This window comes from Salmo trutta, chromosome 13 (assembly GCF_901001165.1).
Source record: "Salmo trutta chromosome 13, fSalTru1.1, whole genome shotgun sequence".
Classification (NCBI taxonomy): Eukaryota; Metazoa; Chordata; class Actinopteri; order Salmoniformes; family Salmonidae; genus Salmo; species Salmo trutta.
Genome location: NC_042969.1, coordinates 11,474,097 through 11,544,471, shown reverse-complemented (window position 1 = coordinate 11,544,471; position 70,375 = coordinate 11,474,097). Strand labels below are relative to the sequence as shown.

The window sequence follows — 70,375 nt, the reverse complement described above, 5'->3', positions numbered from 1 at the left end:
GTGTGTGTGTGTGTGTGTGTGTGTGTGTGTGTGTGTGTGTGTGTGTGTGTGTGTGTGTGTGTGTTTGTGTGTGAGTGTGTGTGTGTGTGTGACTCACGCAATGCTGATGAATGCTGCATGGCCTCCGTAGAGGAAGGATCGGTTGAGGACCTGCAGGATGAAGGTGAGGTACTGGAGGGGGAGGAAGGGGGTGGAGGCACAGATGGAGAACAGGACACACTGCAGCGCCGTCAGGGTCAGGGAGAGCACCGACGCACGCAGGTCTGCCTCCTTCTCACTCACTCCTACACACACACACACACACACACACACACACCAAATACACATACACCAGACATATACAGTATGTACACACACAAGAAACACATGTACACACACAAGAAACACATGTACACACACCAAACATACGTACCCACACACACAATGACGCAAATCTCTATTCAATTCCGTCTTCTCCAGGACATTTCTACGCCACCTCCGACACTACCACTTCCCTTACCCCCCTCCGAGCAGTAACGTAAAGTCAGAGGCTCTTCAAGCCAAATGTTCCTACAGTAAAATGTAATAAAAACATACAAAATCTGGAGAAATACAAATCTGACGCTGGTACGAGTCTAAAAACGGTCTTAGTGTGTTTGGTTTGGAGTGTGAGTGTGAGTGTGTGAGGTTTCACGTGTGTTGTAGTAGTGAGTATAGGTGAGGTTGGTACCGGGGGTCCTGGGCTTGCCCTTGTGTCGGTCCATGATGAGGCCGTTCCAGGGGGCACACAGCACCCCACACAGCTGGGTCACAGCAAACGCATTGGTGTACGTGCTCACTGCAGGGACAAACAGAGCGGAATAAGGACATGCTTAAAAAGAGAGAAGGGTAGCACTTTAAAGTAAATGTCTGTGAACATCTACCTTTTAAAAGTCAATATTATGTTAACTCATTCCAAAATAATGTTGTTGACTCATCCTATACTTGTATTTGTGGCCAAAACATCAATTGGAGAAAAAAAAACACTTTAAAAAAACCCACCTCAAACTATTTTCTCAAACAGACCGTTTCAAAAATGCTTGCTATTTCCTAATAGAGGATGATGTCATCCACCTGAGAAGGATGAGCTGGCCATTCAGCGGTCTACTCACATGAATATTTTTAATGACCTCTATACGCCCACACCATTCCAACACAGAAAAGCTGCTTTTTAACATACTTAATAAATTAAAAAAATTGGAAGGAAAACGATTAAAGTTATTGTAATTAATTATACGTCATATTTCATAGAAATCTGGAAACAATGGACAGTAATTTTAAAATAAAGGGTAACACTTTAAGTCAACTTTATTAAACACCAATAAGATATTTATAAAACGTTTAAGACTGAACTATAATGCCTGTCAATAGACAATTGTGTGCGTACCCAGAGAGGTTTCTCCCTGGGTCAGTCTCTGCAGCATGGGGTTGAGTGTGCCGATGAACAGGTAGTGCCTCAGCTGCATGACAGAAAGCCACACCAGGTGCCAGATGAAGAACTTGGAAAGGAAACACTCCCAGAAAGTAGCCACTGAGAAGAGGAGGGGTTAGAGAGGTCAAATCAGTTTTAAATTCACATAAGATTATGCAATTGTAGTGAACAAGGTCTGTACGGACAACTGATCCTGAATATTTGGGACCAGGGAACGAGCAGAGCTGATATCAAGGTAACCTAAATCTACACACCTTTCTCTGCGGTCTCCTTGTTAAAAGGCATTTCCTCCGTGACGATATCCCTCTGCATGTTGCCATTGGCTGCTGCCTGCTCTGGGCTGAAGGTCTTGGCCTGGCCACAGCTCTTCATCCTGTCACAGGAAGTAATGGCAACACTGGTTAGAGTCACACAGGGAGGCCAGACAGACCAGACCTACAGGGGGTGTTGCTGGGGGTCTCTAGTATTTGTTGGACCTTCTTCTAAGAGCAACAAACATTCAGCAGACATTTATTCCCTTCTGTCCCTGGGTCTATTTTCTGTCCAGCCGCTGTGCTGTGGAGGGGGGAGGGATGTGTTCTTACCCGTAGGTGTAGCCCTCAGGGAGGGGGTAGGGGATGTGTTCTTAACCGTAGGTGTAGCCCTCAGGGAGGGGTTAGGGGATGTGTTCTTACCCGTAGGTGTAGCCCTCAGGGGGGGTAGAGGATGTGTTCTTACCCGTAGGTGTAGCCCTCAGGGGGGGTAGAGGATGTGTTCTTACCCGTAGGTGTAGCCCTCAGGGGGGGTAGAGGATGTGTTCTTACCCGTAGGTGTAGCCCTCAGGGAGGGGGTAGGGGATGTGTTCTTACCCGTAGGTGTAGCCCTCAGGGAGGGGGTAGGGGATGTGTTCTTACCCGTTGGTGTAGCCCTCAGGGGGGGTAGAGGATGTGGTCTTACCCGTAGGTGTAGCCCTCAGGGGGGGTAGAGGATGTGGTCTTACCCGTAGGTGTAGCCCTCAGGGGGGGTAGAGGATGTGGTCTTACCCGTAGGTGTAGCCCTCAGGGGGGGTAGAGGATGTGTTCTTACCCGTAGGTGTAGCCCTCAGGGGGGGTAGAGGATGTGGTCTTACCCGTAGGTGTAGCCCTCAGGGGGGGTAGAGGATGTGGTCTTACCCGTAGGTGTAGCCCTCAGGGAGGGGGTAGGGGATGTGTTCTTACCTGTAGGTGTAGCCCTCAGGGGGGGTAGAGGATGTGTTCTTACCCGTAGGTGTAGCCCTCAGGGAGGGGGTAGGGGATGTGTTCTTACCCGTAGGTGTAGCCCTCAGGGAGGGGGTAGGGGGGGGTAGGGGATGTGTTCTTACCCGTAGGTGTAGCCCTCAGGGGGGGTAGAGGATGTGTTCTTACCCGTAGGTGTAGCCCTCAGGGGGGGTAGAGGATGTGTTCTTACCCGTAGGTGTAGCCCTCAGGGGGGGGTTAGGGGATGTGTTCTTACCCGTAGGTGTAGCCCTCAGGGGGGGTAGAGGATGTGTTCTTACCCGTAGGTGTAGCCCTCAGGGGGGGTAGAGGATGTGGTCTTACCCGTAGGTGTAGCCCTCAGGGGGGGTAGAGGATGTGTTCTTACCCGTAGGTGTAGCCCTCAGGGGGGGTAGAGGATGTGTTCTTACCCGTAGGTGTAGCCCTCAGGGAGGGGGTAGAGGATGTGTTCTTACCCGTAGGTGTAGCCCTCAGGGGGGGTAGAGGATGTGTTCTTACCCGTAGGTGTAGCCCTCAGGGGGGGTAGAGGATGTGTTCTTACCCGTAGGTGTAGCCCTCAGGGAGGGGGTAGGGGATGTGTTCTTACCCGTAGGTGTAGCCCTCAGGGAGGGGGTAGGGGGGGGGTAGGGGATGTGTTCTTACCCGTAGGTGTAGCCCTCAGGGGGGGTAGAGGATGTGTTCTTACCCGTAGGTGTAGCCCTCAGGGGGGGTAGAGGATGTGTTCTTACCCGTAGGTGTAGCCCTCAGGGGGGGGTTAGGGGATGTGTTCTTACCCGTTGGTGTAGCCCTCAGGGGGGGTAGAGGATGTGTTCTTACCCGTAGGTGTAGCCCTCAGGGGGGGTAGAGGATGTGTTCTTACCCGTAGGTGTAGCCCTCAGGGGGGGTAGAGGATGTGTTCTTACCCGTAGGTGTAGCCCTCAGGGGGGGTAGAGGATGTGGTCTTACCCGTAGGTGTAGCCCTCAGGGGGGGTAGAGGATGTGTTCTTACCCGTAGGTGTAGCCCTCAGGGGGGGTAGAGGATGTGTTCTTACCCGTAGGTGTAGCCCTCAGGGAGGGGGTAGAGGATGTGTTCTTACCCGTAGGTGTAGCCCTCAGGGGGGGTAGAGGATGTGTTCTTACCCGTAGGTGTAGCCCTCAGGGGGGGTAGAGGATGTGTTCTTACCCGTAGGTGTAGCCCTCAGGGGGGGTAGAGGATGTGGTCTTACCCGTAGGTGTAGCCCTCAGGGGGGGTAGAGGATGTGGTCTTACCCGTAGGTGTAGCCCTCAGGGAGGGGGTAGGGGATGTGTGTTCTAGGTAGCAGGAGGAAGGTCCTGACCAGGTGGATGACGCCACACGCAGCCAGGAAGAGGAAAGAGGCACGTAGAGAGATCCCAACCTCAAATAGCAGCTAGAGAGAGACACGAGGGATGGAATCACCATCATCATCATCATCATCTTAATTAACTCATGGACAGCTACCAACTGATAGTCTGTGGACGGGTGTGTTTAACAATGTTACCTTGATGATGAGGAAGAGGGCGGAGGAGGAGTCGAAGGCACCATTGTAAAGGGTGATGACGGTGGAGCGAGTGGAACCAAACAGGTTGCCTATCTACAGGGGGTCACAGAGAGGGGAAACATAACTCGCTGGGCCTGAGTGTCTGATGTTTCTCATCAGTACACACCACAGACTGACAAAACCCCCAGGTCAAACGGAAGCAAATGTATGGCCCAAGGCAAGGTTGTCCATGGTTACATCAAGGGTATGTTCTCAGTCCCGGTCCTCTTTGTTTACTGAGAGAACCCTAAGGACTGCTGTGTACATGACTGATGTTTATTCAGGAGGTCATAAATATGAGAGGACGGACCTGCGTGTTGGTGACCAGAAACAAGATGCCTCCCACAGCGATGAAGGAAAGCGCCGGGAAGAGGAGAGAGGACAGAGCTGAGAGAAGAAAAAAACAACAGACTTATCCCTCTTGAGACCTTGCGAATTGCTGATGAAAGTGTAACGATCTTTTCAACTGTTGATAAAAAATATATCAAACTCCATGTTGTTCGAGTAAGCTGTGCCATCAAACCTGTTTTTCTCAAATAGTATTACACTATAGAAAAGTCAAGGATTTTACCTGAACTTGAAAAGGCCACAAACAAGGCACCAGTGGTGTACAGTGATCTGTAGAATAAGAATAAGTGACCACAACCATCATGTGAATTCAACCAGGCGTGCGTGCGCACCCACCCACCCACCCACCCACCCACACACACACACACACACACACACACACACACACACACACACACACACACACACACACACACAGAGGCAGGGGTTAATGATGAAACAGACTCAGGTTTAACTCTAATTCTTTCCCCTGGTTCTCTCTCCTACTGTCCTAGTCCTGTTCTGAGAGCATTTAGCCTATTCTACTGTGTTTCCTGGCCCTCGCTAGGAGGTGCAGTTCCCATCTCTACCTCTCTCTCTAGTCTCCACTCTATTTGCATTGCTTCTCTTTTCATTTCCCCTCTACCCATAGCAAAAACATCTGGAATGGCTTCTGATTGGCTCAGCCAATGTTGTTGCGGCTTTGTAATCTGTGGCTATGAAATGTTGTTCAGTAACTGGGTCTGTGCCACATTAACCCTGGTTGGCCCATTCCAACCCCATCAGCCCCGAGCTCAACCACACTCTGAACAATCACAGTCACCATAACTCCCAGCCCTCGCTCCTTTCAACTATAGCTCTAAATCTCTCCCACCCTATAACTCTTCCACCTTGTCCAACTTCATTCATCTTTCTTAGTTACTACACAACTTCTCCATTTATTTCACATTCCCTCTTTCTGTCTCTGTATGGCACCTCCACTCTCCGTCCATTCCTAACCTCTGGCACTCGTTCTCTGGCTGTCACATAGACACCACCCCCTGGCTCTGCCTTGCACCGTCTCTTGGCACTAAGCGCTGAGTCCGATCTACTCAAACAAGAAACTAGAAGCTGGAAGCCCAGACAACTCACCCCCGTCCCACCACTTTCCCTTGGGCTCGCTTTTCAGTCACTATATCTCTCATGTCCTTCTGCCTACTCTCTCTCTCTCTTTCACTAACACACACACACACACACACACTTTGCCTTTCCCTTGCTCTTCCCAGAGCTCACTCCACATAATGTGAACAGACATCCAAGTGAAATAACAGGATGTGACAGCCAGAGAACGAGTGACTTAGCACTGGAGAGTACACACACATGCTTTATACAGTCACTTAGATACCAAAACTAGGGAGAACGATAGACAGGGACAGAGAGAGAAACTGTTGGAGAGAGTGGTAAACAGAGAGACAGACAGAGGGTTCTCTGTCATGGCTAAGGCAATAACAGCAGATGGGATGCTTCATAGATCTGTCTTTCTTTGACGGTCTCTGTCTAACAGCCATGAAATCAGCCACATTAGGTAGCACAGACGAGACACAAAGAAGTCTCAACTTCCATGAGATTAGGCACTTATTAAAGCCTCATTAACTTTGAACAGATTCCTTAACATTTAACAAGACTTCATTGTATACCGTCTTCACGTAAGGCCAAATCCTTGAGGGCAACGCAAGGCTGAGCGCAAATTAGTGGCTGAGATCAACGGAAGACTTGCGTGTTAAGATAAGACAAGAGTTAAGTTAAGATAAGACAAGAGTTAAGTTAAGATAAGACAAGAGTCATGTAGCTGGATTCAGTACCGTGTTTTAGTGACAACACTGCATTTGACTGTTTTACATTCTCTCTGCCAATTGTCTCCTGCCAGATTGTTATCGTTACTACAATTGACATCTAACCATCAATCATGGTTGAATATAGGTTATGAACCCTCTGCGGCTTAGTGATGCTTTATAATATGTTTATTTAAAAAAATACTTACATTCCCAGCAGCCTGGCTACCATGGTGCCGAAACGGTCGAACAGGAAACCATTGGGCAGCAGTAGAAAGTTGGTCATGAAGGAAGAGATGGTGAAGATGAGGGAGAACTGTTCATCCTGACCACTGCAGTCTGAAACACATGCGCGCGCACACACAGGCAGTCAGAGAGCTGTCAGTATGGACAGGTGTGTGTGTGTGTGTGCATGAGATATGTATTTGTATTGTAAGCTCTACTGTGAATTCCCCCCCAAAAAATGCTACATTTGAGAATGTGCTCCAAACCGAACGTTGAGGCATCTCAGACACTGACCTAGGGATTGCATTCCATTGACCCCGGGGATGTTGACACACAGGTAGCTGAAGTAGCCTTCTGTCTTCAGGACGAACACCAGGGAGGCCCAGCCGAACACGACCCCCGCAAAACAAAGGCACTCCAGCAGCCCTGTGACCAGGGTCAGCCACCTCCGCAGCCCTGCCCCTCCCTCACACCCGAGCATGGTCTCGTAACGCGCACACACACACACACACACACACACACACAGCGCCCGCAATTTCACCCTCTCTCTTTTTAAGCTTCCCTGGTGGTCACTTCACTGAAGAGAGAAAACAAGAAAAAGAGAAAATCAGGACTGAGAAGAAAAAATAAAAATAAAGATCCTCTCTCTCCTCTGAAAGTGCTTTCAAATGTCAATGACTCTCTTGAATGCCCTTTTTGAATAGAATATAGCCTAAATAATGCTTTCCTGTGTCGTTGTGACGCCTGGCCATTGCATTTTGCTGCAGTCGTATTGAATGCAAACATAGTAATACTCCAACACCGCCAAAGAAACAAGACACATAAAAAAAAGAGACAACTGACCCACTGCAGCATTCATTATTTCATTTATGTGGAAAAATGAACCCTCACTACATTACTCACGGTTCAGAACAATTCCCCCAGCCACTCATATGAACTCCTTCTCTCTCTCTTCTCTTAACTCTCTTTTTCATACTTTATTATAAGCCTTCCTTCCACCCAGTCTCCCCTCCCTTCAGTTCAACCCCTCCTCTCCCATAAATCCCTCGCGCTCTCTTCACAGGAAGTGATATTGTCGGGGTCGTGTCTGAATGCGTACACATTAAATGTGAACCCTGGTGTACCGGACAGCCCCGCGGATGCCGTGGTCAAGGCTAGGATGGCTCCGGTGTAATGAGTGGCGCTTACTCAGGTGTTCAGAAGTGCGTATCAGAGCGAGAGCCTAATGCTTCTCAGGTACTTCTTTCGGAGTTTTAGTTTAACCTCTCCGCAGAAGCGAGTTACAGGGATGGTAAAAACAGCTTGGTTGCCATAGCAACGTCAGGGAAACTTGGTAGAAGGGAGATGTATAGCAGTTCTGCAACATCTTTAATTGAGCCTCTCATTCTCCTGAATTGCCAGGTTAACTGTACAGGAAGCTCTGGGGACAGGTCGTCTGGATACCGGAAAGCCAATCATTTAGCAGACAACAGTTCTTGAGGGCTTGAACAAAAAAAAGCGGTTTGCGATTTCATTCATATTGTGAACCGCCGTTTGAGTTGTGTGGTTGCAATATCAACAGTCCCTTATCTCTGGTATATTTAAGCAATAAGGCACCTCGGGGTTTGTGGTATATGGCCAATACACCACGACTAAGGGTTGTTCTTATGCACGATGCATCGCGGAGTGCCTGGATACAGTCATTAGCCGTGGTATATTGGCCATATACCACAAACCTCCGAGGTGCCTTATTGCTATTATAAACTGGTTAAGAAAGTAATTAGAGAAGTAAAAATAGATGTTTTGTTATAGCCGTGGCATAGTCTCATAATCCACGGCTGTCAGCCAATCAGCATTCAGGGCTGGAACCACCCAGTTTATATTTAAGCTATAAGGCCGGGGGGGGTGTGGTATATGGCCAATACACCACGACTAAGGGCTGTTCTTATGCACAACGCATCACAAGAGTGCCTGGATACAGCCCTTAGTCGTGGTATATTGGCCATATACCACAAACCCCCGAGGTGCCTAATTACTATTATAAACTGGTTACCAATGTAATTAGAATAGTAAAGAAATATTTTCTGGGGTCATACCCGTGGTATACGGTCTGATATACCACAGCTTTCAGCCGAACAGCATTCAGGGCTCAAACCACCGGTTATATAATTTGGCATGCATCATTCAAGACTACGTTTAAATTGTGTGTAGCACAATGGACATATAATGCACAATGTCTCAGGAAAGACTGTCTGGGTTGGTAATACTCACTATAGAAAACAGTCAGGCTCCCAACCTGGACCTACAGGCCATGGTGAAAACATTTGCACACAAAAAAGGAGGACTTCAGGACACCAGGGGAGTCTCTTAAGTTGGATTCCATTTAATTTACCTTGAATATTGCAGCCCATTTGTATAGGCTACTAGCCAGACAAAATCTGCTGAGTTCAACAAAAAAATTGTGGCTGAATTTATCCTCAAGCCCACTATTTTTTCCTCATTGTTAGGCTATTTGATGTGTAATTTGTATTTTTAAAACATTTATAAAAAGTTACTAAATAGCAGGTATATACATTAGCTATAGATCGTACACTGCATATAACAGTCCCTAGTAAGCTCGTGTTTTGAGTGTGGACTGACTGTATTATTTGGCATTAATAGACAGGTTTTACGCACAACAACTTTAGACCTTGCGGGGGGCGAACTCCAACCTTGCGGGGTGTCCAGAGAAACTACGTTACACCAGTGAATGTGAAGGAAACAACAACAGAAAGATAATATGTGCCATATAAGCAATTAAGTGTCATATGGGAGAGATACTTCCAATATTGCCAATCTGTAATAAAAACTGTTATTTTGGCTGTACTGTTTTAGCTGTCTCAGCTGTATACGAAACGCTTCAGTCTGGTTTTAGACCCCATCATAGCACTGAGACTGCACTTGTGAAGGTGGTAAATGACCTTTTAATGACGTCAGACCGAGGCTCTGCATCTGTCCTCGTGCTCCTAGATCTTAGTGCCGCTTTTGATACCATCGATCACCACATTCTTTTGGAGAGATTGGAAACCCAAATTGGTCTACATGGACAAGTTCTGGCCTGGTTTAGATCTTATCTGTCGGAAAGATATCAGTTTGTCTCTGTGAATGGTTCGTCCTCTGACAAATCAATTGTAAATTTCGGTGTTCCTCAAGGTTCCGTTCTAGGACCACTATTGTTTTCACTATATATTTTACCTCTTGGGGATGTCATTCGAAAACATAATGTTAAATTTCACTGCTATGCGGACGACACACAGCTGTACATTTCAATGAAACATGGTGAAGCCCCAAAATTGCCCTCGCTAGAAGCCTGTGTTTCAGACATAAGGAAGTGGATGGCTGCAAATTTTCTACTTTTAAACTCGGACAAAACAGAGATGCTTGTCCTAGGTCCCAAGAAACAAAGAGATCTTCTGTTGAATCTGACAATTAATCTGGATGGTTGTACAGTCGTCTCAAATAAAACTGTGAAGGACCTCGGCGTTACTCTGGACCCTGATCTCTCTTTTGAAGAACATATCAAGACTGCTTCAAGGACAGCTTTTTTCCATCTACGTAACATTGCAAAAATCAGAAACTTTCTGTCCAAAAATGACGCAGAAAAATTAATCCATGCTTTTGTTACTTCTAGGCTCGACTACTGCAATGCTCTACTTTCCGGCTACCCGGATAAAGCACTAAACAAACTTCAGTTAGTGCTAAATACGGCTGCTAGAATCCTGACTAGAACCAAAAAATTTGATCATATTACTCCAGTGCTAGCTTCCCTACACTGGCTTCCTGTTAAGGCAAGGGCTGATTTCAAGGTTTTACTGCTAACCTACAAAGCATTACATGGGCTTGCTCCTACCTATCTTTCCGATTTGGTCCTGCCGTACATACCTACACGTACGCTACGGTCACAAGACGCAGGCCTCCTAATTGTCCCTAGAATTTCTAAGCAAACGGCTGGAGGTAGGGCTTTCTCCTATAGAGCTCCATTTTTATGGAATGGTCTGCCTACCCATGTGAGAGACGCAGACTCAGTCTCAACCTTTAAGTCTTTACTGAAGACTTATCTCTTCAGTAGGTCCTATGATTAAGTATAGTCTGGCCCAGGAGTGTGAAGGTGAACGGAAAGGCTGGAGTAACGAACCGCCCTTGCTGTCTCTGCCTTGTCGGTTCCCCTCTTCCCACTGGGATTCTCTGCCTCTAACCCTTTTACAGGGGCTGAGTCACTGACTTACTGGTGTTCTTCCGTGCCGTCCATGGGAGGGGTGCGTCACTTGAGTAGGTTGAGCCACTGACGTGGTCTTCCGGTCTGGGTTGGCGCCCCCCCCTTGGGTTGTGCCGTGGCGGACATCTTTGTGGGCTATACTCGGCCTTGTCTTCGGACGGTAAGTTGGTGGTTGTAGATATCCCTCTAGTGGTGTGGGGGCTGTGCTTTGGCAAAGTGGGTGGGGTTATATCCTGCCTGTTTGGCCCTGTCCGGGGGTATCATCGGATGGGGCCACAGTGTCTTCTGATCCCTCCTGTCTCAGCCTCCAGTATTTATGCTGCAGTAGTTTATGTGTCGGGGGGCTAGGGTCAGTCTGTTACATCTGGAGTATTCTCTTGTCTTATCCAGTGTCCTGTGTGAATGTAAATATGCTCTCTCTAATTCTCTCTTTCTTTCTTTCTTTCTTTCTTTCTTTCTTTCTCTCGGAGGACCTGAGCCCTAGGACTACCTGGCATGATGACTCCTTGCTGTCCCCAGTCCACCTGGCCATGCTGCTGCTCCAGTTTCAACTGTTCTGCCTGCGGCTACGGAACCCAGACCTGTTCACCGGACGTGCTTGTTGCACCCTCGACAATTACTATGATTATTATTATTTGACCATGCTGGTCATTTACGAACATTTTAACATCTTGACCATGTTCTGTTATAATATCCACCCGGCACAGCCAGAAGAGGACTGGCCACCCCTCATAGCCTGGTTCCTCTCTAGGTTTCTTCCTAGGTTTTTGGCCTTTCTCAGGAGTTTTTCCTAGGGAGTTTTTCCCAGCCACCGTGCTTCTTTCACATGCATTGCTTGCTGTTTGGGGTTTTAGGCTGGGTTTCTGTACAGCACTTTGAGATTTCAGCTGATGTACGAAGGGCTATATAAATAAATTTGATTTGATTTGATTTGCTATTTACATTGCTAGTTAATTACTGTAACAGTGTCGTTCAATCTGTATCAAGGGCACTAGTCTTTGACATCCATATGCGCCGTCTCTCACTCATTCTACCCCTACCAGGAAAGTCAAAGGAGGAAGGGCTGGACAACTACAAATAGGCAAGTAAACAATGAACAGCAAGCACAAGATCTCATAAAATCATAATCAAGTTTTTACACCTCGGATCACAAGATCTCGTTGCCAGAACTCAGCGCAACTTCCTCAAATCCGTGACCGCACACGTCAAAGGCTGGCATCAGACGCACACCCAGAGAGAGTTAGAGAGACAGAGAGAATGTATGATACTTTTTTTTTTACGTCACATTAGCACTCGCATAAAGAAACAGTTTTGAAACATATATTACTGTCAGGTGCGTCGTAAAAAGTGGACCAAGGCGCAGCGGGTCTCGTGCTCATCTTCCTTTTTTATTTGGATAAACGTGAACACTTAACAAAAATAACAAACAACGACAAAAAACAGTCCTGTAAGGCTACACAGCTATACATGGAACAACCACCCACAAAACACAAGACAAAAACCCCTACTTAAATATGGCCTCTAATCAATGAGATACAGCAATTAGAGCCCAATCCCAAACAATACCACATGAAATAGAAATACTAGAAAATCAAACAGAAATACATAACATAGAACTAACCCAAAAAACCCAACAACACAAAACAAACACACCCCTGCCACGTCCTGACCAACTACAATAACAAAATGACCCCTTTACTGGTCAGGACGTGACAATTACCGAGTCAGAGAAATCATACAAAATAATCCGATCCATGACTTCTCATATGTGATCGGATATGTCTTATGCATAAATGCCAGATATGTATTGGGACTTGAAAAATATATACAGTACCAGTCAAAAGTTTGGAAAATGCCAAGAGTGCGCAAAGCTGTCATCAAGGCAAAGGCTGGCTATTTTGAAGAATCTCAAATATAAAATATATTGTGATTTGTTTAATACTTTTTTGGTTGCTACATGATTCCATGTGTTATTTCATAGTTTTGATGTCTTCACTATTATTCTACAATGCATAGAAAATAGTAAAAATAAAGAAAAACACTTGAATGAGTAGGTGTGTCCAAACTTTTGACTTCTACTGTATAAATATATATACAGTCGAAGTCGGAAGTTTACATACACCTTAGCCAAATACATTTAAACTCAGTTTTTCACGATTCCTGACATTTAATCCTAGTAAAAATTCCCTGTCTTAGGTCAGTTAGGATCACCACTTTATTTTAAGAATGTGAAATGTCAGAATAACAGTTGAGAGAACGATTTATTTAAGCTTTTATTTATTTCGTCACATTCCCAATGAGTCAGAAGTTTACATTCACTCAATTAGTATTTGGTAGCATTGCCTTTAAATTGTTTAATTTGGGTCAAACGTTTCGAGTAGCCTTCGACAAGCTTCCCACAATAAATTGGGTGAATTTTGGCCCATTCCTCCTGACTGAGCTGGTGTAACTGAGTCAGGTTTGTAGGTCTCCTTGCTCGCACACACTTTTTCAGTTCTGCCCACAAATGTTCTATAGAATTGAGGTCAGGGCTTTGTGAAGGCCACTCCAATACCTTGACTTTGTTGTCCTTAAGCCATTTTGCCATAACTTTGGAAATATGCTTGGGGTCATTGTTCATTTGGAAGACCCATTTGCGACCAAAGCTTTAACTTCCTGACTGATGTCTTGAGATGTTGCTTCAATATATTCACATAATTTTCCTTCTTCATGATACCATACATTTTGTGAAGTGCACCAGTGTTATGAGAATTATGTTCTCAATGTTACTTCAATTAAAATACTCAGTCTACCACCCAGAATGTGTAAGATTCTGGTTGAATTAAACAGGCGGGGTCCCAGTTTACAAGAATCAGAAGTGTTTATTCACGAGAACGTTCTGAAGTCCATTGTAGAGACATCGATTATATACCACTCCTTATTTACGCACACACATACACACAAACAAACATTAAGGCCCCAGATCTCTTAACACTGTAGATCATTACCCAGCCGACAATTTCATTCCTCTGAGATTAGGGAAACCTTGAGGGGGACTCCCTCTTATATCTTAAACCCTCAGAGTTCAAGCTAGGGCAGGTCAACCAGTTTAACAGTTCTTGGTGTTTACACACAGACACTCATTCCTCTCTTATCCTAGTCCAACCTCGTTAGACTTAGGCTTAACCCTTTAGTTACTCATTCTACATGCTATATAGACCATATCCTTAATAGTTAAGTCTCAGGGTAGAATTATTTAATCATTACATTCTAACATATAAATCCCTTTACAACCAGTCCCTCCTGCAGCAAAGCACCCCGACAACATGATGCTGCCCCCCCATGCTTCATGGTTGGGATGGTGTTCTTCGGCTTGCAAGTCTCCCCCTTTTTCCTCCAAACATAACAATGGTCATTATGGCCAAACAGTTCTATTTTTGTTTCATCAGACCAGAGGACATTTCTCCAAAAAGTACGATCTTTGTCCCTGTGTGCAGTTGCAAACCATAGTCTGGCTTTTTTATGGAGGTTTTGGAGCAGTGTCTTCTTTCTTGCTGAGCGGCCTTTCAGGTTAGGTTGATATAGAACTCGTTTTACTGTGGATATAGATACTTTTGTACCTGTTTCCTCCAGCATCTCCACAAAGTCCTTTGCTGTTGTTCTGGGATTGATTTGCACTTTTCGCACCAAAGTACATTCTTCTCTAGGAGACAGAACGCGTATCCTTCCTGAGCGGTATGACGGCTGCGTGGTCCCATGGTGTTTATACATGCGCACTATTATTTGTACAGATGAACGTGGTACATTCAGGAATTTGGAAATTGCTCCCAAGGATGAACCAGACTTGTGGAGGTCTACAATTCTTTTTCTGAGGTCTTGGCTGATTTCTTTTGATTTTCCCATGATGTCAAGCAACGAGGCACTGAGTTTGACGGTAGGCCTTGAAATACATCCAGTTACACCTCCAATTGACTCAAATGATGTCAATTAGCCTATCAGAAGCTTCTAAAGCCATGACATAATTTTCTGGAATTTACCAAGCTGTTTAAAGGCATAGTCAACTTAGTGTATGTAAACTTCTGACCCACTGGAATTGTGATACAGTGAATTTTAAATGAAATAATCTGTCTGTAAACAATTGTTGGAAAAATTACTTGTGTCATGCACAAAGTAGATGTCCTAACCGACTTGCCAAAACTATAGTTTGTTAACAAGAAATGTGTGGAATGGTTGAAAAACAAGTTTTAATGACTCCAACCTAAGTGTATGTAAACTTCCGACTTCAACTGTGTATACATGTATGTACATGTCTAGCGCTGTTAGTGTAGCTCCCTGTGCATACAGTAGCCTATATAGCCTATGCCACATCACGGTTGAAGATATGGCTTGCGCCAGCCCAGGCCCTAGCAGCAATGAAAGCACGGAACAACGATTAACAGGACCGTTGTGCAAGCCTTTGCTTTTGTATCTTTTCATCTGTTAAACTTGAGCCAAATCAGTCTGGGTAATGCGGTTGTTTAGCAACTGTGTGAAACATGGTACTAACCTTGCGCTCAACTAAAGCACTACCTTTATATTGTCACTTGGGAGACTTGTTACAACAGCGCATTTGGAAAGTATTCAGACCCCTTGACCTTTTCCCACATTTTGTTACGTTACAGCCTTATCCTAAAATTGATGAGGATTTTTTTTTATCCATCTACACACAATACCCCATAATAACAAAGCGAAAACAGGTTTTTAGAAATAACATACTTACATAAGTATTCAGACCCTCTACTCAGTACTTTGTTGAAGCACCTTTGGCAGTGATTAAAGCCCCGAGTCTTCTTGGGTATGACGCTACAAGCCTGGCACACCTGTATTTGGGGAGCTTTTCCCATTCTTCTCTGCAGATCCTGTTCTGAGAGTCCTTTAGGTGCCTTTTGGCAAACTCCAAGCGGACTGTCATGTGCCTTTTACTGAGTGGCTTCCGTCTGGCCACTCTTCCATAAAGGCCTGATTGTTGGAGTGCTGCAGAGATGGTTGTCCTTCTGGAAGGTTCTCCCATCTCCACAGAGGAACTCTGGAGCTCTGTCAGAGTGACCATCGGGTTCCCTGACCAAGGCCCCCTGGAGCTCTGTCAGAGTGACCATCAGGTTCCCTGACCAAGGCACTTCTCCCCCGATTGCTCAGTTTGGCCAGGCAGCCAGTTTTAGGAAGAGTCTTGGTGGTTCCAAACTTCTTCCATTTAATAATGATGGAGGCCACTGTGTTCTTGGGGACCTTCAATGCTGCAGACATTCTTTGGTACCCTTCACCAGATCTGTGTCTCGACACAATCCTGTCTCGGAGCTCTACGGACAATTCCTTCGACCTCATGGCTTGGTTAAGACAAAAATGTCTAAAAACCTGTTTTCGCTTTGTCATTATGTGGTATTGTGTGTAGATTGATGAGGAAAATTAAATTCAAATATAAAACATTTTAGAATAAGGCTGTAATGTAACAAAATGTGGAAAAGGGGAAGGGGTCTGAATACTCTCCCGAATGCACTGTAGCTAGCCCCCCCAAACATATACCAACCAATTGCGACATTATCCGTATTGTTGCCTATTCGCAGTAGTGTTCTTTTAAACCAGCTAACGTTACAAAAGTGTTGCCTGCTCGGGTACCAGTCTGTTTGTGCCATCATGCCACTCCTTGTAATGCCAAACACTTATTGTGCAAGGAGAGGAGTTGGAATGATAGCGCAAACAGATATGGGGCCAGGCTAACAGAAGTAATCCTTCCTACCATGTTCATTGTAAATGTTTCACCATGCGTTTTTACTAGCAAAAACTAGGTTGTCTGTTGATATTATCAGCATTGGTCTGTTATTGTTAAAGGGGAGAAAAATAGGCCTCACCCAATCCGAGGGGTACATTACAAACTTCTGTGGCTTGCACAATTAAATATGCAACTGGAGTGGCTTGACAGATAAGATCATAAAGGACGAAGACTAACAAACGTTAATGAGGCTGGAAACATATTTCAATAAACACAAAAAATATTGATAACGTTAATTATTACTAGCTATCCAGCTAGCCAACGTTAGTTCATACTAACATTTGCGTGTTGCATGCTGGTTAGACACCAGTCAGACGCTATACATCTTTCTTGCCGCTTGGCAAGCTTTTTCACTCATCATGTAATGGACTTTTAGCTAAAGTTGACTCGCTGCAAATAACGACAATTATGAGTGATATCTACATTTTTTCATAAAGGTTCACAATTGGTTCTATTCCTAAACATGTCAAACATAATTTGTGGAAATAGACCTGTGTTGCTTGCTACTGGGCTAATTTACCTAGCTACCACAACTCACCTGATTTTATTTTTAAATTAACGTCTCAGATTTTAGCTAGCTAGTGGAACATTATAGCTCAGGCATTCCATTGGTTTTGCGGGATTTTTTACATGTGAGGAGATAGATGTTCAAAATGTGTTTGGCCAGAGATATTTTAGAAATACCGCCTTTGGTTTTAACTTTGATGTTGGATATCCAGTTTAAACTTTTTGAGGTGAAACGTTTAGGCAGGGAAAGACCAAAGACGTTCCTCCATAACCTATGGCATGACATTTGGTTGTGAGAGAAACAGTCAACGGCAGTCTCCAAATCTGACAGCGCCCTCCAGTGGTCTTTCACTCCTGGTTTTATGGAGAGGTGAGATTATTATCTGATTATGATTGATTATTCCTGGATGTAAACTGGCTATATAATGTGGTGGTCAACAAGGATACTATATTCACTTATGTTACTTAGGAGGCAATATGGCAATGTGCATTGAGATAAACAAAGGGCAACTACTGAATATGTGGACAATGACCAGTGGTCTAAAGTACTCAAGTAAAAATACTTTAAAGTACTACTTAAGTTGTTTTTTGGGGTATCTGTACTTTACTTTACTATTTATATTTTTGACAACTTTTACTTTTACTTCACTACATTAATAAAGAAAATATTGTACTTTTTACTCCATACATTTTCCCTGACAACCCAAACTACGTGTTACATTTTGAATGCTTAGCAGGACAGGAACATTGTGAAATGCACGCACTTATCAAGAGAACACGTGGTCATCCCTACTGCCTATGGTCTGGTGGACTCACTAAACACAATTGCATATTTTGTAAATAATTGGAGTGTTGGAGTTTGCCCCTGGCTATACATACATTTTAAAAACAAGAAAATGGTGCCGTCTGCTTTGCTTAATATGAGGAATTTGAAATGATCTATACTTTTACTTTTAATACTTAAGTATATTTTAAACCAAATACTTTTAGGCTTTTACTCAAGTAGTATTTTACTGGGTGACTTTCACTTTTACTTGAGTCATTTTCTATTAAAGTATCTATACTTTTACTCAAGTATGACGATTGGGTACTTTTTCCACCACTGACAAATGACCACCTTCACTGAAGACAAACCTCTCAATCCTGTTCAGATGAGGAGGTGATGAAAACATGACACTCAAAATCAGGTGCAGAGTGTGTGTAATAATCCCACAACAGTGACAGAGATAACACTGGAGCTCACTAATTTCTCTGTCTCTCTCATGCACATTCACACTGACACACACAGACACACACACAAACAAACCCTTAGTTGCTAACACACTCAACATACTTTTTGAATCAGCTCTGTCAACTGTAAAAAGAAAAATCGAAACAATCATTTCCCTCTTAAGTAAGGTCATTACAGTTTTACTACCACATTCACATTGTACATTTTTCCATGCGGTAATACAGTCTTTACTTTCAGTGACGGCGGGCTGAACACACTGATAGATGTCCACCAGAGAATGAATCGGAGAGAGGGAGATACTCCAGAAGGTGTTGACTTATTTTTAGCCACTGAAATGTGGAGAAGAGAAGAGAGGGATGGGGAGGCATCAGGGGAAGATAATGACAGGGAGAGAAAGAGAAGAAAGAAAGATAGAGGTTTATTTTTAAAAGCCAACTGTTTTGCGTTGAATGAAAAGATACACTGTTAATTGGGCAGGGAGTTGGAGAGTGGAGAAAGGCACAGGGGACGTACATTTGATGGGACATCAGGGGTATATATATATATAGAGTCGCTTAGATTGGCATCAGATGATGTCATAAAACTGAAGAACAGAGTTATGAACATTATGTTTGGTCTTTGGGATTCTGTGTTATTCCATATATTGATGACTGTTTTCCATATTACTGTCAGGTGCACAAAGTTTGAGAGAAATACGCTTTTTGTGCGTGTGGAACATTTCTGGGATCTTTTATTTCAGTTCACAAATCATGGGACCAACACTTTACATGTTGCGTTTATATTTTTGTTCAGTATATACAGTTGAAGTAGGAAGTTTACATACACCTTAGTCAAATACATTTAAACTCAGTTTTTCACAATTCCTGACATTTAATCCTAGTAAAAATTCCCTGTCTTAGGTCAGTTAGGATCACCACTTTATATTAAGAATGTGAAATATCAGAATAATAGTAGAGAGAATGATTTATTTGAGCTTTTATTTCTTTCATCACATACCCAGTGGGTCAGAAGTTTACATACACTCAATTAGTATTTGGTAGCATTGCCTTTAAATTGTTTAACTTGAGTCAAACGTTTCGGGTAGCCTTCCACAAGCTTCCCACAATAAGTTGGGTGAATTTGGGCCCATTCCTTCTGACAGAGCTGGTGTAACTGAGTCAGGTTTGTATGCCTCCTTGCTCGCACACACTTTTTCAGTTCTGCCCACAAATTTTTGATGGGATTGAGGTCAGGGCTTTGTGATGACCACTCCAATACCTTGACTTTGTTGTCCTTATGCCATTTTGCCTCAACTTTGGAAGTATGTTTGGTCATTGTCCATTTGGAAGACCCATTTGCGACCAAGCTTTAACTTCATGACTGATGTCTTAAGATGTTGCTTCAATATATCCACATAACTTCCTCATGGTGCCATCTATTTTGTGAAGTGCACCAGTCCCTCCTGCATCAAGCACCCCCACAACATGATGCTGCCACCCCCGTGCTTCACGGTTGGGATGGTGTTCTTCGACTTGCAAATCTCCCCCTTTTTCTCCAAACATAATGATGGTCATTATGGCCAAACAGTTCTATTTTTGTTTCATCAGACCAGAGGACATTTCTCCAAAAAATATGATCTTTGTCCCCATGTGCAGTTGCAAATCGTAGTCTGGCTTTTTTATGGTGGTTTTGGAGCAGTGGCTTCTTTCTTGCTGAGTGGCCTTTCAGGTTATGTCAATATAGGACTCATTTTACTGTGGATATAGATACTTTTGTACCTGTTTCCTCCAGCATCTCCACAAGGTCCTTTGCTGTTGTTCTGGGATTGATTTGCACTTTTTGCACCAAAGTATGTTCATCTCTAGGAGACAGAACGCGTCTTCTTCGTAAGCGGTATGACGGCTGCGTGGTCCCGTGGTGTTTATACTTGCGTACCATTATTTGTACAGATGAACGTGGTTCCTTCAGGAATTTGGAAATTGCTCCCAAGGATGAACCAGACTTGTGGAGGTCTACAATTATTTTTCTGAGTCCTTGGCTGATTTCTTTTGATTTTCCCATGATGTCAAGCAAAGAGGCACTGAGTTTGGGTGCTGATGAGTATTTATGTATGTAATAAAGCCCTTTTGTTGGGAAAAACTCATTCTGATTGGCTGGGGACCGTTGAGTGGGCCTGGCTCCCAAGTGGGTGGGCCTATGCCCTTCCAGGCCGACCCATGGCTGCACACCTGCCCAGTCATTTAGAATCCATAGATTAGGGCTTAATGAATTTATTTTAATTGACTGATTTCCTTATATGAACTGTAACTCAGCAAAATCTTTGAAATTGTTGCATGTTGCGTTTATATTGTTGTTCAGTATATATATTTTGCAGGACTTAACGGAAAGGGAAAGGGGGATACCTAGTCAGTTGTACAACTGAATGCATTCAACTGAAATGTGTCTTCTGCATTTAACCCAACCCCTCTGAACACTGCTATGATAAAAAAGAAACCCTTCTCTCGCTTTCTAAAACTTTTTGAGTGCATTGGTTACTGTTAAATTCAAAAAAAAAATTGTTGATGTTGTTTTGTGTCTTCTCATTTTTGTTTACTGTGTATTTCACTTGCTTTGGAAATGTTAACACGCTTCCCATGCCAATAAAGCCCCTTTGAATGGAATTGAGAGAGAGAGAAAGAGAGACTAACGGAGGAAAGACAGACAGATTCACACCAACTGACTCACTGGTCACTTCAGTTTCGAAAGAGAAAGAGACCGAGAGAGAGAGAGAGAAAGAGAGAGAGAGACCGAGAGAGAGAGAGAGAGAAAGAGAGAGAGAGAGAGAGAGAGACAGAGAGAGAGAGAGAAAGCAGGACACGGTGACCACAGTGAACCCAGAGGGCTACATGTACCACACAAGGTAAGGGCTGCACCTCTCCTACCACACAACTCACACTCTTTTGGCAGCATCAAAGAGTATCCGCATGAGTACATGGAAGTGTTGTCTCTGTATGTCTTGGACTCCATGTATTTGCTTGTTGAAAGAGTGTCGGTTGGTGTGTGTGAAGTGCATTGATTGTTACTATGTCTGTTAAAGATGGAATCCGCAGCAAGGGAAACAGCACCACTCTCCACTTCGCGGCTGTTGTTATTGTTTTTTTGTTTTGTTGACGAAGCAGAGCATGGTGGTGATTTAAAAAAAAAATGACATATGCTCTTTTTCTATCATGCGTGTATTGATGTCAGAGGGGGTAAAACAGTGTTTGTTGTTTGCAGTAACTTCGTTGCAGTTGTAATATCGAAAACAGACATGGCAGTTCCCCCATTAAGGATTCCAGCTTTAACTCTTATGTCTGAATGAGTGTATTTACTTAGAGATTGAGTATGTCACTGGGGTCATCGGGGTCAGGGTAAGAATTCAATTGAATTTGAGTACTGAGTCTTGACTATGCAAATCTGTTTGCTAGGGCTTGACTTGAGAGTGTGTGTGTGTGTGCCTGTCTGTCTATCTATCTGTCTGTCTATGTAGGTGTGTATTCATGTGTGTATGAATGCAAATGTGTGTTTATGTGTGTGTGTGTATATGTCTGTGTACCCATGGTTTCCAGAGCAGATGCAGCTGTCCTGGCTGTTGGACTGTGCCGATGTCACTAGCTCTATTTCTGGAACCTGTGTTGTTCTGAAGGTCAGATAAAGTGGCTCGGAATCCTCACAAGGCAGGACGGTGGCAGGGGGCACTTACTAAACAACACACACCAGACAGCACTTTCAGAGAGAGAGGTAGAAAGAGAGAGAGAGAGAGAGCAAAAGAGAAATCTGCTTACATTTTACATTTACATTTTAGTCATTTAGCAGACGCTCTTATCCAGAGCGACTTACAGTAGTGAATGCATACATTTCATACATTTAATTTAATTTAATGCATTTTTATTTTTATTTTGTAATTTGGGATTTTTTTGTTGTTGCCTAGAACAGAACGTTGAGTCTAAACTGATTGTATGAAAGTTGGACATTTAATGAACATAGATATTGAGTGATCAGAGGCAATCCAATAACCTTGGAGAGGAAGAGTCTGATTTTACTTTATGTTTCAGAGGAAGTTGGACTAACAAACACAGAAGGTCCACGGAACCATGGACGATGTATCACTCCACCAGGAGGATTCTGGGAACGACGCAACAGCCAACCAGACGGAGGACAACAAAAACAATCAGGTATGTGTGTGTTGATGATGAAAGAAATACAGCCATAAACAGATACAGACAACCCCAAGACGAAATGCATACAGAGACAAACCTCAACCACCTACAGACAAACCAATACACACTTTTTTTGTATTGAGACAAAGTCATGTAGCCTTACAATGAGGTGGCAGGCTTGTTAGATGTATTTGCGCTGTAGTCAGATGTAGTATATGGAGTGAAGATAGTGGGAGGGCTTACTGGGGGTTGTGGCTGCCTGGGTATAACCTAAGTGCTGGGCTACACCTGTTTCTGTGGCAAACTCTGGCAAAGGAATGTTTCTCTCTTTCTCTCTCTCAACACACAGACACACACGGACACACAAACACATGTGCGTCTATCTTATTTCCACTGATGAGTCACCACTCTGAGTCACGGCCTGGTGTGATACCTGGGACAGTTTACTTACCTAACATCATTCCAACATACTGTACTATGTGCAACTTTATACATCTTAATGCATAACATAAAAACAACATAAACATGTAATATGTTTGAATCGTAATTAAAGCCATAAAACATTCTAAAAATGTGTGTGTAATATTACAGCCATAAACAACTCTACAGCCGGAGGTGTGTTTTGAGTACCAACGTAACTATGGGGATTCCCTGGAGTGAAGCAGAGACATTTTCTAATTTAGTTTTGAACTAGTTATAATGTCACTTTACATCGTCTCTCCCCTAAACAACTGATATAGAATCAGGTCTATGACAACAGTTCTGTCCTTTACCATTTTGGTTTGTCCCTAACCCTAACCAAAACTACCTCAACTGCTCAGAATAACCGATTGTAATCTTATCTGGTTTGTCTCTCAGACAGAGAGAGAGGCTTCAGTGCAGGAGTGTGTCCCCCCTAAGAGAGACCACCTGGCGGAGGACACAGTGGAAGGTCATGTGGTTAAGTCTGGGGCTAATACGGAGAAAGCTCCGGAACAGACACCAGGGGCTAGCATTGGAAATGTAGAGGAGTCTCAGCCAGTAACCGACGCCATTGAGGTTAATAGTGAAGAGGCTTGTAAGGGTGAGGGAACATCTCAAGGTGCAGACACCGGAGAAACAGAAGACTCCAAAGTGGTGAACGGAGAGAAGAAGGGGGAGGGAGAGAAGGAGGAGGAGGAGGACAAGAATAGAAAGGGTCAAGAGGTGGTCAAGAATGGAGAGATTGAGAAAGAGGATATGAAAGAGGACAAAGAGAAGGGGGGAGAAAATATTGCCAGGAAAAAGGGGAAGGGGGAAAAGATAGGAGAGGGAAAAACAGAAGAGAAGATAAAAGGAGATAAAGAGAATGGGAAAGACAGAAAAGTGAAGGCAGGGAAGGGAGAGGGAGAGAAGGGAGAGGCACGGAAGGGAGAGGGAGAGAAGGGAGAGGCAGGGAAGGGAGAGGGAGAGAAGGGAGAGGCAGGGAAGGGAGAGGGAGAGAAGGGAGAGGCAGGGAAGGGAGAGGGAGAGAAGGGAGAGGCAGGGAAGGGAGAGGGAGAGAAGGGAGAGACAGGGAAGGTAGAGGGAGAGAAGGGAGAGGAAGAGAAGGGAGAGGCAGGGAAGAGAGAGGGAGAGAAGGGAGAGGCAGGGAACGGAGAGGGGGGGAAGGGAGAGGGAGGGAAGGGAGAGGGAGAGGGAGGGGGAGGGAAGGAGAGGGAGGGAATGGAAAGGGAGAGGGAGGGGGAGGGAAGGGAGAGGGAGGGAATGGAAAGGGAGAGGGAGGGGGAGGGAAGGGAGAGGGAGGGAATGGAAAGGGAGAGGGAGGGGGAGGGAAGGGAGAGGGAGAGGGAGGGAATGGAAAGGGAGAGGGAGGGGGAGGGAAGGGAGAGGGAGGGAAGGGAGAGGGAGGGAAGGCACCGGAGAACCAGAGCAAACCAGTAAAAGAAAAGGAAGGGGCAGGAGGAGGAAAGGTTAAAGAGAAAAGCAAGGAGGTGGAGAAGCAAGGAAAGACCAAAAGAAAGAGTGGCGTGAATCACACCGCCTCTACCCCATCCTCTGTGGCCCGACCCCGGAGCTCTGCCCGCTCTGCCCGGCCGTCCACTAAAAAGGACATCATAGCAAAGTTCCAGAAAAATGACTCTGAGTAAGTTCTGATATGTCCAATATGACAAACTGCAACATGCTCATGTTTATTATGGCAATAATTGTATTGTCTTTTCACTTATTTCCAGGACACCGGTTGTCCGCAACTTCAAACTTCAGAGATCATCTATGGCTGTGGCAAACGGGGCGTCAATCAAACAGAAAGTGCTTTCATGGTGTCAAAACAAAACACGCAAATACGAGGTGAGGGGATGTTGATGATCATGTACACCAGAGGTACTGACATTGGAGCACCATAACCCTACCTGACACCATGCCCTCTCTTTCACAGGGTGTTTCCATAGAGAACTTCTCATCATCATGGTGTGATGGGCTGGCGTTCTGTGCACTCATCCATCGCTTCTTCCCGGATGCTTTCGACTTCTCAGCCCTGAGCTCATCTGAGAGAGAGAAGAATTTCACCCTGGCCTTCAACACAGCAGAGTACAAAGCTGTGTGTGTGTGTGTGTGTATGTGTTTGTGTCTGAGTGTGTGTGTTGTAAATTATTCATCATCCTTTCTCTCTCTCCATATCTCTTTTTCTCTCTTCTCTCTCTCTCTCTCCCTCTCTCTCTCTCTCTCTCTCTCTTTCTCTCTCTCTCTCTCTCTCTCTCTCTCTCTCTCTCTCACTCTCTCTCAAAGGACCATGGCTGACTGCTGCCCCCTGTTGGAGGTTGGTGATATGATCCTGATGGGGAACAGCCCGGACCCTATGTGTGTGTTCACCTATGTCCAGGCACTCTGTCATCACCTCTCCAAAATAGAGAAGGAGAGGAAGGACAAGGAAGAAGAGGAGAAGAAGATTGAAAAGATGAAAGACGAAGAGGTAGAAACCACTACAGAGAAGAAAGAGGAGGAGAGTGAGGAAACTGGGACGATAGATGGTCAACAAGAGGAGGGGGATGAGGGAAGAGAGAACAAAGTAAAAGATGAGAAAGAGAGTGAGGAGAGCTCAGCGGTAGAGAAAGAGCAAGAGGAAAGAGAAGTTAGAGGGTTAATTGAAGCACAGGCTTAAGCTAATGCTAAAAAAAGACATGGAAAAGAGATTCATATAAGTCACATGATGAAGTATAGTTTTACAGTTTGGAACACGACAAGTGTTTAGAGTGTATGAGCATAATTTCTTAAAGAGTGACACATTACTACTGTATATTCAAAAGCTGGCTTCGTGAAGGTTTGGAACTATACTCAGATTCCAACAATGTGTGTAAATTGTAACCTGTTGTGACTTTTTAAACAATATTTAACACATGTTGTGTTCTTTCCAATTTCATTATCATGTCTGTTGTGGAAGTTTGTGCACAGAAAAATAAAATGTCAATGTATGTTATAATGAGTTATTTCGATTTATTTTTCAGAAAGACAAGCTATGTATGTTTTTATTATGGGTAGTTATTATTATTATGGGTAGTTATTAAGTACGTCTGCACTGCAGCCCTATTAAGGATTCAAAAGGCCCTTGGGTTCATGATGATCTATGTTGAATAAAAAATATTTTTAAAAACGATTTATGACAATTGTGATGATATTCATTAACAGATAGTCTTGGAATATAACAATTACACTCTTATTCCATTCACTGAGCTTTATTGTGAGTTATGAGACTTGCCATCAAGGCATGACATTCCAACATCACATAAATCAGATATTCCCTTTGCTTGTCAGAGGAGGGCTATATTAACTTTCCATGACAGAATGCTTGCAACAACAAAAAGCAAGAGCTTGAAGAGGGGCCTGTCCATACAAATTCCACTAGTTGACTGATTACATTTTGCTGTTATAATTAGTTAATGATCATGAATTCCAATTTCCAGTCATAAGCAAAGATGAGTCTGAAGACACAGTGCCTTCAGAAAGTATTCACACCCCTTCACTTTTTCCACATTTTGTAGTTTTACAAAGTGGGATAAAAAAAATATTTAATTGTCATTTTTGATTCAATAATTTTCACAAAATACTCTGTAACGTCAAAGTGGAAGAAAAATTTTAACATTTGTCAAAAATGTATTAGAAAATAAAAGACTAATATACACTTTACATACAAAAGTATGTGGACACCCCATAAAATGTGTGGATTCGGTTATTTCAGCCACACCGGTTGCTGACAGGTGTATAAAATCGAGCACACAGCCATGCAATCTCCTAGACAAACATTGGCAGTAGAATGGCCTTACTGCAGAGCTCAATGACATTCAACGTGGCACCATCATAGAATGCCACCTTTCCAACAAGTCAGTTCATCAAATTTCTGCCCTGCTAGAGCTGCCCTGGTCAACTGTAAGTGTTGTTATTGTGAAATGGAAACGCCTAGGAGCAACAACGGTTCAGCCGCGAAGTGGTAGGCCCCACAAACTCAAAGAATGGGACTGCCAAGTGCTGAAGCACATCTGTCTTCGGTTGCAACACTCACGACTGAGTTCCAAACTGCTTCCGGAAGCAACGTCAGCACAAGAACTGTTCGTCGGGAGCTTCATGAAATGGGTTTCCATGACCGAGCAGCTGCACACAAGCCTAAGATCAACCATGCGCCAGCTGGAGTGGTGTAAAGCTCGCCGCCAATGGACTCTGGAGCAGTGGAAACACGTTCTCTGGAGTGATGAATCACGCTTCACCATCTGGCTGTCCGAATCTGGGTTTGACGGATGCCAGGAGACGCTACCTGTCCGAATGCATAGTGCCAACTGTATAGTTTAGTGGAGGAGAAATAATGGTCTGGGGCTGTTTTTCATGGTTCGGGCTAGGCCCCTTAGTTCCAGTGAAGGGAAATCTTAACGCTACAGCATACAATGACATTCTAGACGATTCTGTGCTTTCAACTTTGTGGCATCCACCACCATGGAGAGTATATGAAGAGTTATACTTAGTGATGTGGTGGGTTGTTTGGATTTCCTCAAACATAACACTTTGTAGTTACAACAGTTAATTTTTTTCCCACATTGTTTGCAATTTTACTTTAGTACCTCATTTCAAACAGGATTCTTTTTTTTTGAATATTTTTATTCTGCACAGGCTTCCTTTTCACTCTGTAATTTCTGTTAGTATTGTGGAGTAACTACATTGTTGTTGATCTATTCTCAGTTTTCTCCTATCACAGCCATTAAACTGTTTTAAAGTCACCATTGGCCAGATGGTGAAATCCCTGAGCGGTTTCCTTCCTCTCCAGCAAATGAGTTAGGAACGACGCCTGTATGTTTGTAGTGACTGATGCACCATCCAAAGTGTAATTAATAACTTCACCACGCTCAAATGGATATTCAATGTCTGCTTTTTTTTATTTGTTATTTACCCATCTACCATTAGGTGCCCTTTGTGAGTCGCCTTCATCCGAAAACCTCCCTGGTCTTTGTGGTTGAATCTGTTGTTGAAATGTACAGCTCACTTTGACATTATGAGGTATTGTGTGTAGGCCAGTGGGAAAAAAAATCTAAATTTAATCAATGTTAAATTCAGGCTGTAACAGAAAAAAAATGTGGAAAAAGTAAAGGGGTGTGAATTCTTTCTGAAAGCACTGTACGCATTCATCTGTGGCGCTAGTCCTCCCCCCAAAAAGTTGCGTAGGTCTTCTTAGAATTACGGTCAGCACTGCTTTTATTCACCGGAAGTAGTTTTGTGTACACTGACAAAAGCGTCACAGCTTGTCTGATCAATGATCTGATTTTTTTCCCAATTTCTCCCTCTGTCTTTTATCTCGCCACTGGAATCGATGTCAACAAAAATGCAGGCTCATTTGTCTTTACAGACCCAACTCGCTTCCATAATGGACGTGCTTGCGAGAGCGGCCGTTGTCGAGATCAGTCAACTCTTTTCCGAGAGCTCGGCTGATTTACACTTGGAGATTTCTCGCAGCTACAAAGACAACGAAGCGCTGAAGATGAAGATGAAAGGGATGAAGAGCGAGCTTTTCTCCCTGCGGCTACAACGGGCGAGTACACCGCGAGGCAGTCGTTTTTCTTTCGGCAGAACTTTGTGCAAGCCTCGGGCAAAACTCACAGGTTGGTTCAGGTTCTCGAAATGCTGCTAGCTGGGCGACCAGTCAATTGATCATAGTATGTTGGAAGTGGAACGGTTTTTGACCTATGCTCTTACTCATAGATAAGACACCTGAGCGCCACGCGGCTGTTAACAACAAGGATGACGCTTCTATTACAATAGAGAAAGAGGACAGTCCATCCACAGTCAAAAAAGAGGTGTGGCAATAATAGCTCATCACACATTCCTGACATAGGCTACTACTACTCTAGAAATATGTACATATCTGACTGAATGTGTGTGTGTTTTATGGTTCAGTGTGCAGTTGTGGAGAGTCCAGATGTCATCTTGATAAAGGAGGAGGAGGGAGCTGAGGATGACTTTGGAGGATGTTGGCAGGATGCAGGTGTGTGCGGAAGAGGAGGAAGAGGAAGAAGAAGATGATGGGATGGTATATAGACAATTGAGAGCCAGATAACTAACAGATGATTTTATCATTATGTTTCCTGTAGGTCATGACGATATTGATGGTGAGACTATTGCTATGGCGACTCCACAGCTGGAACACGCCACCCAGAGACTAGGTCACGATGAAGGACCTTACAGCATGAGCGCTCATAGTCGAGGTGAAGGAGCTCTGTGCAGCGTGAGCAGTACTGAGAACTACCCTTTCTTCAGAACCCCAGAACAGCCCCAGAGATTGCCCTCACACTCTGGTCTGCTGCCGGACCACACAGTCAATCACCAGATACAGCTGAACGCTCATTCTATTGGGGAACCACTGCCAGGCAACCCTCCAATGAGGGGGGTGCAAAGTGATAGAGGGGGTCAGCCGACAGGGGATACAGGGGGACGGGGTCTGAAAATCGTCCAGGTGGCTTCCCTAGAAAACACCCCAAAGACCCCAACAACAACCTTGGCAACAGGGGGTGCGACTGTGAGGCGCCCTGGTCTTGTAAACCAGTTCCAGCGCCACCACGTACCCCACGGTACCAAGCCGTTGCTCTGTAGCGACTGTGGGAAGCGCTTCTCTCGCCGGCTTGACTTGATCCGCCACCGGGCGGTCCACACAGGAGAGACGCCTGTCATATGCAACCTGTGCGGGAACTCGTTTGTCAACAAGACAACTCTGAGGGTCCATATGCGCATCCACACAGGGGAGAAACCGTACATGTGTTCCCTGTGTGGGAAGGGCTTCACCCAGAAAGGCAGTCTGACCATCCACCTGAGGACCCACTCTGGGGAGAAACCCTACAGCTGCTCCCACTGTGGCGCCTCGTTCAACAACCACAGCAACCTGCGCAGACACATGGTCACACACCTAGAGCAGGCAGGGACGCTGACACTCTGACACACTACCTCCCCGGTGGAGCTTTAGGTTCTTTCTTCAGCTCTGTCATTCTCTCGCTGACTGTCTTCCTCTTGATGTCTCACTTAGCCCCAGACTCTTCTCTCCCTGTCTCCCATCTTCTTCTTTCTTTCTCTGGTCCACTGTTGCCCCCCTCTCTGTTGTTTATGTCTCTGATCTAGATGCACATACTACTTAAAAGGGCAATCAGCTGTTGAAACAATAACAAAGCGTACTCCCCACTCTTGTTTCATGAAAAAGCTGAGGGATGGGGCTGGAGAAATGGAACCACTCTAAAATTCATAGACCGAGCTATGGATGCAAGGACTGACCATGCATCAAATCAACATTTTACCATGTATTGAGGATGTATAGTGTTAGTTTACATTAACTTTGTTTACAAACATTGGAGTAAAACAAGCTTGTATTTTGTGTTCTTGTGGGGTGAACAGTTGAACTAAGCTCATGGGGCATTTGTAAGTTATACTCTTCAAGAATCAATGGGTACATATCATTCATTTATAAGTCAAAAAATGTATGTAGCAACTGCAGATTTCCCCTTGAAAGTTAATGTCTGAATAGTTTCAGTAAGTAGCCTACTCCGGCCCAAACAAATAAAGTGTTTTAATATGAAGGAATGAACGAACAAATGTTTTTTTCTAACTCACTGGCTGCACCATAGTTGTTTATCATTTTTTTCCTCGAGTGCGGCATTACCTTCTCTTTGTAATCTTGTACAGTGTGGGTTTTTAACCTAGAGATTCTTCACCATCGCAGTGGTCTCTTCAAGAAATTGGCCATTTGACTTAAAGTTTCCACAGTCCTTTTAAGGCAAATAGCAGAGCATGAGGCAGACTTTGCCAGCTGTTTGATCTAAACGCTTGTCTAAAGCATCAGAAGGATATAAAGTATAATTTGGACCACATAATTGCGGCTGATTATCCAACTAGGAGGCAGACAGTGCCAGCACCAGACAGCCTACTGATGCAGTCATCCAGTTAGACAAATACTGTATTGGCAGCATATGATTAAACTCCAGGTTTATGGTTTTCTGTTTGCATGTGTCAGAGCTTGCTATGCTAAGGCATTCTTGTGGGTTACTGTTCAACGTCTATTTATTTTTCTTAGACAATCAATGGGATGACATCAGAGGTTTGGGTGGGTGGGGGACTGGGGGGAGAAGCCAGGGACATAACCTTCAACATTTATTTTATTTTGTTTAACCTTTATTTGACTAGACAAATCAGTTAAGAACAAATTATTATTTACAATGACGGCCAAACTCGGAAGAAGCTGGGTCAATTGTACGCTTCCCTATGGGACTCCGAATCACGGCCGGATGTGATACCCCTTGAACCAACCCAATTGAATATATGTATATATATAAATTATAATTGTTTATGTTCATTCAGTTGGATATTTGTGGAGAAGTTCATTTCTATTGTGCTGTGTGATGCTGAATGTTCATTCTGAAACTGAAGACACACCATTACGGGAATTTTGTTCGGCTAACTCTTATCCGTAATTACGGTAAAATCCATCCGTTATGCCCGCCCTCTCCTCCCGCATATCTATTCATCTTTGCTCCCACCGAGCTTGACCGAGAAACCAGAAAGAAGAAGAAGGAGGAGAAAAGGTGGATAAAGTGAAGAAAATAAATACGTTGGGAAGGGACAGGGAATACGAGACATATAGGTAAGTAAAAAAAAAGATACAAGCGCATTGATGGGATCATTTGACTTTATTTCGCAAACCGCAGCGTCGGCAAGGAGTGGTCAACTGGGGCACAGATCACGACTTTTCCACTGCCCGTGAGTGAGTGGGGTTAAAACGCCCAAATTTCGCTCAGCACGGATAGCCAGCTTTTAGCCTGTCCAGTAGGCCAGTGTCTCCACCACAAGTGGAGGTGGACGGCCTGTTATCTAGCTACCAAATGTTTTAACCAGCGCAGAAGGTTTGTTTAAATTGAAACAAGACTCGTCGCTGTGTTAGCAACTAACATTAGCTAGTTTGTGCTAATCTAGCCACGTCAAGCTAACTGTTAGCGCGGCTACGCGCAAAGAAATGGTTAGCCAAACAAGCTAGCTAACTGGTCAAGCAACCAAAACTATCTCGAGAGTTTTAGAAACATGCTGCACCCTTGCAATTCATAACTGGCTAACTATCTAGCTAACGTTTCCATTGTTTTGTTAGCTAGCTGAACATTTCAGCTAAATTAGCTAGCTAGCCATTGTTTGCTGAATATGCCATGCACCGATTGATCTGTTGTTCGAATTTTTCATTATTCTGGTCTCAATCGACCTCAGTCCACTTACAATTTTAGCAAAATAACATGTTTAGCTAGTATTTTAGCATGATTCGTAAGAATGTGCTTTCTGGTTAATGTTAGGGAGGGTAAAATAAACATTACTTTTAGAACTACCCAATAATACAACATGCTCCCAGAAGCACTTTGTTTAATATCTGTAGTAGGCCTTACCATTGCTGACATTACAAGTTGTGTGTCTGAATTCTGGGTCAGAAGGTCGCGGGACCTTTTCCCAAAAATGTCACCAAAATGACAGGTGGACTCATGAATAAACAGATACTCAAATATCTCAAGATAGCAAAGTCCTATAAACATGACATTTTCCAGGGGTTATACAATAATGGGGATGTTAAAATGAAATATAATTCTGTGTGTGTATGTATGTAATATGCATATTTCATGTGGTACGCAAGAAATCATTGGAAAATTAATATTTGACGTACTAATGCAATTATCTGTGGTCATGTCGGAAAATCGGACCTTTCCCGACTTGCTAACCTATGCGGAAGAGTCGGATCCCGAGTTTACCACTTGCATTCATTTTAACTCTGAGGTCCCGAGTTTCTGACATGGTGGTAATACGTTTAGGGTTTTAGTGTGCGTGTAACATCAACACTTATGTATTTCGACTTGAGATACTCATTATTATTTTTCTTCTGCCCACTTCTAAAACCTATGAGCTAAAGACACCAAACGAACATTAGACAGCTTCAGACTAGATTACCTGAGAATCCTTTTGACACTTTCTACACCATAGCAATACAATGCATTCCAATGGCCAAAGACTTTTAATGGGGACATTTCTATTTGCAACTTCTCCCACACCTTATAGGGCTCCCGAGTGGCACAGCGGTCTTAAGGCGCTGCATCTCAGTGCGTCACTACAGACACCCTGGTTCGAATCCAGGCCGTGATTGTCCGGGTTAGTAAAAAATAATATGTTCTTAACTGACTTGCCTAGTTAAATAAAGGTTAAATGTTAAAAAAAAATGCTAGACTCACCAAACTTTTACCCCCCTTAGACTACAGTGTGTTTGGTGGCACCTAACCATTCTGATAGCTCCTCTGGTAAAGGTGAGATTACGAGTTCATAAATGTGTGCACAACAAACCGCTTTCCATTCAGATTCTCGGTGGGTCTTTTGCCATTTATTAGCAGCAACGGCAGATGTCATTACAGTAGGTGCATATCTTAAGTTCCATAGTGAACATGCACATAATACAGGCCTATTAATGTCAACCAAAAACAGAATGAGCATCTGTACTTTTCACACCACCAATAAAGTGTGTGTGACATTATATCTAGACTAATTGGTCAGAAGAGGTAGACGAGGCCATCCAGACAAGCTTGGTACGTGTTAAAGGGATATAAAATTAAACGTTTTCAACTTCATATTCAACATCTCCAGCAGAACATCAACATGTGAAAATGGCAAGTTGGACTACTGCGCGTGTGTACTTACAGTATAACAGATGAATTGGTCAAAAGAGGGGGTAGAAGAGGCCACCCATACGAACAAGATATCTGTAAACATGGGGAGGATAAAGGCCTATTAATATCGAACAACCAGAAACAGAATGAGCGTCTGTAATTTCGTTTGTGTCCACTGCAGGCTGGCAGTGCTTGCTGAGGCCATTTATCAGCCAGTGATCCTCTCATTTCTCCCATTTCTCCCTATCTCCTCATCCTTCCCTGCCTACTACTTTCCCTCTCTCCCCCTACTCTCCCTCTTTACTTTCTCTCTCGCGCATGTGTTTGAGAGAGACATACACATGAGGGACAGGTGCCAAGCAACATTCCCCTCTTCCTCCTCATCGCTACCTAGAATACTTGCTAAAAGCAGTTAAATCCGCTTTGTGTTTTAATTTTTTACTTGCCACGATAATAATGAGTATTGCGATTCTGGTATCATCCCGGTCCTAGTGCTTGCTCCACAAAACTCTTTCCAGACGTCAAAGCTTGTATACCCCTCGAGTTGATAGTCGACTCGTTTATGATTGAAGACAACATCCCAAAATGGAAGAATGTGAAGGCAGTATTTTCAGGAGAGCACTGAAAGTGGTTGTCGTCTTCAGCTGTGCCCCAACCGAGGCCCCACTGATACGTTATTGAGAACATTTTTAAGGAAGATATTCATTTTATTTTATTTTTCTGGATCAAAAAGGGGCTTAGGTGGTGGGCGTGGCAGGGGGTGTGCCAATGAACGCGGTCGGACGTTGGCGCAGACTTCAAATTTGTATTTTTTTCCACTGTTTGGACTTAGACTCCCTGAAAAAATAAGAAAAAAAACGTGTAGGCGGTTTGGACTTAGGCGACCCCAAAAAGCACTTGGGCGTGCCGCCTAAGGATTACAATGTCAGAAAAATCCCTGATATTTATACAAACATTTCAATTTAGTTCACGTCATCAAAATATCATGATTTATAAAGAAAGCACCATTGTCAAACAGTAGAATTCTCACTCAGTGTCCAGATTTTGTCAAGTGACCAAACACCTGATTTTTAATAGCTAGCTAAGTGTATTTATTTATTTTATATATATATATATTTTTTTAGTACAGGTTTTTTTGGCTTGTGCTTCCAGGGCAACTCATTCGTTTGACTAGCCACTCTGCAAGACTGAAATGTTTCACTTAGCCAGCTAATTACATGCTTCATTGACACTTTTGCTCATTAACTGGTAGCTTCTGTGTTCATGTCTTTAGTACCTGAAGGGTGTTGACAACGGGCCTGTTTCAAACGAGGGGACCAACAAGCATACAGAGCTGACCACACCTGACACAGGTAAGGGTATTGCTGCTTGAGTTGTCCCAAGTTTTCTCCCCGTGTGAAAGATTAGAAGATGAGTAAGAACAAGTTCTCCCTCTACCATTTTTAGTTAGAGGTGTTGGCTATGGCCTTTTTGTTGTTGCAATAACCAATTAGACAGAGTGCATATATATATGGGGGATTGGAATTGATGCAGAGAATTAGATAGTGACTTCCATCAATGTATCTGCATTGTTAAAGCTTTTTCCCTGTCAGCTAACCTGTTGGGTGGGTCCTGAGTGAACTTGTTTTGGTAGGGAAAAGGTTGGGCGGGGTTAAATGTCCACATGTGGCTTGAATAAGAAGGATTCAATCTGCTACTGGACTGTAAATATTGACATTTGTATTTAATATCTAGCCGAGGAAGCCAGTTAAGTCACTGTTTGTTGATTGTTCACGTGATGGGAGGTTGGATGTAATTTGGGTATCTGTCGCCTGTGTGTGGGGTGCAGGTGTTCCTCGGGCTGTACAGTCAGTTCCTCGGGCTGTACAGTCAGTCAACAAGGGATCTCCTTGAGAGCTTCACTGTGATGCAGTGCAGGTGAAACAGGTGCTGCCTTCTAACCCTGTGATAAACAGGGCTTGTGTGTGTGGAGGGCACCGGAGTGGCTGTGTGTACAGTAACAAACTGTTTTAGTTGATGTGACGGTACTGAGATTGTTGATCTGCTACATGCTGTGTTTGTCTGTCCAGGTGAGGTGTGTAGCCTGAAGCACAGCTTTTAACAGCTACGTTTGTGTATGTACACTGCACAGTGTTTTTGGGAGGTTCAGTTTGTGTATGTACACTGCACAGTGTTTTTGGGAGGTTCAGTTTGTGTATGTACACTGCACAGTGTTTTGGGGAGGTAAGTGGATTAGCAGTCTAATGCCCCAATCTCATTACCAGCCATGCTCAATTAAACCAACGCAAATGACCTTACCCTGACTTATTGGCAAACACAGGTGCAAATGACAGACGGGCACAGACATGTGTATTACCTTATGTCCCACCTTCTCAATCACTCTTTGTCCCTGGCCACTTGCTGAAATAGTACAGTAGAATTTAAAACATCACATAGGGCTGTATTGTTTCAGATGGTGTGTACAGCCCAGTGAAAGCTGATGAGGGGACGACGGCTCATAGTAATGGCTGGATTCCGCTCCAGCCATTACCATGAGCCCGTTCTCCCCAATTATGGTGCCACCAACCTCCTGTGGTACAGCGTGCTGATGCTTGAAAGGGAGGCTCTATTCTCCAGACTAGGGTGAGTCACACTGACTGACTGCTGCAGAATCACAGGACGATATGACTTGTGGTGTACGAGCGCACAGATATTCTGTGTCATTGACCCTAAAACTGCGTTCAAAACAACTTGTTTTGAACGCGGCACAAAGCACTCTGCTTTACCGTCTGCTGACCTGGAGATGACATCACAACGCGGTCGGAGTAATGGTTGGCTGTTGCGGTCGCATTGTATTTTTCTTCGTCTTATGGGATTTATAGATTTAGTCAACTTCCTCAACACGAGTGCGAGGCAGGTTAGGGGGTGAAGGTGGAAGCCTCAAAAGCATAAATGGAAGCGAAAGAACAGTGACAGAAAAGTGGCAGTGAGAGAGCGAGGGATAAACTATACCTCATAGAACAAAACAAAATGGCTTCTAGTGGTTTACCATACAGTGTGGTGTTGTAGCCTTGTCCTCACGCATCCCTTAATGGAGTATCCATAACATCCTGTTTTTCAGGAAGGGCCTGTGAAGGGAAAAGGGGGGGGTCAGACATGTTTTCATTGTTCACCGAAACTCGCGGCTGACTTCCGATAGGCTTCAAGGCTAAAATATCTGACTCTTTACTTGGAGGGTTGAATGCAGTGGTAGCCATGGTCTGCGTTTTAGTGGGGTTCCCCCACCCAACCAAGGAATGTTAGGATTTAAGCTCATTTACTGCATTTCTATACAATTTAAAAACTGTAAAATGCCAGTTGGAGAAGAGCATAAACCGACATTATCACATTGGTCCCTGTAGCTTCAGTCACCTCAGTCGATCTATAAACGCATAGCCTATTAGATATACAATTAACCACTACACATTAACTCACAGTAAAGGAGAACTGATTTGGCCTCTTTTTTTTTGGCTTGCTCTTCAGGAAATGCTGCTGGCCGTGACAGAAGCCAAATGTGAGTTGGCTTGGGGGGGGTGGTTTGATGTGGGTGTTTTGTCTGTGTCCTTGCCACCAAGACACACCCGTCTGTCAGAACCTTGCCTGCAGCTGTCTTGTTCCCCCCCAACAGGGGGAGTTGGCAGTTGGGCAATATCTGAAACATGAACTGGTACTTCATATCTGACATCCAATTAGGTACTATGTTAGAAGTTTAAACAGGTCAGATAAAACCTACCCTATTATGGTCAAATGACTGAGGCTGCCGTCTGCCCACTTCTACAGATGGACTGGAGATGCTTTAGCCGGAGTTTGTCAGTGACACATGGAATGAAAAGGGTGTTGCGATTACTGGACACTCGTACTGTATTATTAGTAATAATCTCATTGTGGCTGACTCTTCCGTTCATAGGAATTGAATATACCTTTTAACTTAACACACACTACCTGTTGTAGTTGAAGCCATCTGTAATCATTGCAGTTACTCGGGTCACTATCAGAGGCCTCATGAAGGCATCAACGGAGGAGGTGTCACAAGCGTACGTGTCTCATGACACACTTTTATTCTGAAATCTTGCTGTGGAAAATGGCAAATGGATAAAATGATTTTTGGGAGTACGCTAAACCATTGCGATCATGTTGCTGGGCATGTTATGCTCCTTATGGTAGGTCCCGGCATCCGTTCATAACAGGGGATCAGTCTGGTACCCAACTGTGCAGAATGCAGAAAAATAGGGTCAATGATGGTCATCATCCCTCAATTATAAACACAGCTCGAGCAATAGTGTAATGTCGTTTGGAAGCTAACTCTATCCTTTGCAGATGTAGACTGACTGGCTCCAGATTGGATTTGATTCAGTTTGCTGCCCGCCGTTACACTATGCAACCAGCTGTGACCTGTTTTGCTATGGCCCTGGGTTGGTTTGAGTTTGTTGCTGCTAGTTAGTACACTGTTGTAGTCAGACATGAGTTAGCTAGTACCACCATAGCTGCATCCAATATTTATTTGTGCCCTAGACATGAGTTGTACCTCGGAAGGCTAATGTGACTGTTTCTTCTAAATTACACTAAGTTAGTGGCATGGAAATACGTTGACGTTGCCAAAGTAGGCAAATAATAAGTAGGAAATAATTTTGCTATATGTCGTGAAATGTACTTTAGAGATGGCAATATTGCCATTACTGTTTCTAGCAAAGTTTGTCAAACATAGGTAGCAATGCTAATGTTAGCTAGCTAAAATATGGAGGTCCCATAAATCGTAGTTAGCTGGCTAAAGTTATACTGCATCTAAAGTCAATCTGGCAACATCACAATCATAACTAAAGGTTTTCCTGCAAATTATTTGTCGCCTTTTGAAACGTTACCGTGTTTCCAAGCCAAAGCCTACCTCAATACAACTCGGATAACGTCAGCTATGCTACTGATGATGATTATTATTAAAATACACGTAACCAGCGGTCTGTGGTCTAGCTACCGGCATACTCGCCACCACTGGGGACCAACTAACTCCGACCACCTATTCTGCATGATGGGGTCAGTTTTTTGGGAAGGCATCTTGCTGGAAACATGCATTGCGTGGTCAGTCCGTGTAGGGCTTTTCAGTCTCAAACGGCCGTGATCCTTTGAACCCGTTGGGGGGGCGACGAAACAATGGAGCCCCATTTGAATGAAGGGAAGCGACGTGGATGGGGGGGGGCGATTTGTATGTGGATCTTGGCAAAAGGAGGCTTGAGTTGTTGACATAATTGTAATCCAAACCAATCTTTTTTTTTATTTACTCGGGACTCACTCAGTTTTAGACCAGACTGACTTGATGACCAAAACTATCCTATTTACACTCAATTTTGACACTATAATTGGAGTTTGACTCATCAATGCCACAGGCCGTTTTTATAGGGATTAGTTGTTTTTTAGGGCCAGTTACTCAAACTTGGCACAGCGATTTTAAAAACTAATTTACAGGCCCAATGCAGCCTTTTTGGGGGGTAAAATTGGTTAACAATTAAGTAGGCTTCTTGCATGTGGCTTGAGAATGATCAGTCAGACAGGATACAGTGAGTTCTAATAATGACGATGAAGGATAATGATTTACTTTTGTGTAGTGCTTTTAATTTATACAGAATGATCTCGGTGCATACAATAATAACCAAATGAAAAATGGGCACAACTAGACAGGGTAACTGACAAAGAACCCAGCCGATGCAACACGGTAGGACGCCAAGCAGCACACAGCTATCAACATAAATCCTTCCTAAAGAGAGGTCTTTAGGCCCGTTTTAAAGGAGCCCGGAGTCTTTGGTGATTTCAGGTGGTCCGGTAGGGCATTCGAGGCAGGGGGCGGTCGAGCTAAAATACTTATATAAATAAAAAATTGGCTTGAAAACCACAATTGTTTTTCTATGCCATCAATTCCATTGGAACAAATTGTTTTACACTTTTTGTGTGACACTTCATCTACTTTTTAAGTAAATACCTCCAGTCAACTTGTGCAATACGTTAGGAGGTGAAACAGATTGTGTTCTTAATTTCACTTGTCACATTATTTTACATTATGAAGCTTACTATAGTTCCCCAGAACAGTTGAGCCAGTCACGTGTTTAAGTAAATGGCACAACGGGAGAAAGCGGGAGCATGGGTAAGATTACATTTTTTGGGGCTTCAATAGTGATCAGGAACGTGCAACTATAGTTTCCTTTCACATAAAATACATTAGTGCAACACATTTTGGCAGAAAATAGCTTTGTCATCAATGACAAGAAGTGCAACGCTGTTTGGCTGGCAGCCACACAAGTGAGTTTATAATGACAAAGCAAGGTATTTTTTCAAAACAATACAAGGCCATTTCTGTTTATCATAGAAAAAATGTAGCTACATTCCCTAATGTTTATTCTTGCATTTTACCAGAGAAGAGTAGGGGGGGAGTAACTACATCAGTTGTTTGCTGATAGAATGCCTTTTAGTGAGATTCTAATCTGAGTGGAGCAGTGACACTGAAGCACAAAATGTCTGATGCCGAGCAGAAATTACAATAAGAAGCATTTTAGATCTTTGTTTACAAAACGCAGCAAGATATTTCTTACGCGTTTTATCTTTTCCTGCGTGAAAAATGAAGAATTCTGCATTTACGTGACAAGTTTAACTTGCTAGTTGTCTAAGTAAGTGGCTGAATTAATAAGGTGACGGGGCATCATATTGTTTTAGCTTTCTGCTGTGTTTGAGAAGTCAAACCCCTTTGGATGAGTTATCTGTACAGCTGCCACTGCCATCTTGATTTCCTTGCGTTCTTTTTCTCCTCTCCGTTCTCGGCTGCCAGCTCCTCCATCTTCTCTGAGCGTGGCAGGCCAGTTGTCCTAATCGACTCGACACAGTGTGTACACATGATGCTCCAGACCCAGTACTGTTCTTCCTTCAGACAAGCATGGTTCACAACTTTGTGCAAATTTACAATGTCTTTAGTTCACATTCACTTGTAAATGTCCAAACTCACCAAAGATTGCATTCAGAATTTCGTATATATATATATATATATATATATATATATATATATATATATTAGTACCAGTCAAGTTTGGACACACCTACTCATTCAAGGGTTTTTCTTTTTACAATTTTTCTACATTGTAGAATAATAGTGAAGACATCAAAACTATGAAATAACACATGGAATCATGTAGTAACCAAAAAAATTGTTAAACAGATCTAAGTATATTTTAGATTCTTCAAAGTAGTCACCCTTTGCCTTGATGACAGCTTGACACACTCTTGGCATTCTCTCAACCAGCTTCACGAGGAATGCTTTTCCAACAGTCTTGAAGGAGTTCCCACATATGCTGAGCACGTGTTGGTGGCTTTTCCTTCACTCTGCGGTCCAACTCATCCCAAACCATCTCAATTGGGTTGAGGTCGGGTGATTGTGGAGGCCAGGTCATCTGATGCAGCACTCCGTCACTCCTCCTTGGTCAAATAGCCCTTACACAGACTGGAGGTGTGTTTTGGGTCATTGTCCTGTTGAAAAAGAAATGATAGTCCCACAAAGGTCCATTGCTTGTGTTTCTTGGCCCAGGCAAGTCTCTTCTTCTTATTGGTCTCCTTTAGTGGTGGATTCTGCAGCAATTTGACCATGAAGGCCTAATTCTCCTCTGAACAGTTGATGTCTGTTACTTGAACTGAAGCATTTATTTGGACTGCTATCTGAGGCTGGTAACTCTAATGAACTTATCCTCTGCAGCAAAGGTAACTATCCATCTTCCTTTCCTGTGACGGTCCTCATGAGAGCCAGTTTCATCATAGCGTTTGGTTTATGCGTCTGCACTTGAAGAACTTTTAACGTTTCTTGAAGTGTTCCGGATTGACTGACCTTCAAATAATGGACTGTCATTCCTCTTTTCTTATTTGAGCTGTTCTTGCCATAATATGGACTTGTCACAACACAACTGATTGGCTCAAACACATTAAGAAGGAAATAAATTCCACAAATTAACTTTTAACATGACACGCCTGTTAATTGAAATGCATTCCAGGTGACTACCTCATGAAGCTGGTTGAGAGAATGCCAAGAGTGTGCATAGCTGTTATCAAGGCAAAGGGTGGCTACTTAGAAGAATCTGAAATATAAAATATATTTGGATTTAACTCATTTTTTTTGGGGGGGGGGTTACTACATGTAACTGATTCCATGTGTTATTTCATATTGTGATGTCTTCACTATTCTACAATGTAGAAAATAGTCAAAATAAAGAACCCCTGAATGAGTAGGTGTCCAAACGTATGACTGGTACTGTATGTATGACTTAGCTGGATTGCCTGTCTTGCAATTTTCTTTTTCTTTGTTTGCCCTAGTTTGCATATTTAGCTAGCAGCCTCTATGGAAATTCGCTATTACTTGTGCTAATCTTGTTAGCATTCTGGTTCTGGGCGTTTCTTTTCAGGTTTCTTTGGCGCCCCTTTGTGTACTAAGCCGGTAATAGTGTAAATCCCGGGATGTGTGAAGAACGGAATAAAAATCGAGAGACCACCCAACCCTACTTTGCCAGTTGGGCACTGAGGGGGAGAGGGATGTTTTGTCCTGCAATGGTGATGTCTGATGGTGTGCAGTCTAGTTTCCTGGATATTACGAAAGGTGTGCCGCAGGGTCGATATTGGGACCTGTTCTCTTTTAATAGTCCAATATTATTCATATAATATCCATTAAAATGTATAATATTCATCTGTGTGCAGATACGGTTACGTATGCCATTACCCCAACTGTAGAGTAGGCATTGTTTGAGCTGCATTCTGACTTTGTTGCCTTATAAAAAGCTCTGGTTGGTTTGAAACTAGTAATTAATGTGGGCAAGATTAAATACGATCTCCAATTCTCAAAAAAATTCAGATGGACAACATATAGTCATTGAATGGTTCTCCCATCGATCGGGTTCCCGCCTATAAATACCAGGGCATTTGTATTGACAAGGATTTAATGTTTAAAAAAACATATTGATGAGCAAGTTAAAAAGCTAAGATTTTAAAGTGGGCTCCTATTTTAGAAAAATCTTGCCTCTCCTTAAACAGCAGGTAACAAATTGTACAGTCAACTTTACTTCCAGTTTTTCACTATGGTGACACCATTTACCAGAATGCAGTAGCCACTACTCTTAAACCTTTGGATGCCGTCTACCTTGGCGCCCTTTGCTTTATCACAGGTGACTGTTTTAATACTCATCACTGCATCCTATATCAAAAGGTTGGCTGGTCATCATTTAAAGTCCACTGTTGTTTGCAAAGCTGTACAACACATGCTTCCAATTGACTTAACTTCATTGCTGAAGTATAAAAACATGAGTTATCAAACTGGTTCAGTGTTGGTTAACTCGAGGTTCCTCAGGTCTCCACCGAATTAGGTAAATCTGCTTTTAATGCAACTCACTGCTGGAACAATTTACTAAACTCCTTACAATTGGATGTTTTGGTGCTGCTCAGGCAGTTTAAGTGAGGACCTAGTAGCTGAGGAATCTAACAGTTTCTCTTAATTTGTGTTGTGCTGTATTTTCTTTTACTTTATATTGATTTGCTGTTTTGTTTCACATTTGTATTTCATTGTTGTATTACTGCAACCAGGGCACCCTTGAGAATGAGACCCTGTTCAAAATTAAAACCCACTAATTCATTTGTAGTTTTGCAGTCGGCGTTAGCGCTAGTAAATATATCTATGACATAGCCAATGACTGTATAGCACCACTTTTTGATTTCACCATGTCTTGCATTCAAATGGTTTAGATCGTTTTGACGGTCTCTAAGTGAGCTTCTCTGAAAACCCAACATTGCATTGAATTCTACGCCGGGCAGAAGTTTCCTCTCACGACCTTTTACAATACAATGTTGAATAAAGATATTTTAACGTACTTTAACGTTGTCTGTGCGGTTGGTCCTTTTGGCGGTAGGAATGTGAGACAATCTATCCACAGGAAAGGATAATTACAAACTTTTCAAAGTGCTGCTAGTGCGTTCAGATTTCTATCACCTGAAGCATGTGCACAAGATACAAATACATGCAGGACACTCGTGCATACTTGCTGAGCTCGTGTTTACATGGTTCTGCACATGCTTCAGCCGATAGAAACCTGAACACATTACCAGCGCTTTGAAAAGTTGATGTAATTATCCTTTCTTGTGTCTATTGTTAGAGACGCACACATTTCATACCCTCAAGACATGCTAACCTCTCACCGTTACAATAACAGGGAAGGTTACCGGTTGGGGACATGGTTATGTGCGTCTAACTTTCTCAGACATCATTCATGGTTGATTATCCGTAATGGTACATAATTGGTCTAGCCTAGGGCTGTATTGTTATGCATACTGGATGGACTGGTTACCTTGTGCTACTTTCCAAACGTTCTATCCATGAGTCTGGGAGAGAACGTATAGGCCTAGGCCAGGGATTTCCTAACTCGGTCACACATTTAGCAGATGTTTTATTGCGGGTGTACCGACAGTGCAGTAGTATCTAAAAGAATGGAATTAAGAAATATATAAATATTTGGACAAGCAATGTCGGAGTGGCATTGACTGAATACAGTGTATAAACGTATGAAATGAGTAAAGCTGTATGTAAACGTATTAAAATTGCCAGTGATTCCATGTCTATGAAAATAGGGCAGCAGCCTCTAAGGTGCAGGGATGAGTAGCCGTGTCACAGCCGGCTAGTGATGGATATTTGTCTGATTAGCCTTGAAGTTGTTTTTCTGTCTCTCGGTCCCAGTGTTGACGCACCTGTACTGACCTCTCCTTCTGGATGATAGCGGGTTTAACAGGCTGTGGCTCAGGAGGTTGATGTTGATATTCTTTTTGGCCTTCCTGTGATATCAGGGGCTGTAGGTGTCCTGGAGGGCAGGCAGTGTGCCCCCGGTGATGCGTTGGGCAGACCGTTATCACCCTTTCTTTGGAAAGCTCTGCAGTTGCGGGCGGCAGTTGCCGAACCAGGCGGTGATGCAGCCCTACAGGATGCTCTGAATTGTGTATCTGTAAAAGTTTGAGGGTCTTAGCTAGAGGTCGACCGATTAATCAGAATGGCCGATTTTCAAGTTTTCATAACAATCAGTATTTTTGGACACCGATTGTGGCCGATTTTTTTTTTATTTTTTTTATTTTATTTATTTTTTTACATTTATTTATTATTTTTTTATGTATTTTATTTTTTATTTTTTGTATTACCTTTGTTTAACTAGGCAAGTCAGTTAAGAACACATTCTTATTTTCAATGATGGCCTAGGAACAGTGTGTTAACTGCCTTGTTCAGGGGCAGAAAGACAGATTTTTACCTTGTCAGCTCGGGGATTCGATCTAGCAACCTTCCGGTTACTAGTCCAACGCTCTAACCACCTGCCTTACATTGCACTCCACGAGGAGCCTGTGTGGGAGGCTGACTACCTGTTACGCGAGTGCAGCAAGAAGCCAAGGTAAGTTGCTAGCTAGCATTAACCTCTCTGGGATCGTTCGGGACGTGAGCGTCCCACCTCGCCAACAGCCAGTGAAATTGCAGGGCGCCAAATTCAAACAGATATCATAATTAAAATTCCTCAAACATACAAGTATTATACACCATTTTAAAGAAACTTCTTGTTTATCCAGCCACAGTGTCCGATTTCAAAAAGGCTTTACGGCGAAAGCACACCATGTGATTTATGTTAGGTCAGCGCCTAGCCACAGAGAACCATACAATTTTCCAACCAAGGAGAGGTGTCACAAAAGTCAGAAATGGCGTTAAAATAAATCACTTACCTTTGATCTTCATCTGATGTCACTCCCAGGTCTCCATGTTAGAAAATAAATGTTCGATAAAGTTAATCTTGGTCCAAATACCTCCTTTTTGTTCGCGTTTAGTCCAGTAATCCAAATGCACTAAGCGCCGGGCACAAAGTGCAGACAGTCATATTTCCATTAAAGTTAGTAGAAACATGTCAAACGATGTATATAATCAATCTTTAGGATGTTTTTAACATAAGTCTTCAATAATATTCCAACCGGACAATTCCGTTGTCGTTAGAAAGGAAAGAGAATGAGCGTCGTGCTGACGGCCACTCGCGAGACTAAACTAATGTCTTTCAGCTTGACCACTTGTTGAAACGGCTCTTATTCGATCCCCTTTCACAATACAAGCCTGAAACGACTTCTAAAGACTGACATCTACTGGAAGCCTTAGGAAGTGCAATCTGACCCCACAGACACAGGATATTGGATAGGCAATCACTTAAACTACAGACCTCAGATTTCCCACTTCCTGGTTGGATTTTTCTCAGGTTTTTGCCTGCCATATGAGTTCTGTTATGCTCACAGACATTATTTTAACTGTTTTGGAAACTTTAGAGTTTTCTATCCAAATCTATCAATTATATGCATATCCCAGCTTCTGGGCCTGAGTAGCAGGCAGTTTAGTTTGGGCACGCTTTTCATCCAAAATTCCGAATGCTGCACCCTATCCTAGTGAAGTTAAACTTACCTTTGTTTTTTATAATCTTAACATAACTAGTGATTAACTACACATGGTTGACGATATTACTAGTTTATCCAGCATGTCCTGCGTTGCTTATAATCGATGACCATATTAATGACCTAAGGCTCGTATTTCTGTGTGTTATAATTAAGTCTATGATTTGATAGAGCAGTCTGACTGAGCGGTGGTAGGCAGCAGCAGGCTCGTAAGCATTCATTCAAACAAACAGCACTTTCGTGCGTTTGCCAGCAGCACTTCGCTGTGCATCAAGCATTGAGCTGTTTGACTTCAAGCATATCAACTCCCGAGATTAGGCTGGTGTAACCGATGCGAAATGGTTAGCGGGGTGTGCGCTAATAGTGTTTCAATTGGTGACGTCACTCTCTCTGAGACCTTGAAGTAGTTGCTCCACAAAGGGCCGCGGCTTTTGTGGAACGATGGGTAACGATGCTTCGAGGATGACTGTTGTCGATGTGTTCCTGGTTTGAGCCCAGGTAGGAGTGAGGAGAGGGACGGAAGCTATACTGTTACACTGGCAATACTAAAGTGCCTATAAGAACATCCAATAGTCAAAGGTATATGAAATACAAATGGTATAAAGAGAAATAGTCCTATAATAACTACAACCTAAAACTTCTTACCTGGGAATATTGAAGACTCATGTTAAAAGGAACCACCAGCTTTCATATGTTCTGAGCAAGAAACTTAAACGTTAGCTTTTTTACATGGCACATATTGCACTTTTACATCTCCAACACTTTGTTTTTGTATTATTTAAACCAAATTGAACATGTTTCATTATTTGAGGCTAAATTGATTTTATTGATGCATTAAGTGAAAATAAGTGTTCATTCAGTATTGTTGTAATTGTCGTTCTAATAATAATTTTTTTTTTTTTTAAATCAGTCGATTTTAATCGGTATCGGCTTTTTTGGGTCCTCCAATAATCGGTATCGGTGTTGAAAAATCATAATCGGTCGACCTCTAGTCTTAGCAGCCAAGCCAAATTTCTTCAGCCTCCTGAGGTTGAAGAGACGCTGTTGCGCCTTCTTCACCGCACTATTTGTGTGGACCATTTCCAGTTGATGCTTTCCACCTTCTCTACTGCGGTCCTGTGGATGTGGATTGGGGGCGTGCTCCCTCAGAGAGAGTGAGACACACCCTTCACCACCTCCCTGTAGGCTGTCTTGTCATTGTTGGTAATCAGGCCTACTACTGTTGTCGTGGGTGTGGCCATGCAGTCATGGGAGTACAGTAGGGGGCTGAGCACCCACCCTTGTGGGGCCCCTGTGTTGAGGATCAGTGAAGTGGTGTTTCCTACCTTCACCACATGGGGGTGGCCCGTCAGGAAGTCCTGGACCCAGTTGCACAAGGCGGGGTTCATACCCAGGCCCCCAAGCTTGGAAGGCACTATAGTGTTGATTGCTGAGCTATAGTCAATGACTAGCATTCTGACGTAGGTATTCCTATTGACCAGTTGGATAGGGCAGTGCAATGGCGATTGCATTGTCTGTGTGTAAAGTAGAGGTGACATGATCCTTAACTAGCCTCTCAAAGCCTAGCGCCTCAAAGCACTTCATGATGACAGAAGTGAGTGCCAAGGGGTGATACTCATTTAGTTCAGTGACCTTTTGCTTTCTTGGGTACAGGAACAATGGTGGCCATCTTGAATCAAGTGGGGACAACAGACTGGGCTAGGGTGAGATTGAATTTCTGTGTAAACATTCCAGCCAGCTGTTCTGCGCAGGGATGCTGTCTGGGCCGCAGCCTTGCGACTGTTTTACTCACGTCGGCCATGGAGAATGAGGGCTATAGTCCTTGGGAGTGGGCTGCGTCGGTGGCACTGTTATCCTCAAAGCAGGCGAAGGTGTTTAGCTTGCCTGGGAGCAAGACGTCGTTATCCGCGACGTGGCTGGTTTTCCCTTTAATCTGATTGTCTGTAGACCCTGCAACATACGCCTTGTCTGAGCCTTTGACATGCTACCACTTTGTCTCTATACTGATGTTTTGCCTGTTTGATTGCCTTAGAGGGAATAACTACACTGTTTGTATTCAACCATATTCCCAGTCACCTTGTCATGGTTAAATACAGTGGTTTGCTCTTTCAGTTTTACATGAATGCTGACATCTATCCACGGTTTCTGGTTTGGATAGGTTTTAAGTCACTGTGGGAACAACGTCCCCTATACACTTCCTGATGAACTCCGTCACGGTGTCTATGTAAGCGCCAATGTCATTCTCCGAGGCTACCTGGAAAACATATCCCAGTCCGTGTGATCAAAACAATATTGAAGCATGAATTCTGATTGGTCAGACCAGCATTGAATAGACCTTATTACGGGTACTTCCTTTTGAGTTTCTGACTATAGGAAGGGAGGAGCAAAATGGAGTCGTGATCTGATTTGGCAGGGGAGGGCCTTGTAGGCACCTCAAAGGCAAGTAGCAGTGATCTAGTGTTTTCCCTAAACGACAGTCAGTGTGTTGATAGAACTTCGGTAGTGTTTCCCTAATTTGCTTTAAAATTCCCAGCTACAATAAATGCGGCCTCAGGATATGTGGTTTGCATAAAGTCCAGTGTAGTTCCTTGAGGGCTGTCGTGGTATCGGCTTGAGGGGGAATATACATGGCTGTGATTATAACCGAAGAGAATTCTCTTTGGAGGTAATACGGTCGGCATTTGATTTTGAAGTATTCTTGGTCGGGTGACCAAAAGGACAAGTTTCTGTATGTTACATTCACACCTTGATTAGTTAATCATGAAGCATACACCTGTACCTTCTTCCCGGAGAGTTCTTTATTCCTGTCTTTGCGATGTACTGAGATCCCAGCTGGTTGTATGGACGGGGACAGTATATCCCGAGAGAGCCATGATTTTGTGAAAGTGTATTACAGTTCCTGATGTCAATCTGGAAGGAGATCCTCGCCCTGAGCTCGTCTACTATATTGTCCAGAGACTGAACATGAGCGAGTAATATACTCTGAAGCGGTGGATGGTGTGTACGCCTCCTGAGTTGCACTAGAAGTCCACTCCGAATACCTCTTCTCCGCCAGCGGCGACTTGGACCAGCTTCTGATAAGTTAAATTGCCCTGGGGGTACGAACAAAGGATCCGATTTGGGGAAAGTTGTATTCCTGTTCGTAATGCTGGTGAGTTACCGCTGCTCTGATATCTAAAAGTTATTTCTGGCTGTATGTAATAACACAAAAAACATTATGGGCTAATAATGTAAGAAATAACACACAAAGAAACAAAATACTTCAAAGTTGCTTAGAAGCTAGAAGCAGAGCTGCCATGTCTGTCGGTGCCATCTTACTCATTGCGTAACTCCCAAGTTTACTTTGATATGATGGTTATATAAATATTTCCTCATAAAAGCATTTCCACCACAATTTCTCGCATAAGTAATTGTACCGACACAAAAAGATCCCACCCTGTCTAATGTAATTTAGTTTTGTGGACATTTCTAAAGTTTACTGACATTTGCTGTTTCCGTCAGGCCTGTCGTGACTTTTTTTCTTTTGCCATTTTTTTTCCTGACATATTTGACTCGCATAAAAGGAAAGATGGAAACCTGTTTACTGAGTGACATATAACAAGAGGGAAAACTTATGATGCACAACCAAGTTCTGAAATTGCACCTGGTGTATCCTACTATTCTGTCATCAGTAAGTTGAGGCCCCGACTTACTCTAAAGTTGAGGCCCCGACTTACTCTTACTCCTAAAATATTTGTTTTAATTTGTGTAATTCGTTTTTTCAAATCCGAAGAAACTACCGCGGTCCGGACCTTTTGTGTCCTCCATATGTAGCTTCGGCTCTGACAGTAGGTCGACTAGGAAGCTGCTTAAAGCGCCTCAATCACTCCAACTCTTTCACGCTTGCTTTTGCGCACACAAACTTCTCATTGTTCCGGTGGCCCCCCAAACTGACGGCTGCGAATTCCACACACACTCTGTGGTTAACATTCTTTGTGGTTAACGCACAAACTAATAACAAAAAACGTGCTCATTCATGTTTTTGGAATCATACGCGGATTCCTTATTTCTTTGTAAATTATTACACAATCGTGTGAGTGATTTGGAGTTGTGTAGTAGTGATGGGTTTCACTAAATTAATGTGACTGTTTGTAGTGTGTGTGTGGAATGGGTCACTGTGAACCAGAGGCTTGCCCTGAGATGTTACTGTCTGTATACAGAACCCATAGACCCAAGATTTTTATAACTAAACCAAGAGACCACAGCCTGTCGTTTTCAAACGGGAACAAATTAATAATTTATACATCCAGTGAATAATCGGTCTCATTTTTCTATCTGTGATATCACTCTACCACCATGTGTTGTCTCTACTTTTGTAGAGTGAGAGTTTAGTCCCCTCAAACTTCGCTCTGGACCTTGAAGCCAGTTCCACTGCATACATATGTTTTTGTTGGGGGGGACACCAGGTGTTTTCAATTTATCAGGTAGCTCAGAGAACCAGCAGGCTCCAGACTTCATAGGGTAAGAGTTGAATACCGCTGGTGTAGGGTATATCCAATTGACCCAACACAATGTGAGCAATGTAAGCTATGCTTGTAGTCATCTTTCTCTCTACTCCTCCCCCCTCTTTTACCCTCCTTCTCATTCCACCGTAAGACAGTTAACAGTTCTGTGCTGCTGTCCTGAGTCTGCCCATATAAGGGCATGTGTTACTGGACAGGTGTTTGTGCAGGTGGGCAGTGGCCTTTGGGTGTGTGTGTGTGTGTGTGTGTGTGTGTTTAAATGTCATCAGTCCTCATCACTTCCTCTTCACGTTCATCTCTGTTTCCTGACCACTTCTATTCCGAAATATTTTTCATCCAGTCATCTTTCCTACCTCCTTTTTATTTATTTTTTCTCACACCCACATCCATCGCGGAGCGGAAGGGGGGAAAACCGACTTGTACTAGACGACAGAACGTGGTTGGAGGAGGTGCGCGTGAGTCACCAGACAAACGGGAGCAGATGAGGCAGCTAGAGGTCCTATTTCTACTACTCATCACCTTCCAGTCTGTCCTCATCTCTGCCTCGCTCTGTCTTTTTTCTTTCTCACTCATTCACACACACACACACACACACACACACACACACACACACACACACACAGGTGAAACTGTGAGTCAGCCCCCTCCCCCACGCTTCCCATGTCACAATACACCTCTGTTCCTCCCTTCACCTTATTACCCCTAGTCAACACCTCCCCATCGCGGTACAGATCTTATCTTTATCACATACCTGCTGCACAAAGTGTATATGCGGGTCCTTGTTGCCTGAACCGCTGCTCTTGAGAGAGGTGATGGGGGGAGAAATAGTTATTATGTATAGGGGTGTAACAGTTCACTAAACCCAAGGTTCGGTACTATTTGCGGTTCGGTTTCAGTACAGCTGGAAAATAAAATGGCAACAGTAACTGTAGTTAATTTTTGTTTAGGTATTCCTCATTGTGAAAACACACGATTACTCATCAAAAACAACACTAAAAGTGCAATATGCGTGTGAAATCGATATATAATCCCGGCTCAGACATCGTTTAGGTCTATACTATAATGTTTGTTTTTTTACAAAGAGAAAAATATGCACACGTGTGACTCTCATGAACGGGGCATGTCTGTAGCGCGGTACATCTCATCTCCCACTCCGGGGTAATGTGATGGTCTGTCACTGTTAAGTAGCTCTCTGTAGCCCTGGAGGTCCATCCATCTGGACTGAGCGCAACGCAGGGTGTATTGGCCAACTCGTTGACAGCTTTGGCTTGCTTGTATAGAGCAGGCACTACCTGTTGGGTGGAATGGGTGCGAGAGAAGTTCGTAACGTGGCTCAAGCGCTTTTACTCAACCACGGGGGAATGGGGCATATCCGCGGCTATAAACACCTATCGTAATTTCTTTGCGCGGTCAGAATCGGCTGCGAAGGAAAGTCTGAGGAGACTAAGTTTCTTCGCTCTTCCGTCTTGCTCCTGTGTTAGCAATACTGGGGTGATTTCGGCGTAAATGGGTCAACGTATTTGAGGTGTTGGCAGCTGCGTAGGCTACTCCAGTTGAGCAATGGCGACGTACTGTTGTAACGTTCTAGCCACAACTCTGTCCATCGCGATTGCAATCTACTGGGAAGCCAGAATGTTCCCAAACTGGAGATTTAAACGATGATTGAGGATCCTCCTGGGTTATCGACCCCCACCACTCGCCGTCGTACTGAACTAGGCCCCGGCTGCGCCTCACAAAAGGACCGTTTGAAATGCGGCCGTTAAGATTCACATTTTTATTACAATGTGCGGATAGGCATAGCCTATATTTGCTTTATTATTTTTATGTATTCATTTGGGTTCATAGTGTGGACCGAACAAAGGCCGGTACGAATATGTGGACCGTTACATATCACTTTGACTCCAAGTAACATTTTGTACAAAAAAAAAATACAAATATATGTTGGTAGGTAGCATTAGCTAGTGGTAGGTGGCTTTACCTGCGCCAAAACGCTGATATCTTTCATATATTGATGTTACTGCGCTGTTGGAGCTAGGAACACAAGCATTTTGCTACACCTGCAATAACATCTGCTAAATATGTGTATGTGACCAATAACATTTGATTTGATTATATCTTGTTCTCCATCTTTTTAAATAGAGCCAGCATGTTTTCAGCACTTTTATTTCCATGACTGATCAAAAGTCATATCACATACTCTTGTCTCTCTGCAGCAAACTTATAGTGAGCAATATGTTTGGAACATCATCGCAATAAAATCACACTATCAAATCGCAATACATATCGTATTCGCACTTAAGGATTGTGATGATATTGTATTGTGAGGTCCCTGGCAATTCCCAGCTCTAGCAGTGATGTGGCAAGAGTTGTCTGTGTGTCAAGATGGTGAAATTTGCCCCTCCTTACCCGAACCAGTTTGACAGGTGTCTGTCTGTGCTTGTTTGTGTGTGGCGCCTTTTGAATTCAATCACTTTTTGACGGCATCCCTTTTGATTTAAACAAAATTTTCCATATATGTTTGCCAATGGAAGAAGTTAAGGGGCTTTCTGGACCTGAATGCCAAAACATTTGTGAGATAAAGGTGCTCTAAGTTGGCCCATTTTGCATACCCCAACTTACCAGGTCTTCATCACTGGAGTTTGCTATCATTTCAAAGTTTACAAGCAGGGTTGTCAAACAATTTTATTTTAAATTACGTTTTGTAACCTCTGATCTAAAACCCTATTTGACATAATCTGAGATTTTATTTGTTTTGCCCGCCATCGGTTGAGACAAGATTCTCCTGAATGCAGCGTGGGTGTCATGTTTTGGCCGATAGTCACTTTCTGACAACTTAAAGGAATTATGAATGGAAGGTTTTGTTCACATCAAATGGGGTGTTGTCAAAAAGTGACTGAATTCAAATGGATTTGCCCAATAGTCACTTTTTAAACCACAAACCTGGGGGTGCTTGAGCTGTTTTGTCAGCAGATGAGAGGAATTACTACTGCCTGTCTGAGCCTGTGCCTGTCTGCCTCTGATTATACTTCATGACATCTAGTCCATTCTATTGTATGCTCTGAACAGAGGCTTGCAATAGAACGAAATGGACACGGAGAGGGGACATTTGCAGAGAGGGGGGGGAGAAAGATAGATGCTGAGAGATTAGAGAGAAAAAGGCTGATGGGGAGGTTTGGAGAGTGAGCGAGAAATAGGTTGGGGGAGAGACGGACGAGCAGTACTGGAGGGCATCAAACAAAGGAGAGGAGAGGAGGCTCCTGGGAGTTGGTGTTCTCGCCTCTCTGCTGACTGTTTCGTCTGGCCCAGAAAAGCGCTGCAGTCTCAGCTGAGCCACAGCTACTGTGCAATATAGGTGTGTCCGTTGCTTTGTGTCTGGAGGGATAGCCAATTCACACCATACGTAGTATTCGCATAACTGCTTTTTTAGGAGTGTTTTCTTTTCGCAGCGTGTAACTCTCCATACTCCAGTGTTTAGCGATCCTCTTACTGCAATATTAAACTGTAAATATTAGATTTTCACTCTCTTTCTCTCCATCTCTGTCCCTCTCTGCAGTTTATTTATCCCTGTCCATCCTCTTCTTTCTGGGCCTTGTGGTTTGGTGACCTACATCTACTCTACCCATGAGCCCCTGCAACTAGGGCTCAACTGTTTGATCTTGGCCTGACCTCTCACCTCTTCTCCAAAGCCACGCCCCCCTGGTGAAGGTCTGTATCTCTGCTCTTCTATCTTTGACAGCTTGCCAAACCTCTCAGGGATTTGATGAGATTTGAGGCGTCCTGCTCGTTGCTTTAGAGCTGTATGCTATGGAGGAGCCTGTCGTTTTGTCTTTGTAGTGTATGACGTATCCCTGTAGTGGGCGCGTCTGTGTAACGCCGTTCTCTCTGTAGTGTATGGAGCAGTGTGAGAGCGCTGCTGCTCTCCTGGAGTCAGTGAGGGAGCAGGAGGTGCAGTTTGAGCAGCTGACCAGAGCCCTGGAGGAGGAGAGGAGGAGAGTACGCCTCACCAGCCCTCCGTCCCACAACCTCCCCCACACACAGGTAACACCCCAGCCCATCTCCCCAGGGGAAGTCGTCGTGTGTGTGTCCCCCCCCCCCCCAACTACACTTTGTTAGTGGCCTGGGTCTTTCCTAAGCCTCTTTCTAGATTCAGGCGAAAGACCAGTCATCCTTCTGTTCACATATCCCTCATCTGTCCTTCTATCCCATCCCTCCATCATCCAGTGATTACTGCTATGACCCCCCCCCCCCCCCCATTGCATCCAACCCCCTAATCCATCGCTCCGCTCCTCCACCTCAACCAGCACTCTGGATTGTGTTTGGTTTAACTGTCTGTTGCAATTCAACCCTTATCCTTCAACACACTACCCTGTCTAACTATCTCTACAGCTTTAACATTACCACGCGTTATACATCACGCACCTCTGCCTAACTCCAACATCACTTACCGTACCCGCAACCCAAAACCTTCATACCATCCTTACATACCATAGAATTCAAGCTAATCTCATCTTCGCTCCAGCATGTTGTCCAAACTGTACCCGGAAGGATGCTGTCAGTTGTCATGCATGCAGTCTCGTTCTACCACCTGAAATGTTGTGGAAGATGCCGTCATTTTAAGCCCGTACACGGTATCAACTCGATGTGGTGCCTCCCTAATGTGATTCTCATAGGTGACTATGTTAACATATGTTTGTATGCTTTACCACGCTATTAGAGCCCTGAAGAGACATGGAGAATTCCTCTGTTTTTTACTGAGTACACATCAGCTGATAGGGAAGATGAATGAGGTTGCCTTTTGCTTTTATAATCCTAGCCGGGCTAATTGGCTTGTTTTAGGTTGTCAGTCTCCTCTCCTGTGTTTAGTCTCGCAGCGTGCTAAGCAATGTCTCATGACTACCGCAGGGTGGGTGTTGGGTCTCTCGGTGTCCCTTGTTTATAACAATGTATCATTCCAAGTTTAGACACCAACACACGCATACACAGCTATCTCGACACTTAACACATTTGCTGTTAACTTGTTACCGTAACGGCTTTAGAATGTGAAGGGAAATATACCTTTTCTCCCCGTCTCCTATATTGTGGTGGAACTGGCTTGACCCCTTGTGGACAGAGTAGGCATTACACCCAGCTAAAGTGTGCAGCGCATGCCCAGCATTTTTTCCTGCATCCTCCTTCCGTCCTGCCTTCATTAAAGTGATCTAACATAAAATGAGTGGTGAAAGGCAATGGTTGGGTCATTGATTACCTCAAAGAAGGGAGAAGGAAAGGAATGATGCATTGTCAAAGTATTCAGATGTGGCCCATGACGCTGAGGTACTGAGAGAACGGGGTCAGTTGTCATGTCAGCAGTGTTTGGGTGGTTGTAAGGCGACGTAGCCTAGGCTGTAGCCCAGTTGGATCCTCTCTAACGTCTCTAAAGACGCCTGTGAATATGAGTGTGTTCTCTTGGTTGACGGTTGCTCTCTCCTACTTAGAACGGGCGCCTGGGGGAGGCAGACATCGAACGACTGAAACTGAGTGAGGGATACATCAACGGGACACAGGTGAGTGTATGCGTGTGCTGGTTGGGTGTGAGATGTTCTGTATGTAACATTGTGTGTGTGTGTGTAACATTGTGTGTGTTTGTTACAGTACAGGATGGTGGACCCAGTGCATGGCGTTCTAGACGAGAGCGGCACACCAGAAGATGATTCACAGGAAGTACAGTCTGTCTTCTCAGACGATGGAACCAATGGACGGCGGGCAGGGAACGCGGTACGGACACACACACACACTTTGTACTGTAACTAATATGTAACTGAAAATAACTTCCTCCATGGCGAACAAAATATTATCCACAACTTCCTGTCTCATCGTGATGTATTTCCTCTTCTTCAGATGAAGAAGGTGATCACCTCGCGTACCGTCCTGCCCTCTGAGTCGATGTCCATCGACGGAGGACTGTCCGTCTCGGGTATGGGTGGTTACAGTGCCACTCTGGACCGTCCCTACAGGCAGGCTGGAGGGGGGGACTACCCCACAGCCACGGTCCCCAGGAACTACCACTACGGCCCCGCGGGGGGGTACGACGACTACAGGAGCGCCCCGCCCTCCGAGGCCTACGCCAGCCTGAGCAGAGGCACACGCATGGACGACCGCTACAGGTCAGACAGACTGTAACGTTTGTAGAAGTGCTAAAGAGCACCTGTAAAGAAATGCTTCTCGAGAAGTATTCCTTTGTGAAGATGACCTTATCTTTGGGATAAATTGATCTTCTCCCTCTGTCTTCTCCAGACCAGCGGATGGGTACAGGACCCTGGACTCTGGCTATCGCGCCCCCAGCAGACAACAGCTGGACCCCTACGCAGCCCAGCCCCAGGTGGGGCGAGGGGTGAGGGGTGTGGGCAGTGCCCTGGAGCTGGGGGGCATGCGCTACGCCCACCAGGCCCACTTTGGTGTGGAGGATGACCAGAGGAGTCTGGGATATGATGACATGGAATACAGTATGGCTCCTCCCATGCACCCAGGGTACGGCACCATGCCACGACTAGGACCAGGCCCTGGAGGACTGGACAGACGCAGGCTCCGGTACACACACACACACACACACACGATCCCTGGGTAACCGCACATACCCAAATCACTCCGATATCAGTGTGCATGTACGCAATACTCGGATACCGACACACACACTCCTACTAAACCACTGCACACACACACACACCAATTCACGCGGACAACACGCGCACGCTCCGGTCTGATCTTCCATTGGTCCCTTAGGAGTTGCGAGGACACTTTGGACGGGGACATGGGAGGAGTCGACCCCTACACCTGGGGTGTCAACATGGCGATGGAGAGGGGAAGCATGGCGTCATTGGACAGCACCCTGAGGAAGGGCCCGCCCGCTTCCTGGAGACAACCGGAGCTTCCGGAGGTCATCGCCATGTTGAACTACCGACTGGACCCCGTCAAAACCAACGCCGCTGCCTTCCTCCAGCACCTCACCTTCAAGAACGACAAGGTGAAACACAATGCTTTGTATACCCGCGGACACCGATTTTGTTTTGAAATGACGAATGTTACGAGTGTTAAAGCACTGCTGTCAGCATGTTTTTAAAATGGGTTTGGTGTGTGACCGTGCTGGTGGCGTGTGTCTGTAGGTGAAGTCGGAGGTGCGTCGTTTAAAGGGGATCCCCGCTCTGGTCTCGTTGCTGGACAACCCCAAGAAGGACGTGCACCACTCGGCCTGCGGGGCGCTCAAGAACATCTCGTACGGACGAGACCACGACAACAAGATCGCCATCAAGAACTGTGACGGCATCCCAGCCCTAGTCAGGCTACTGAGGAAGGCCAGAGAGCAGGACCTCACAGACACCATTACAGGTAATTCTACCGTTTATGTTTATTCTCTGTCACTTGCTCTACAGTTTTTTTTAACAAGGTGGTGCTTATGAGTAAGGTGGTGGGAAGGCCCGGGGGGGGCTTGCGTTTTTGAACATGTGTAACTGCCATTTCCTGCAATCTAGAGCCTTAAAGGAAAACAAATGGTGTTTTTAAAAATCTATTTTTACATAGTGGCGCAGCCTGTCCACAAGGTGGCGCAGCACCCAGCTTACATTTCGGGGAGAATCTTGCCTTTCTATTACTGTACTACTTGTGGGACAGAGAGACAGCAGTACGACCGTGTAGCATTCCTAATATACTTCAACTCTATAACCTACATTAACAACACATTCCTAATATACTTCAACTCTATAACCTACATTAACAACACATTCCTAATATACTTCAACTCTATAACCTACATTAACAACACATTCCTAATATACTTCAACTCTATAACCTACATTAACAACACATTCCTAATATACTTCAACTCTATAACCTACATTAACAACACATTCCTAATATACTTCAACTCTATAACCTACATTAACAACACATTCCTAATATACTTCAACTCTATAACCTACATTAACAACACATTCCTAATATTGAGCCTCAATTTCTCTGGGCATCGACTCTACCAGGTGTCGAAAGCGTTCCACAGGGATGCTGGCCTATGTTGACTCCAATGCTTCCCACAGTTGTCAAGTTGGCTGGATGCCCTATGGGTGGTGGACCGTTCTTGATACACGCAGGAAACGGTTGAGCTTAAACACAGCAGCGTTGCAGTTCTTGACACCTTCAAACCGGTGCTCCTGGGTCCTACTACCCTACCCCGTTCAAAGGCACTTAAATCTTTTGTCTTGCCCATTCACCCTCTGAATGGCACAGATACACAATACATGTCTCAATTGTCTTGAGGCTTACGAATCCTTCTTTAACTTGTCTTCTCCCCTTAATCTACCCTGATTTTGAAGTGGATTTAACAAGTGACATCAGTAAGGGATCATAGCTTTCACCTGGATTCACCTGGTCAGTGTATGTCATGGAAAGATCAGGTGTTCATAATGTTTTCTATATACAAGTAACTGCCAAAATAATGGAAACACCACGAGCCAGAACGACATCATTTTCCCACGAGAAATTCCCTAATTTGGTGTTTTGTTGATGGTGGAATATTCTGTTTCAGGCGCCGCTCCAGAATTGGGTTGAGATCTGGTGACTGAGACGACCATGGCATATGGTTTACGTCATTGTCATGCTCCTCAAACCATTGTGACCATCCCTGTGGATGGGGGCATTATCATCCTATGGGGGCATTGCCATGGTGGCCAAAATAATGGCCTGCCCAATATTTTTATTCATGACCCTAAGCATGCTGGCCTTGTTGACATTGTTTTGGCAGTTACCTGTACTTTGTGATTGGACTCCGAGACCAGAGAGTCATGAAAAATGCTGAAGAATGCGTTCTCTTCTTCCTCAGGCACATTGTGGAACCTATCGTCTCACGACTCGGTGAAGATGGAGATCGTGGACCACGCGTTACACGCCCTCTCTGACGAGGTGATGGTGCCGCACTCTGGCTGGGAGAGAGGGCGTGACGGAGGAGAGGAGAGCCTCAAACCACGCCACCTGGAGTGGGAGACGGCCCTCACCAACACAGCTGGCTGTCTGAGGCACGTTAATGGAGAGGAACTGGAGGGCTGGAGATCAGTGGAGGAGATGAAGGCATAGCTATTGGATCTGAGGGAAATATAAACCATTTTAACGTCTTTTTTTTTTTTCTTGTTCAGGAACGTGAGCTCAGAACGTAGCGAGGCCAGGCGGAAGCTGAGAGAGTGCACGGGATTGGTGGACTCGCTCATGTACATTGTCCAATCACAGATCAACCGCAAAGATGTCGACAACAAGGTAATTGATTGCTTAAATCTGATTACGCAAATGTTTTTTGGGGGGGGGGTATAAAACATTTCTTAATTTCTTTTGCAATTACAGGTTTCAATAAAGATCCTTTTTAAAACCTCCACTCTCCATCTCTCTCTGTGTAGTTGGTGGAGAACAGTGTGTGTCTGCTGAGAAATCTGTCCTATCAGGTTCACCGGGAGGTTCCTGGCTGCGAGCGCTACCTGGAGGCCGCGCCCCTAAACCAGGGCCCTGTCCCCGGATCCAACAAGGCCAGCTGCTTCGGCTCACGGAAGGGCAAAGGTCAGTAACCGGCCTGTTTTTAAGGTCATAGTATACACCCTGTGTGTTCTGTGGCTAGAGGTAGACCGTTTCCCTTAACCCCAGATCTAGAATCAGATTACCCTCTCCTCAGTCCTGACTCATTAACAGGGGATGAATCTGTGGTTAGTGGTAGACCGTTCCCTTAACCCCAGATCTAGAATCAGATTACCCTCTCCTCAGTCCTGACTCATTAACAGGGGATGAATCTGTAGATCTGTGGTTAGTGGCTACGTAATCCTACTCGGTGTGTGTGCTTTTTTTTGGTGCCCTGGGCTGAGTTATTTTATTTTTTGCTTTTGTGGATCTGACTGTTTTTTTTTTTTGTTTGCTTTGTTGGTGGCTGGGATTCTGTTTTTCACACTCCGTCCCTCCCTCTCCCTCTGTCCTCCTCCTTTTTGTTCCCGTCCTGTTTTAGATGAGTGGTTTTCCACAGGTAAGATTCTCATCTTAGTGTCCTATTGCGCTATGGCTGAACAAGGGCTTTTCCTAACGCTGGCTGGCCTTAACATTGCCTTTCCTTTAGTCAGTAGGTTTTGTAGGTGGGACTTGTCATACTGAGTGCATGCTGTTCAACTAGGGGCCACGTTTGCATGATACCATGATGTCATTGAGGGGAATTTGCATCTATTAAAAATGGTTGAGGTGGAACTGGCTCAAATGCACCTAAAATGTATTTTTCCAATCAGAATGATCTAGATGGTTGGTTTTCTCTCCAGGTAAGAAAGATGCGGATGACGGGAGTGCGGACCAGGTTGATATCCCAAAGAGGACGACGCCTGCCAAAGGTGAGTCAAAACGCCATATGAAAGCACAGCGTACGTGCGACACACACAATCCGTTTCTAAAATCCCTCTTCCTACCAGGCTATGAGCTGCTGTTCCAGCCTGAGGTGGTGCGTGTCTACACTTCCCTGCTGAGAGAGAGCAAGAACCCCTCAGTGCTGGAGGCAGCAGCCGGGGCCATACAGAACCTGTGTGCCGGACGCTGGACAGTGAGTGGACAGCCTCTGATCTCTCTCTCTCACCTTTCCCTGAAATCTCCACCACCTCTCGCGTCTCATTGTCTGATTTCATAGCATTATCCAATGGTTTTGGTTGCTGCTTTCTCCTCAGGAGGACTTCTGTGTTCAGGATGGTAATGGTTCTAACCACCTCTCTCTCAATCAGTATGGCCGGTATATCCGGGCCACGGTACGTCTGGAGAAGGGCCTACCTATGATGGCAGAGCTGCTGGCTCATGGGAACGACCGTGTGGTCAGAGCCATGTCTGGGGCCCTGAGGAACCTGGCCATCGACAACCGCAACCGCGAGCTGCTCGGTAAGTTGGCGTGTGCGTCAAAGTCGCCTGTTAGTTATCACAAGTTCACATGAGGAAAGACTGCTTCATTAGCATATAGAAAGGTCCTTCCTGGATTGCTTCAGAGCCACTCTTTCGTCTGTGTTGTTGCGCATCTGAGCCGTCCTGTCCTCCCTCAGGGAAGCACGCTGTGCCCCACCTGGTGGCAGACCTGCCGGGTGGCCAGAGCCAGTCTGCACGACCTCTATCTGAGGAGACGGTGGTGTCTGTACTGAGCACGCTCACTGAGGTGCTGGGCAACAGCCTGGAGGCTGCCAAGACCCTCAGAGCCTCCCAAGGCATCGAGAGACTTGTGCTCATCAATAAGGACGGGTAAGAGTGTGTGTGTTGAACTGAAGCTCATTAACAAGCATGCTCTGTGTGTGTGTGTGTGTGTGTGTGTGTACACACGTTTGTTTGAGACGGATAGGTCAAAGTGTGTCCATACAGCACGTCTAACCGAGTGCATGTCTATTGGTCCTGCAGTAAACGATCCGAGCGGGAGGTGCGCGGGGCAGGCCAGGTGTTACAGCTGGTGTGGGGGCACAAGGATCTGCGGCGCCCCCTGGAGAAGGACGGCTGGAAGAAGACTGACTTCACGGTGAACCTCAACACATCCGCCAACGGCCCCGCCACACGCACCAACGGGACCTATGAGAAAACTACCATGCCACTGCTAGACAAAGGTGAGACTGGGAATTGTTTTATTTTATTTTTTAATGCGTCAGACTTGCTTCTTTGACAGTAAGTTGAAGTTAGACATAAAATATACAGTATGTAGGGAAGCAAGCGGAATGTAATGGCTTTTGTTATTTCCACAGGGGCGAAGAGAGACATGATTCCACTGAATGACTTAGGCCCTGGTGAGTATCTGTGGAAACACTGTCAAAGCTGAGCCCGAAGATTAGATTTTTGTAATAAAGAAAAATGTTTATCAATGTTGAATTCATGCTCTTCCACTTTAGAAGCCTACTCTACACTGGACCAGCGGGAGAGGAGACACTCTCTGGACAACTCCCTCGACACCACAGACACTTTACAGGTAACGCCCCCGCCCTTAACTTAAACACACTTACCTTTATTAACCTTCTCCTTCACGCCTTTTTCAAAACGTCTCTCTATTTTGCCTTTTGGGTTGACGACCGTCACCTCTACTCACGGTATCTCTTCCACCATCTCTTTCTCTCTCTTTCTCTCTCTCTCTCTCATGCCGTCTCAGCGTGGGGTGTATGGGGGCAGAAAGGGTTCCCTGCCTCTGTTGGACTCCTACGATGGTTAGCCCCCCCTCCCCTCTCCCCCCCCCCTGCATGTAACAGCATGGTACGTTTCACCTCTTGTCCTGCATGGACTCTAAATCGCCATCCTTTCTCTTATAACTTATAACCTTTCTCTTGTAACTCTGTCTATATTGTAGTATTCCAGTACCTTGGTTTTGTACCCAGTATAATGTGCAGTGGAAAGTGATTGAAGGCGTTCACACCGGTATAGTATGCTGTGTGGACTTGTACTTGTGCGTTGGGGTGTATCATAAACCCTAAAACTAACAGTATTCCCTAGGCACTTGCATTTTGGCATATTGTGTATAGACTGACATACTTGTACCACAAAATCGGCTTGTGTGCGGTTTTGTTTTACTCTTTTAAATATTACCACATGCACTGATAATATATAATTGATCATCTTCTTCTTCCTCCAGAAGAACTGATGGTGTGCATTACCCAGGGTGAGCTGCCCCAGCCCTGCCACTGCTGAGCAGAGAACACTAGAGACCCACAGACTTGCTCTCTCTCATCCCCCTCCTTCTCTCCTTCCATCGCAAGGCTATGTGGTTATGAAGAATGAGGGTTGGCATCCAAAGAAAGCAGTTGTGTTGCAATCAGAGTGATATTTAGCACTCAAACTGAACACACACACACACACACACACACACACACACACACACACACCATAGTAGCGTCAGAAATATATTCCCTGTTATTTAAATTATATTGATATTCCCTTTCTCAAGGCAATCGTCTTTGTTTGACAATCATTGTTTATTTCTGTTCTATGGTTACTTACATCCAACATTTGGCTCAATGAGTGTTTCCAGTCGTTTGTTAGAATCCTCATACTCATCCAAGTGTTTTGTTATTTTCAACGTCGTGAATCAGATTACTGCCATCTGCATCCTGAGATGAATGTATTTTTAATATCTGTAGGGTATGTGTATATAAAAAGAGGGAATGTTTTGATTGGGGAGGAAGGTGTCTATGCCTTTTTTAAGGTTGATTTTAATTTAAGTGGTGCCCAGATTGGGATTGGTGAGTGGAAAGGTCATGTGTGGCTGCTGGACCAATGGGGCTCGGTCCTCATAGGTTCAGGATGTTTGTATAGGAGTTATTTTCACCTTTTCTAGGTATATTACAGGCTGGTTGGTTTTGGGGCAGTTGGGAGAGCGTGAGAGGCCGGTGTGTAAGTGAGTGTCATACAGGAGACCTGTGTGTGTGTGTGTGTGTGTGTGTGTGTGCATGAGTGGTTTTGTTTAACAAACAACCCATATGAGCCTGTTTTTATTTTTAAGGACTTCATATTGTGTGCTTTCATGTTTTTTCTACTCCTTTTGAAAATATATTTTTGTTGTCTCGGTTCTTTTCAATTGTGGCTTTTACAGATGTACCAACTGCCTCTTTCTTTTGTTGTGATACCTTTTTATTTAATATTTTTTTGGAACCCTCCTGAGTCTGTATGTGGTTAACAATAGCTGTGAGAGCGCGATCTCGTACACCTATTGGAGTGTGGATTTTGCTGCTGCTGTGCCGGTAGCTGGAATACTACTGTTCACACACTGTTAACAAGCACCACAGCTCTTAGTCCTACATTTTGCTCATACGCTCGGTAACATTCCAACACTAAACTATAACACTAGGGATGCATTCCCCACACTATTATACAGAAACCCACTACAGACCTGGGGCCTGTTCCCTAGGATGGATTGTTTTGGAATGCTTCCATTATCAATCTTTTTTGCATAGAGCTGGCAGATTCTTGATTCCGCATGTTAAACATTAATCGTGTGTTCTATCAGCAATGCTCTGAACCTCCTACACCACTAATGATAACACTAGTTCAGTCAGTACTTGCTGTTACACTAGCCAGAACAATGTGCTGTACGTATGGACCCAAAAGGCATTGGTTGAGAAAGAGAAAGGGGCTGGTTCTCTGTAGAAATTACACTTACGTTTCGGGAGAATTGGATTCCTCAGAGGTGACTAAAGTATAAACAGACGGTAGGACCAGACTTGAGCATAGACTAGGGGGGAAAATGAAAAGCACATTTTGGGAGCTTTTGTTTTTTTATACTTTGACTTATCATTTCTGTGTCCGTGTTTTGCGTTTTTAATATTGTTTTCTGATTTGGGAGTGGTGGGTGAAGCATTATGCAATCTCTATTATACTTTTTATTCTGCTTTTGCAACTTTTCTTTAATGGCAAAGGAGACTACTCATCTTTTTTGTTTGTATTTTTTTATATTGTTACCACGTTTCATTTCTCTGTAGCATTGCCTATTCATGTACAATTATGATGAACTTGCCTTGGCTCTGAAAAGTTTCATTTTCTTCAGTAAGAGTATGTAACTGACAATGCTGTTTTTATAAAATAAAGATCTTTTCTCAGACCAGATTTGATGGTAAAGGGCTACTTCGGGATTTTTGGCAATATGGCCCTTAATCTATTTCCCCAGAGTCAGAGGAACTTGTGGATACCATTTTTATGACTCTGTGTCCAGTATGAAGGAAGTTTGAGGTAGTTTCGTGAGCCAATGCTAACTAGCGTTAGCACAATGACGAGGTCTACCAGTATCAAGTAACATGTTTTGTGTGCGTGTGCGACAGCTGGAGATGTGCACTTGGGGATAAACACATCTAATTAAAGGGGTACAGCTTAGTCTGGTTACCCAGACAGACTCCCTCTCTTCAAACACACATTCACACCTTAATATTCATGAAAGCTTTTAAGCTTTTGTGTGGTCTGCTCAGTCTTGTGCCTCCCCAAAGTATGCTTCTACTACATTTGAGATGCCTAAAATTGTTTCTTTAGTCCTCCGAATTTGCTTTTGTCTATACCTTGGCCAATATTATAGGCCAAGCCGTTAGCCATTAGCCATTGCTATTGTGCTGTCTCTAAAGCCAGGATAAGCTTTCTGAAAGGCTAACATGACCCTGGGGAACGTTTGACCATAGATTAATGTTTAGTGTTGATGTGCTCAGCCGCCTTTTTGTCTCATGTCTCACGCTGTGAGAAGATTACCAGGGTGGGTGTGTGTGTGGGGGTACATTAGGTATTGTATGTTGGTGATTCGGATGAATATAAGGGCTTTAAAGGCCCACTGTAGTCAAAAATGTGAGGTTGGAAAAATATTGTGAATGTTAATGCCTTTTTAGTGTAAAAGCTGTTTGAAAAGAGCCTGAAATTTCAGCCTGTTTTGGTAGGATGGAGTTTTGGCCTGCCTGGTGACAGCACCAGGTGGTAAATTAGTTAATAGACCAATAAGAAAGGGTTCCAAACCCCTCTGCCAATAACAGCTCATTTTCAGTTTTCACCTACCCACTTCCAGACAGCCCTAGCAAAATTCTTGCTTGAAATTGTTCTTTGCTAAGAAGCTATTTTTAATTTGAAACAAAATCACTAATGTACTTAATTGTTACCCAGAAATGATTTGATATCCAGATTGTAAAAAATGGCTCCATTGGACCTTTTTTTAAAGTGCCTCAATGTCTGCTTGTAAACCCTTTATTTGAGGCATCTCTTCATCTTATAGACTATGCCAGTGTTTCCTAACTCCAGTACCCCCAACAGCACACATTCTCAATGTCGTGATTCAACTTGTCAAGGGCTTGATGATTAGAGACGCGTAAAATGTGCTGGTCCGGGGCCACAACAAAAATATGTACTGTTGGGGGTACTTGAGGACCGGAGTTGGGGAAACACTGGCCTATGCAATTAAACTACAGCTGTTGGATGGATCACGACGACTCTTGGGGGTGTGAGAGAGAATAGTGTGTGTCAGAGAGAATAGGTGTTTTAATAGAATGCATGCAAGAGTGTGTACGGTATGCATGCGGCCTGTGTCCCTCTCCCCAGCAGATTCTTTCTCCTGGCTCCCTTGTTACTGGTACTACATCTATTTAAAGAATCCACTCTCCTTCATTTGCTCTCTCAATCATGCGCAGTGTCATGTTCCTCCAGAATCAACACAGCAGGGCAGGAGAAGGACAATTTTTAAAGAACAGATTGAGACCGAGACAATGGCATTTTAGTGAGGATTTAATCCCGTGATGATTCAACTCTTCAGGTCAAACTCTGACCGTTAAGAGCCATGGACTATTCACAAGCCCTGGGGGTAACTAGTGTTTGTGTGTGACTGTCTGTGAGCGAGAGCAACATCGTACCCAGGCTATTGCGCACAGGAATTGTCTGGTCCACGCGATTAGAGCGCCAAGACACTGGAACTACAGAATTAGAGAATGTTCTTTGCGTATTTTTTCCCCCGTGGATTGTTAGCCTAATTTGAAGACATCCAGCTGTAAAATAACTGAACTATTCAGACAGTTTTGCAGTACTGTTCATTCTACTACTCCAGTATGGATTACCTCTCTCCCCCGCCTTCCACCACGCGGGGTGCGTCTCCCACCATGTTCCCAGGCTCGTCTCGCCACACTTCTCACACTGGTAACCAAGGTGGTTTTGGATCGCTGTCATATGAGGTGGGGGTCGTGTGGGCTTACCTGCGACCGCTCGTACCATTCTTTCTGATCAGTGCAATGGTCGTGGCGATCATGTACCTGATCCAGCACATTATCTACTCCGGGCCATTCACCGATCCACTCTTCTTTGAGAAATTCGAGGAACGTTGGCCAAGACCCAAACCGCACAAGGATGCGGCACCCTCAAACCCAGTCCTTTACCCTGATCCTTTTGAACACACAGGGAATGGAACCCTTTGAACTTGAGTCGTGGAATTCGGATGCTTCTACCTGTGCCATTAGATTCCATTTGAAGGTGGATCAAAGGTTTTTAGAATCTCCCTGTGGAATTTACGCTGAAATTCCTAATCAGATCATGATTAGTTCAGCACGCCGACTCCCTGAGGGTTCTTTCTGTCTTTGATTGCCTCAATTGTGTCCCTACGTCTGTTCAACAGCCCCTTGGGCTATGTGTAATGTGCAGATTAGGAGTCTGGACCATAGCTAAGCAATAATTAGACTACAATGCTCTGTCTTAAACTAGATTTATTAGCCCTGTATAACTGTCTGTGTGACTGTGATTTAAATTCCGGTAGGCCTTTATCTACACAGTTTGTTTAAGATGAATCCAATTAATGAAAGAGAGGAATAATCGTTTTTATTTTGGGAGAAAAATGCAAATTGATGGTGAATAAAGTTTGGGTTTGAACAAATTTACTTGTCTGTACATTTTACAGTCCATACTACACAAATAGGCAGCTTTTTTGCAGGATTTTCACATAATTTATTACAGGTGCACACACATGGCAACCCATTTAGTGTTCAGTAACCAGTCAATCACCTCACCAAATTGAGCGTGTCACAGAGGGGAAACCGAGCCAGCGAGGACAAGCGAGGGGAAACCGAGCCAGCGAGGACAAGCGAGGGGAAACCGAGCCAGCGAGGACAAGCGAGGGGAAACCGAGCCAGCGAGGACAAGCGAGGGGAAACCGAGCCAGCGAGGGGAAACCGAGCCAGCGAGGACAAGCGAGGGGAAACCGAGCCTGCGAGGACATGCGAGGAGGGGAAACCGAGCCAGCGAGGACATGCGAGGAGGGGAAACCGAGCCAGCGAGGACATGCGAGGAGGGGAAACCGAGCCAGCGAGGACATGCGAGGAGGGGAAACCGAGCCAGCGAGGACATGCGAGGAGGGGAAACCGAGCCAGCGAGGACATGCGAGGAGGGGAAACCGAGCCAGCGAGGACATGCGAGGAGGGGAAACCGAGCCAGCGAGGACATGCGAGGAGGGGAAACCGAGCCAGCGAGGACATGCGAGGGGGGGAAACCGAGCCAGCGAGGACAAGCGAGGGGGGGAAACCGAGCCAGCGAGGACAAGCGAGGGGGGGAAACCGAGCCAGCGAGGACAAGCGAGGGGGGGAAACCGAGCCAGCGAGGACAAGCGAGGGGGGGGAAACCGAGCCAGCGAGGACAAGCGAGGGGGGGAAGCCGAGCCAGCGAGGACAAGCGAGGGGGGGAAGCCGAGCCAGCGAGGACAAGCGAGGGGGGGAAGCCGAGCCAGCGAGGACAAGCGAGGGGGGGAAGCCGAGCCAGCGAGGACAAGCGAGGGGGGGAAGCCGAGCCAGCGAGGACAAGCGAGGGGGGGAAGCCGAGCCAGCGAGGACAAGCGAGGGGGGGAAGCCGAGCCAGCGAGGACAAGCGAGGGGGGGAAGCCGAGCCAGCGAGGACAAGCGAGGGGGGGAAGCCGAGCCAGCGAGGACAAGCGAGGGGGGGAAGCCGAGCCAGCGAGGACAAGCGAGGGGGGGAAGCCGAGCCAGCGAGGACAAGCGAGGGGGGAAGCCGAGCCAGCGGACAGCGAGGGGGGAAGCCGAGCCAGCGAGGACAAGCGAGGGGGGGAAGCCGAGCCAGTGAGGAGGGGAAGCCGAGCCAGCGAGGAGGGGAAGCCGAGCCAGCGAGGACAAGCGAGGGGAAACCGAGCCAGCGAGGAGGGGAAGCCGAGCCAGCGAGGACAAGTCCAGAAGTAGAGCTAGTCCCGCTGGCCCATACGCTCACAGGTCCAGAACCCCCAGCCTGTTGAGTAGGTACACCCCGAGGACAGAGAGGAGTCTGGGAAGGAAGTGACCACAGAGGAGGAGGATGTCGATGTCACTCAGGTAACTGCCTCCTCAGCCTAACAGAAAAACAGGGTGGTCCTGCAGACACAGAGCTGAGTGAAAGATGGAGAGGGACAAGGAGTGGAAACAGGATGGACTGAGCTCAAACCACGAAAGACCGATCAGACAGAAGAGAGGGAGAAACATACGTATGGATGGAGAAAAGGGAAGAAGAAATGGATGTGGAGGACATCGGAGCGATTGAAGAGCATCTAGAAGAATGGATGACAGACAGAGCAGAAAAACAGACAACAGAACTCCACAACCCAGCAATCCAAATAGCAGAGTGGAAGGTCCCAGTTCAGATGCATTCGGGGATAGTAAAGCCTCCAGTCTCCCGTCCTTTGATGTCGAAGGGTCAACAGGAAGCTGGGAGCAAGAGGAAGTGGATGTGTTTGGGGACTTTAGCCCCTCCCCTGTCTCTCCTATCATACTGTCTGGCTACTGGGGGGAGGGGCTTAGTTCAGAGGAAGATATCAATGTCATTGGAGGAGAGTTGGACCCCTGCTATCGGATCTCTGTCGTCTCTGCTCTGACTGAGGGGAATGCATACACACGGTAGCCTTCATAATCAAGACTGAGCAGTCAGATTATCACACTCAACTCTAATCAGAGTTTTGTTTTTTACTTCTACACTAACTACAGTATAAACATGCCATCCTATCCCTGCTTCCCTACAGAGTGACCAACCTGCCTCCCCCTCCCTGCTTCCCTAGAGTGACCAACCTGCCTCCCCCTCCCTGCTAGGAGACAGGAGGTATGGACAAATCTCCAAGTACAAGCTCAGAGGGCTACCACATAGACGGCCATCGCAAAACAACGAGGAATGTACAGATTTCTGCTCGATGGCGATGCAGGAATGTTTATGTAAAAGAGGATTTGGGGGTTTGTGAAAGTTGGGTGATTTGAGTTCGTCCAAGTTACCAATTGTTAA

General features: G+C 44.6%; 4 protein-coding genes across 13 annotated transcripts in view; 3 read left to right on the top strand and 1 right to left on the bottom strand.

Moving 5' to 3' along the window:
• The window catches only part of LOC115205189 (solute carrier family 43 member 3-like), a 13,029-nt gene extending 5,387 nt beyond the window's left edge, over window positions 1–7,642 (bottom strand). The window contains exons 1-11 of the mRNA XM_029770914.1: window positions 7,487–7,642; window positions 6,878–7,160; window positions 6,568–6,697; window positions 4,792–4,838; window positions 4,531–4,607; window positions 4,182–4,274; window positions 3,931–4,070; window positions 1,705–1,823; window positions 1,406–1,549; window positions 710–817; window positions 98–284 (exon numbers count right to left, since the gene is read on the bottom strand). Coding sequence (XP_029626774.1) covers window positions 98–284; window positions 710–817; window positions 1,406–1,549; window positions 1,705–1,823; window positions 3,931–4,070; window positions 4,182–4,274; window positions 4,531–4,607; window positions 4,792–4,838; window positions 6,568–6,697; window positions 6,878–7,064 — 1,232 coding nt within the window. The 5' untranslated portion in view covers window positions 7,065–7,160; window positions 7,487–7,642. The remainder of the gene's footprint in view (window positions 1–97; window positions 285–709; window positions 818–1,405; window positions 1,550–1,704; window positions 1,824–3,930; window positions 4,071–4,181; window positions 4,275–4,530; window positions 4,608–4,791; window positions 4,839–6,567; window positions 6,698–6,877; window positions 7,161–7,486) is intronic.
• Window positions 7,643–21,987: 14,345 nt separating this feature from the next.
• On the top strand, window positions 21,988–26,040 carry LOC115205004 (smoothelin-like protein 1). Its single transcript, XM_029770571.1, has 7 exons — window positions 21,988–22,078; window positions 22,393–22,512; window positions 23,356–23,841; window positions 24,336–24,601; window positions 24,690–24,804; window positions 24,893–25,044; window positions 25,243–26,040. The coding sequence occupies exons 2-7, from the start codon at window positions 22,432–22,434 to the stop codon at window positions 25,613–25,615; spliced, it is 1,473 nt and encodes a 490-aa protein (XP_029626431.1). The 5' UTR covers window positions 21,988–22,078; window positions 22,393–22,431; the 3' UTR covers window positions 25,616–26,040.
• Window positions 26,041–28,210: 2,170 nt separating this feature from the next.
• Window positions 28,211–30,555, top strand: LOC115205188 (zinc finger protein 135). Its single transcript, XM_029770913.1, has 4 exons — window positions 28,211–28,592; window positions 28,693–28,787; window positions 28,888–28,975; window positions 29,082–30,555. Exons 1-4 carry the CDS (start codon window positions 28,304–28,306, stop codon window positions 29,918–29,920), a joined length of 1,311 nt encoding a protein of 436 aa, XP_029626773.1. The 5' UTR covers window positions 28,211–28,303; the 3' UTR covers window positions 29,921–30,555.
• An 837-nt stretch (window positions 30,556–31,392) lies between these two features.
• LOC115205187 (catenin delta-1) lies at window positions 31,393–65,227 on the top strand. Of its 10 annotated transcripts, XM_029770904.1 has the most exons (24): window positions 31,394–31,612; window positions 33,058–33,147; window positions 34,930–35,008; window positions 54,192–54,343; window positions 54,527–54,676; window positions 56,113–56,181; window positions 56,270–56,392; window positions 56,516–56,781; window positions 56,912–57,205; window positions 57,398–57,638; window positions 57,778–58,000; window positions 59,487–59,679; window positions 59,797–59,914; window positions 60,052–60,208; window positions 60,645–60,667; window positions 60,951–61,014; window positions 61,093–61,220; window positions 61,396–61,546; window positions 61,705–61,897; window positions 62,051–62,250; window positions 62,386–62,427; window positions 62,530–62,606; window positions 62,784–62,838; window positions 63,261–65,227. In XM_029770904.1, exons 5-24 carry the CDS (start codon window positions 54,530–54,532, stop codon window positions 63,314–63,316), a joined length of 2,820 nt encoding a protein of 939 aa, XP_029626764.1. In that variant the 5' UTR covers window positions 31,394–31,612; window positions 33,058–33,147; window positions 34,930–35,008; window positions 54,192–54,343; window positions 54,527–54,529; the 3' UTR covers window positions 63,317–65,227. The 10 variants fall into 10 exon arrangements, with proteins under 10 accessions (XP_029626768.1, XP_029626767.1, XP_029626764.1 ...); XM_029770908.1 differs by lacking the exons at window positions 33,058–33,147; window positions 63,261–65,227 and adding an exon at window positions 62,979–63,217 and having other exon boundaries at window positions 31,393–31,612; XM_029770903.1 differs by lacking the exon at window positions 33,058–33,147.
• The last annotated feature ends 5,148 nt before the right edge of the window (window positions 65,228–70,375 follow it).

Excerpts from the sequence above, each read along its gene's own strand:
- LOC115205004 (XM_029770571.1), top strand. The coding sequence starts at position 22,432 with ATGGACGATGTATCACTCCACCAGGAGGATTCTGGGAACGACGCAACA. Across the intron at positions 23,842-24,335 it reads AGAATGGGAAAGACAGAAAA|GGGAAGGGAGAGGGAGGGAA; the intron begins GTGAAGGCAGGG and ends GAGGGAGGGGGA. Across the intron at positions 24,602-24,689 it reads TTCCAGAAAAATGACTCTGA|GACACCGGTTGTCCGCAACT; the intron begins GTAAGTTCTGAT and ends ACTTATTTCCAG.
- LOC115205188 (XM_029770913.1), top strand. The coding sequence starts at position 28,304 with ATGTCAACAAAAATGCAGGCTCATTTGTCTTTACAGACCCAACTCGCT. Across the intron at positions 28,593-28,692 it reads GCCTCGGGCAAAACTCACAG|ATAAGACACCTGAGCGCCAC; the intron begins GTTGGTTCAGGT and ends TCTTACTCATAG. Across the intron at positions 28,976-29,081 it reads AGGATGTTGGCAGGATGCAG|GTCATGACGATATTGATGGT; the intron begins GTGTGTGCGGAA and ends TGTTTCCTGTAG.
- LOC115205187 (XM_029770907.1), top strand. The coding sequence starts at position 54,530 with ATGGAGCAGTGTGAGAGCGCTGCTGCTCTCCTGGAGTCAGTGAGGGAG. Across the intron at positions 58,001-59,486 it reads CCTCACAGACACCATTACAG|GCACATTGTGGAACCTATCG; the intron begins GTAATTCTACCG and ends CTTCTTCCTCAG. Across the intron at positions 61,221-61,395 it reads TGTGTGCCGGACGCTGGACA|TATGGCCGGTATATCCGGGC; the intron begins GTGAGTGGACAG and ends TCTCTCAATCAG.